This window comes from Panicum virgatum, chromosome 1K, assembly GCF_016808335.1.
Source record: "Panicum virgatum strain AP13 chromosome 1K, P.virgatum_v5, whole genome shotgun sequence".
NCBI classification, from domain to species: domain Eukaryota; kingdom Viridiplantae; phylum Streptophyta; class Magnoliopsida; order Poales; family Poaceae; genus Panicum; species Panicum virgatum.
In genome coordinates this window covers 27,181,411-27,245,386 of record NC_053136.1, presented here as the reverse complement: position 1 = coordinate 27,245,386, position 63,976 = coordinate 27,181,411, and the positions used below count along the sequence as shown (strand labels likewise).

Sequence of the window (63,976 nt, the reverse complement as noted above, 5' to 3'; positions counted from 1 at the left end):
CTCCATCATCATCTGCCGCGGCCGCGGCCTCGTCGCCTGCCCGTCGCCGCCAGGAACCACCGAAGCCCCGCCGCCGCCGCTGTCGCCGCCGCCGCAGCTCATCAGATCGTCCATGGTGATCATATCGAGCAAGCAAGCAGCGAGGCCAAAGCCAAAAGCACGTCACGTATGTAGTAGAGAAATGGGAAACGTGGGCGGAGGGCAGCGAGGACGTCTTATGGGAGGATCATCGATCATCATCAAGCGGTCAAGGCAGTGCACTGGCTCGAGTCAAGAGCCAGCGAGCAAGCGCAACGCGGCTCGGTGGGGCGCGAACGGACGGTGCCGGGCGGGGCGCGGAGACGAGCCGACGCCGGGGATCCGACGGCCGGTGGTGCGCTGCGGCCGAACGGGGGAGAGGAGGAGGATTTCCTGCGGTCGCGGAGCGTGCAAGCGAGGTTTGACCGTGGAAAAGTCGAGCGGCGCGAACCCGGCCAACGAGGCTGCGACGCGTGGATGATGTACGGCGTGCGCGTGTCTCCGGTCTGACGCTTTTCGCAGGCTCCGACCCGTCTAGTACCACTGAGTTTCGTGCACGTTGCTGGTAAAGGCGCTGTCGAGTGGGCCCGCGTGCAGTGACGCTTTCGGCGGGACCAAGTGTCGTCGGCCGGATGGCAACTGCGTACCAACTACCCAACCCGGTGAGATCAGTGTGATATCGCTTAATGGGATTAATATGATATTAACAAGTTGTAATTTTTTTTCGGAAGCCGATTTTTAAAGAACTCCGAGGTTAAACGTGCTTGACCTGGAATAATTTAGAGATGGATGACTGACTGAAAAGTTATCCCCGAATGCACACGAGTGACTGTGTGAGGATTAACGAGAAAAACAGGGTTACTTTAAACCCGATAAAGGCTTATGTCAGGGGGATCCTTTATCCCTCTCCTCTTCAACCTGATTGTGGATGTGTTCACAAAAATGCTGGAAAAAGCGGTTAGGGAGCAGTTGATTACTAGTTTACTTCCTAATATGTGTGAAGGGAGCATTGTTAGCCTCCAGTATGCTGATGATACCTTACTTTTCCTTAATAATGACTTGGATAAAGCTCGTAACTTGAAGTGGCTTTTAGTTTGCTTTGAGCAACTGTCTGGTATGAAGATTAATTATGACAAGAGTGATTTACTCACTATAGGTTTGATGGAGGATGAGGAGAATAACATGGCTAGAATTTTTTGATGTAAGAAAGGTGAGTTCCCTTTAAAATACCTTGGTGTCCCTTTACACCGTAGTAAACTAAGAAGAGAGGATATTCAACCAATAGTTGATAAAGTCATTAAGAGGATTGCTGGATGGAAAGGTAAGCTTCTCTCTTATAGGGGAACAGGGGAAGGGCTTGTCCTTCTTAAATCCTGTCTTGCCAGCATCCCTATATATATATGCTTTCCATTATTAAGTTTTCAAATTGGGCTATTGAAATGATCAACTCCCAAATGGCCCACTTCTTTTGGGATAACTCAGAAGAGAGACATAAGTACCACCTTGCTAGGTGGCCCATGATAGCTCAGAAAAAAGAGTTTGGGGACTAGGGGTCCCTGATCTAAGAACCCTAAACATGTGCCTTCTGGCTTCTTGGATTCAGAGGTACCATTTGCACAATGATGTGCTTTGGTCAAAGATCATTAAGATGAAATATAGGACTGAAAACCCTAATGTGTTTTGCTGTTCAGATCGGAACGCTTCTCCATTTTGGAAAGGTGTTTAGTGGGCGGCTCAAGCCGTGGCCTTGGGGTATCAGTGGGTAGTTGGTTATGGTAAGAGGGTCAGATTTTGGGAAGACCTTTGGTTTGGTAACTCGAGCTTAGCTGTTCAGTTGTGGCAACTTTATGTCATCAATAATGAGCAAGGTGCCACAATTAGTCAAGTGTGGGACAGTGTGGAATTAAAACAGACCTTTAGAAGGGCAGTCTCCCAGCGGCTTATGCTACAATGGGATGAACTTAATCAGATTGTTAGCAGCATTACCCTCAATGCTGAGGAAGATGCTGCCATTTGGAAGTTTAATTCTAGTGGCCAATATTCAGTCTAGTTGCTTTATGTTGTGCTCAGTTTAGGGCGGGGGGGGGGGGGGGTGTTCCTATCCACATCCCTGCCGTGTGGCAGTTAAATATCCCTCCTAGAGTCCATATTTTTCTGTGGCTCTTGTATCTCTAGAAGAGAAGAAATGTTGCTGATAAAACTTGTCTATTTTTGCGGCGAAGAAGAGACTGTTAATAATTTCTTCTTTGATTGCTGTGTTGCTTCACTAATGTGGAACTCCATTTCAATGGAGGTCTGCGTGCTAGTTGGCTCCGATTTTGAATCCATCGGTAGATGGTGGATTAGCAATAACAAAAATACAGTTTTGAACTGTGTATGTGCTGCGACCTTATGGTCTATTTGGAAACTGCGTAACCACTTATGCTTTGAGGGAGGGAGATGGCAGGAAGTGGGACGAGTCCTTTGCTCGATTGCCAGGATGCTGATGCGTTGGTGCGTGCTATTGAAGCCGAACAAGCAAGCAAAGTTGCAACGTACTGTGCAACACCTTCTAGAGGAGGGGTCAAAACCACCGACGATCCTATGGGGCATTTCTTCACCATTGCAAGAGTCAACCCTGGTTCTGTCACGTGGGGATCCCTCCCGGTTGGTCTTCGCAACTACTACTCCAATCGTGCCGATGTCGTCTGAAGTGCGTGGGAGTGATCCTGTTGATCAGCCTTTGGTTGTTGTGCCACTATCTCTGAACTGTAATGGCGGGTGCGCCTAGAATACGCCAGGATTTGAATGCTAAAACTCTGTATATTTTGTGCTTGTAATAAAGCGGGGAAACCTTTTGTCTAAAAATTCCTAAGTCTCTCATATTATCTGTTGGCGAGGGCATCTACTCCTAACCCACTGCAAATACAGAACAACGGTCGGAAGGAGAAGGGCGCTTATAAAATAACTCCACATTCAGAAAATGTGTGAATCGCCTGTAGTGAGAACTCCGAATAAAATATTGAATCTAGAGCTAGCGACACGTTATGATTTAGAAAAAAATTCTCACATGTCATTATTAAACCCTAAATTACTTATATGCCACTGTTAGGGAATGTAGAGGACCCACTTATCATATACACAGCGATGGTATATGAGGGATTACAAGTTTTCTTGGTAGGTGGCAGTGGCGAAGGATGAAGTTAAGGTATGGCTAAGTTAAAATCTGAAACAGAGCGAGCGTAGAAGAGGGCTGATGTTGCCGTGGGATTAACGGGTAAAGGTGGGTCTTGTTTCCTAGATAAAATTGTCAAGAATCTAATGGTGCAAACGGATTTGAAAACAGACGCTTAGTAACAAAGTTATTAATTTGTATAAGGTATCCGCTTGGGAGTCCACTGCATGCACGTGATTTACTTATGTAAAGAATTATGTGGTAAGTTGTGTTCGTGCAATATGACAATTTAGATCTTGTACCTAGCGTTATTGCGTCAACTTATGTAGAGTTAACATGCCAACTTATTTAGACATCATGTTGGTAAATAACATGAGGCCAAAAAATATTTTTGTAGCAATTTATATTCATAATTTATTAAGATATTTACACATAAGTTGCTACATGCTTAATATATAAGTAGCTACTATTGTTCGATATAAGTTGCCAATACATAAAAAGTATTTCAAAACATATGCATCATGAATCTTGTTTCATAGATTTAATCATAAAAAATATAGTGGTGCAAACAGAATTGAAAATGGACACTCAGAAAATAATTGTATTTTTTAGAAGAGAAACAAGAAAAATGGACGGAACCACAGCAGTCCACCTCTCATCTCTCGACGCTAGTTTATGCGGGCCGTGGGCTACGAACATGTCTGCAGGATAAACTAGCAACGCGACCACTCATCTGGCAGCTCAAACAGCATTTTTTTTTCTAGCAGCTAAAACGGCTTTTTTTTTTGCTTGTCCTAGGATCGGCAGGAAAAAAACAAAGATGGCGCCTCACACAGGTGATCCCACTGCTCAACCCATGACCGAGCATCCAAACTTCCACCGCTGAAGCACACCATGAGCGGCCGCGCCTGCATGCGGTGGGAGCAGCGAGTGACGCACACCGCCGTGCGGCTCCGTCCAGGTCGACGGCGTAGCCTATGCTAGGGATAAAAACGTCAGGCGAAAGGCTCATCACTTTTACTTTTATAATTTTTTATTAGAAACGAAAGCGATATGATATTATCCGAAACGAAAACAACATCGGTATTACTGTAATTTCGGAAATGAAAATATACGATCGAGAATACATCAATAACGATCGAAACTCATGTAAACGATATTTTGAAAAACAATAAATATGATATGTCAAACCATAGAGCACAAGACTAACCATATGACTTGACACATGTCATACGTTGTTAAGATATTAATCCAAGTATACACTCATTCGTGACATGTATCTCATTTCATAGTACTAAAAGTTTAGACATTAATCTTGGCATCCATAAAACTATCCATAATCCCATGAATTCAAATTACTAGGTTATGATTTAGAGTTATGATGAATGAGTCATGACTCTCTAAAAATATAGATATGACATTATAAAAATACAGATAGTAAGGTCTGCATGTAATGTACATGAATACAGTATTTCTATCAGTAAAATACGATAGAATACTGCAAAAATACGATATTTTTCAAAAACGATCGGAAGACACTCAAATCATTTCCGTTTTCACTTTCATATTATTTTACCATTTTCGTTTTTATTTTTTTGGTAATTATTTTTATTTTTGTTTGACCTTAAAAGTCGATAAAACTTCGAAAACGATTGTCAAAAATTAAAAAAAATATCATTTGCGTTTTCATCCCTAGCCTATGCGTCATGATGTATCGCAAGTTGTGAACCGATCGATCCCTTGTTGCTGACCCGTCATCACTCATCACAGCTAGTCAGAATCTGATCACCCCTTCGTCTCCCCCGCATCGCCCTTCTCGGGTAAGCTTTTAGTTTTGTAGTCAGATATATTCCTTTTCAACCGTAGATATTCACTCTTGAATGTTCAAAGACCGAATTTTTCCTTTAATCTAAAAAAAGAAGAATCTGATCACAAGGGCGTAGGTCGATGGAGCGACGGAAAGGATCGGACAGGTGACACGATGGACGGAGTGTGAAGAACTCAGCGTTTAGTAGTAGTAAGTATAGATAGATAGGGCACATGCTAGCAAGTCCAAATGTCAACCATTTGGTTACACTACGAAACTAAATTTTAAATATGGCATGCTATGAAAGCATGATCTGTAAGAAGTTAGCCACATATGATTCCGTCAAAACACATACTAGGAACGTTTATTTATCATACAAAGGACAGGAGCGAATGATAGACTTAAAATCCAATATGTAACCGTAATATCTGAACAATGAACAACCTAAACCTTCTGGAGGATTGCTTTTGTCTCAAAAATCCGACCTACAACCATGAGCAGAGCAAAATTAGTGGCACAGGAAAAATGAATGGTAAGCAGGCCTACAAATAGTACTTTAATAAAAAGAGGATTCATGCGAAAAAAAAGGGTGAAAGAAATAATAGCATGGATTTGCCATTACAAAAAGCGTGAATTGCAAATTTTCTACTGAAATGTCTATATATCAGCTCTATTTGCCCATGTTTTGAGCCAGCCAATTACTTCAACTTGATTTCCTACACAAAATAAAACAAAAATATACGCACAATACCCCATCCCTATCCTCTCCTCTCTGCTTGCTTTCTGCTCTATCAAACTAGATCAACAGCCATACACCCCAACCCTAAGCTTGCAGAGGAGCTCGACCACCCATTGTCGCCTATTCCTGCAACCAAGATCTCCCACCCTCCACCTGCCTCGCACGATCGCAATCGCATTGATGCTGGTGATCGCCTTGCTGGGTTCTAGGAATGGTCTAACAGACATACACAGCACAGATCGCAGCCTAAGAAGACGAACCACATTGCAATCCTTCCAAGCAGCAAGCCAATTGATGTGCAAAAGGAGCAATTGGGATGAACAAAGCCCATGAATCAACAAATCAAGAGATGATACTGCTGCAATTGAGCTAACCAAACAGGAACGTCAGTCGCACATGAAAGCAAACCTAGCGGTGCTGTTTTGGGTAGCAGCCAGATAGAGGCGATGACATAGTGCAGTACAGCACCAGGTGTGGACAGGGAACAGGATCCCAACAGTGGTGTCTCAGAGGCGAAAACTGAAGATAGTGGAGGGTGCTCCCGGTGGAAGGCAGCAAATTTTGGAGGTTGGGAGGTCGGTATTTGTAGACAACATGGCTGGCAGGCTGTCTGCAGAAGAGCTCATTGACTATGTTGATGGCTTGGATGTAATCTTGGGCAGATCAGATCTGTGTGGCGGGGAGGCCCAGATACAGTAGATTTGCAACTAGGAGCAAGGAACTGCCAAAGGATCTAATGGCACGCAGGAGGCATGCAGTGGTATGACTGGCAGCCATGTGTGGTGGATACTGGGATGAGAGAGAGACAGAGGTTGGGGATAGCTGGGCAATTGTACAGTGTTAACCAAATTTGGCAGTCCAGGTGTCACTGTTGGCCAGGATTTCCAATGTCAAATCTACAATTTGAGTTTTTACAGTCGCACGTTAACAATAATGGTTCAAAGTAGTGGAAAAAATGCAATGGGCCCAAAAAAAGTATGCAGGTACATGTACACAAATATCATTCATTAACATGCATGTTACTTGGTGTGCAGGTGCATTTGTCCAAGTTGTGTGTGTGCCTTTTGCGAATGTTGAAACATGTTGAACATATTTATAAACATGTCTTGCACACAACAGCACAGACTCGATCACCTAAGGCTAAAGAAAAAATTACTTGACAAGAAAATGGGCATGCTACAATTTCCATATGAAGCATTTGTGGATGAAAAAACAAATTTAAGACAACACAAGCAAGCAAAACTTTTATCATTAATCATGGAATATATATATAATGACGGTTTCGAATACATAATGTACCAGCCTACTTGGGCACAAAGGATTGATGGCTTAAGACGTGTTAAATCCTTTGCACACAGATTATGTGTTCCAAGGATCTGAACCACAGAAATTATCATTTGTACATCAGAATATGTAGGGCATTTACACTAGATATGCCACTGTTTATTAAAAATGTGCCGAAAAAAACATCAATGTTTCCTATTCAGATTCATTCACGTGCTAAGAATCGAAACAGAGAAAGATGATGCCAATTCACTGATTACTGTATGACAAATGAAGACAAAATTTGATGCTTAATTATAACATTTCACTGCCTATGAGAAGATGTAGCTGCAAGTAGGAATAAAACGAGTTAGGCAAACACCTTGCCTTTTGATGAAGCTCCAAGGAAATATGAAAATATCACATTTTTTATGCCTTTTTCCATAAAAAATTAGTAGAAAATAGGAATAGGAACTACTATATCATGGGAAACCCGCATGTAAACAATCTTTAAAACCATATCAAAGAGCAAAACGTGTTTGAGTGTCACATCTAAGAACATAATCAAGATTCTAAGATGCTGAGTTCTAAAGATTGGGCATCACATTGGAGCAAATTTTGTCAGTTGTTGACCTAAATAAAGTAATAAACATTTATCAGCTGTCACTTTGCACTAGCACATTAAGACCGCGAAGGATATTTTCAGCAACCATCAATGGGATTTTCTCAAATGAGAATGTCCTTCGGTACATCCTCAAATTTGTGTTAGTAACACCTGATACCCAAGTTATTACCCAAACTCTCTAATCTATGAACAAGCATATTCAATGTTATTTTCAAATCCCTATTCACTCTCTCTTCAAGCATATTCAATGTTGTTTTCACAGCGCAACCTAATCCCTCTGCATGCATATTCAATGTTGCTTTGACAGCCCAACCTACTCCACTCCAACATATGTAAAAGAGACTGGACTAAAAATTAAATATTTTAACTTGAAATGATTATAGTACCGAAGGTTCTGATCATAGATGCTTCTCTTCATGATGGCTATAAATTACACATGTTTTAACTGAAACCACAGTTCCAAAATCTGTGGTTTAAACACAAAATATTTTCTAGATTATGCTTCTATCTTCAACGTAACGAAGGTGTATCCTTTCCGTACTTATCAACAACATAAATGGCACCATTGTTATCGTGACACTTGAAGACATCATCCATTATCAATATCATCCACCGGTAGTTACTAGTAGGACATTTTAGCAGGTTACCATAAAAGGGAGTGCAATTGAAATGCCACAATAAGTACGTGCAGGTAAGTGAAACCTGTCTAGCATGGAGAATGATTCAGAGATTGATTTTGTATTCCTTAGTGGTAATTGAAATAAAAGATAAGCAAGAACAATGGTAGCTACCATATATATGTGCTTTGACCTCCTTTTTTGTTGGGAATGCAACAATATATGCAGTAAAGATTAAAAGGCTAAAGGCTAGATCGGATGAACAAGGCCGGTAGTAACAAACAAAGAATGTCATACATGCCACAGCTGCAGCCTGAAAATCAACCACCACCACAGTCACCACCAGTCTTCAAATTAATCCTCATTATCTAAGCACTGAACCACTAGGTAACTTTTTTACCCTTATTATCTGCTTGAGTTAATAAGCATCACTGAGCTGCTGCACCTTGCAGCAGCACCCAGCACTCCTAGAAAAAAACATTCTTTCTTACCCCCCCCCCCCCCCAATGAATTAACAGCTCTAGGAATTCAGCTATGGTCAGCATTGCCACCAAAAAGCACTCAGGTTCCAAGATAATAAATCGCTTCTCTTGGCCATGTAATTAATCCAGCAAAATGATCCTGCTCATGGATTTCAGGAGTTGCATACCAAACTCAACCAGAAACAGATTATCCCACTATCCCAGGCAGCCGATTTCAGGAACGAATCTTACCAGCCCAAGAGGCAAGCCAGCGATGCGTGGATCGGCGGGTGTCACTGCGTCTTCCTCCGGGGTGGCTGCTTCTCGGAGGCCAACTTGTACATCCAGAACACCTGCAGCCAGCGAGGAGAGAGTGAGGAGTCGGGATCCGTTAGGGATTAAGCGACGAAGTGTGCGAGCACGGGGCGGCGGGGGACGAAGAAGAAGAGAGCGAGCGGGAGGCGCACGAGGGCCAGGACGTGGGCGGCGAGGAGGACGACGACGAAGAGCGGGACGGCATCGAGGATGCCCGAGCCGGCGGCCGGCTGGGGCTTCTGCTGCGCCATCGTCGGCGGCGTTGGCGAGAGAGATCGCTGCGATGCGGGGGTTTCTCCTGTTCTTCCACGCGAAGCTTCGCAAAAACCACCCGAGATCGACAGCCGACGGGACCATGTAGTTACAAAAGAGTTTTGTTACCAAGCTAGAACAAAATGTGGCTGTAGTTTAGTGGTGAGAATTCCACGTTGTGGCCGTGGAGACCTGGGCTCGAATCCCAGCAGCCACAAAGATTTTTTATGTTTTGTTTTTCCTTCCTCTTGTGTTCATCACCTTTTTTTTCTTTTTTTCTTTTTGAATTCTCACCTGCTTAAGACGTGCTGTCGCCCTGTGGACTGATTGCACTGTGTTATGAGTTGTTTGGATCCAGGGGCTAAAACTTTAGGCTATGTCATGTCAAAAAAATCTTAATATTTAGAAGAATTAAATGAAGGCTAATTACAAAATTAATTACATAACGCTGGACTAAACTGCGAGACGAATTTATTGAGGTATACTAATTAATAATTCGTGGATGGTTACTGTAGCATTATATAGTAAATTATAAATTAATTAGTCTAATTAGATTTGTCTCGCGAATTAGCACCCATCTGTCAGAAAAAATAATAAATAGATTTTATTTGATATGACTAAATAGTAAGATTCTTTTTAATATGACAGGAGCTAAAAAAAGACTGCCGGAACCAAATAGAGTCCTTTTTTTTTCTCCGTTGTCACCCTTTCCAAACTCTAAAATTTGGGTCAAGTGCAACAACATTTTTCCGCTGTTTGGATTTGGGTTTCATTAACATCACATCTTTGATTCTTATAGGACTCAACTCTCCTTTGCATGTCATTCTAGAGCACCTGTTCAAATTTTAATAATGTTGAGCAGTACATTGGCTATCTTATTTGGTCGCATGAAGTGCAGTATATTTATTGCTCCTTTCGCTTTTAAAATGTATTTGGGTCGCTTTTAAAATGTATGATCTTGTTAGATATGTAGACTCTTGATCTATCCAATAAATATGGATGTGTCAATTAAATTTTGCTTTTTTGTATTCAAATTAGGAAAGGGTCTAAATTTTTTTTTCCATCAGGATTATTCTTCTATACATACTAAGTACCCTGACTGCTTAAAAAAGTGACTTTTGATATTCGTAATGTGGAATTAAAGTAAAATTAGACAAAGTCATTGGATCAGCTGAATCTCAAAGATTCCTTAACTCTGATTCAAATTCACAGCCAATTGGGATTTTGTGTTCTTGCCCCTAATTTACATTGCGCTTGTGACTGTACCCTCGTTTTCTTTAACTTCTGATTTTACCCATGCTGTTTACAAAGTCAACGCGATTTTGCTGCAGACAACGCAATTTTATTCTTTGTCAACAGTCAAAGCAGGGGCAAAATCGTGTTGAATAGGGGTGAAATCGCGCAGACTTGTGAAGAGCAAGGATAAAATCACAAAGTTAATGAAAATGAGGGTGTAATCACAATTATACTGCAAATTAGGGGTAAAACACCAATTTCTCAAATGTATTTTATCTGAAGTATTTGGGTTGACCTTCATTTTTTTTAAACATATGCATTTTGTAGTGTTATATTTCCGTCAACGCAATTATCTCTTGTCAACGGTCAAACCAGGGGCAAAAAATCGCGTTGAATAGGATTGAAATCGCGCAGACTTGTGAAAAGTAAAAGTAAAATCACAAAGTTAATAAAAATGAGAGTATAATAACAATTACACTGCAAAATAGGTACAACACCAATTTCTCAAATGTATTTTATCTGAACTATTTGGGTTGACCTTCATTTTTTAAACATATGCATTTTGTAGTTTTATATTCCCATAAATACATTTTACTACTCCTATGAAATTTTTACTAGATATATTTAAAGTCCGGCTTAAAGTAATTTATTTACTTTGCGAAAAGACCTGTAGCCTAGTGGTTATAAAAGCCTCGGTAACACATACGGTCCTGGGTTCGACTCCATATGGGAGCGAATATTCCGGGATTTAACGGCGTTGTGCATTCAGTGATAAGCGACGTTCCCGTCGACAGCGAGGCACCTGTGGTGACTTCGTCAATCTCGATGATTTGTCGGCTCAGTCTTCGAAGATGCTCATAGTGCTAGGATTTACGTAAATGTGTTCATAAGGGTGTGAGTGTGCGTGTGTTGTGAGTGTCGGAGTTGTAACGTGTGATTTAAAAAAAATAATTCAATTACTTTTAAGTTCTAATAAATACATATTTTCATTATTTATTTAATAACTAAAAACTTAAAAAACATGCTACCGTGACGATATGGATCCGCGAACTTCGGCAGTTCGGTTGGTACAACTGGTAACCATCTTCATCGCCGCCGAGTGGAGCGGCAATGTCGGCGCCCATACCCACCATCCTCACCGCATCCTCTTCCTCCCCCACTCCTGCCCGCGGCGCTGCGCCATCAAAAACCTGCCGCTCCATCGCCATCTGTCGCCCATCCTTTCCATGTTGCTGCCGTAGTTGCCGCGGCAAGAAACCCAGCCCCGGACCCACCGGGTCGCCATTGCTCTTGCTCCCGGAGAGCTCCCTCCCGCCGTGGCTGGACCGGCGCCTCCACGCGCTGGTCACTGCTGCGCTCGCGCTGTCTGGCCTGCCGCTTCTCCCGGCTGCCCATGCCTCCTCCGTGGGTGTGCGTTCACCGCTGGACGCCGCCGCGTACCCCTGCGAAGATGTCAGGCGCTACTACGCTGGCCTTGAAGGCCTGGCTGGCGACGAGCTGAGGGCGAAGCTCGCCGCCGTCGTCTCACCTCACGCTGCCCTGCGGGACAAAGATGTCGGTTTGCTTGTTGTCAACTATGTAGCATCAATTAGCTTTCGTGCTCCTTAATCTGGTGGAATTTCGGCTCGAATTGAGAAAGAAGAATGTGATTTTTTTACCCTTATGTTGTAGGTGTGGGAGGCGCTCAAGATTCTAGATGCAGCTGATGCAGAACACCCTGAGGCATCATCTAAAGTGTATGGTGCTCTGTGACAGATTATGGGTACTAATGTTGTTTGTGTAGCACTGGAAGCTGGTTCCCATATTCTGTATTGATTTTTAGGCTCTAATTTTTTCTTATAGGATTGAGATATACTCGCAGAGAGCAGTGCCGAAGATCTTAGCAGGCAAACCAGATGGATGGAATAGTGAGTAGAATTAACATGTAGACAGGACAATGCAAACTTATCTTTATGTTTTCCATTCACAGAATTATTGTGTGTTTTACTGTGCAGGGGAACACCTGTGGCCTCGATCATATGGTCTAAGTTATGGCCCAGAGCTAACTGATCTTCACAACATACGTCCTGCAGATGTCAATGGTCAGCCAGGTTTCTGCCATTAATGAATGCAATACATCCAACCACTAGCCACTAGGCATGATTTATAGAAAATGGAAAACCTCAGCATTAGGATTGTGTTTGTTTAAAGTGAAACATTTGCCCCCTATTTAAACTAAAGGGCTGCAAAAGGGTCTAAACTCGATGATTACCTAGTGGCTTGGGAGCTTTGGAAGCACTGTAATGACTGCATCTTCAATGGCGCCATTCCAAATGGTTTGGTAGTCTTACAAACAGTAGGAGATGAAAGCAGTATCTGGTGTGTAGCCAGAGCACAGGCGCTCCATGAGCTTCTCTAAAGGTCGTTTGCCCTGGACACTTAGTCTGTTGATGTGTGATCTGGTCATGTAAAATTCAGTGTGGGGCGTAAACACTAAACATCTAAACGGGCTGTAAATGTGTGTGTGTTTTGGCCTTTTGGAAGGGTGTATGCCCCTTCCATTGTACTTTTTCTCTCCTCTTAACGAAATGAAATGCACCTCTTCATCATTTTCGAGAATAAGTGAGACATTTGCCCCCTACATCTATTTTTTTTCTTGAACACACAAGAGAGGTACATATCAATATATTAAGAAGAGAAGGGTGTAAAGAAACCCCAAAATACAGACCACTATATCTAAATCATAGCCTAAACTTTGCAATCAAAGGAATTATAATTCAAAATGGATTGATTCATGCAGCATAGAATTTTGACTGTCTTTCTCAAGGTGCAAATCCTGTTTTCAGTAAACTCTTCAAGGGGAAACAAATATTTTGGAGAGTGTACTGCCACATCAATAAATTGTGTACGACCAGCAAATCGTGAAGCCGCATCTGACACTGAGACAGACGCTGAAAAGTGGGCACCTCCGTATCAGGTTTAGAAACTATTTGTTTGGAATGAATGATATATCTAACTATGCACTCAACGTAGAGGAAATTATATCTATCCTTGAATTTGAATACAATGCTGGCATTTGAATTGGAAAGTACATATTCAGATTCAGGAACCAGGAATTATATGTGTTTAATCCAATAGAGGGAAATAATGAAATATCTAAATCAGAAGTAATTTAAGCTTCAGAATCGTGTTAAAGTACTATCTGGAATGTTTAGCATAGTCACAAGGGCATTGGGAAGTCAGGCACATTAGGTGTAGTTCAGTCGTAAATGAGCACCACTCGTAGTGCCTTCCAGATATAAACTGCAATTTTCTTTTAGGTCTCATTTTCTGTGTTGTTGGCACTAAGTCTTTCGTTTTTTTTTTGGCATCAGGTGCGTGGAGATGTAGCTAGGTCCCTGATGTACATGGCAGTAAGCTATGGATCTGGCCAGAAGGCTGGAACACCACATCTGGAACTTTCTGATTCACCAAGTATTCGGAAGTACTTTCTCAAAAAGATATGCATTGATGATATTTAGGTTTTAGTCCTAGTACTTGGCAGATACCTCATGGAACATATAGTGCTTATTCATACCAAACTAATTATGTTGCAATACGGAGATTAATATCAGACAATGAGACAAGTTGCTTGCACGTTACACCTTACTTAATTTAATCACAATGATTTTTTGCTCATTTAGTTACCAAATTTCTGCCTGTTCTTTAAGAAAGAAGAAACATGGGTCTCCTATCAGCTCTTCTACGGTGGAATGAACTCGATCCACCATCAGGACCTGAGCAGCTTAGAAATGACAGAGTCTGCAGCCTTTACCAGCATAATCGAAATCCTTTTGTTGATCATCCAGAATATGCAAATCTTATATGGGGGAACGCTCCTGCCGAAAGTTCACCTTTCACAGGGAAAACACAGAAGGCTTGGATCAATGAGTTCCACTATGAAAATAAAGGCAAAGATGAGAATGAGGTACCACATCTATCAGTTCACCATATTTTTCTCTCGTGTTTATTTTCTCTGGTTTGCTTATGTCACCCATGACTTGCATGAACTAGTTACATTTTAAGCACTTGCAGGTGCCTACCATTTATATGATTAATTCACATGTCTCAGTGTCTAAAAACTAAGTACAGGCAAACTGATGATGCATTCAACCATCATGACCATACATGGCAATTAATGACATGCTGGTCATTTGTTAGGTTAGTTTTTTTTTGAATTTTAGCTGAGGGGTTGCCTATCCCAACTCGCTTTGGACAAAAGGCTATGTTGTTGTTGTTGAATTTTAGCTGAGGGGTTGATTTATTGGGTAACATATCAAAGCAAACCTTTTTTTTTTCTCGAAAACGTAGGAGAACAACGCTTCATTATATTAAGAAGAAAAAAAAGGGGGGAGGGAACCTCCCCCCCCCCCCCCCCCCCCCAAAAGGGTTACAGAAATGGAGGGACTGTAACACTCCCTAAAGTACAGAAAACACTTTCTACTCTACTAAAAAACACAAAGAGACCAAAGCTAGACCAGACCCCCAAGATTAGGAGGTTGTAGGAGCCAGGGCGAGGAGGAAGGAAACTCCTCTAGCCCCAGCAATAGACCACTGGTGCAGATCTTCCCTAGTTGCCGACAGTAGACTGTTTAAGTTAGGAACAACCCCATCAAAGACACACCGATTTCGGTGATTCCACAAATTCCAAGCCCCCAAGATGACTAGAGAATTAGCTCCTTTTTGGATTTGACCAGACAACCTGTTGCTCAAATTGTCCCACCAGTCGTCAAACACCTTATCATCTAACCTTGGGGCAAGTGCCTGCAGTCCAAGACCTTGTAGCAAATTGAACCACATCTGTCGGGAGAAGACGCAGGAGATCAGCAAGTGATCCAGCGTTTCCTCAACCTGGTCACAGAGAGGACAGACTGCCAGGTGTGGAAGTCCTTTTCTTGCAAGGCGATCAGCTGTCCAACATTTTTTGTGTGCCACCATCCACATGAAGAATTTGCACTTGCCAGTTGTCCAACTCTTCCAAACTCTCTTCCCAGGTTTGAATTGGACAGCTCCAGTAAATAGAGCTTCATAAGCAGACTTTGCGGAATAATGACCTGATGCCGAAAACTGCCAAATATGGGTGTCATCCACCTCAGCCTGCAGCTCGAAACCTGAGAGTTTTTCCCATAAGCGAAGATATTCAATCAGGGCATTTATTGTAAGAGCACCCCTTTTATAATTCTCAACTAGTGCATCATGTACTGTTCTTTTCTTCGCTCTAGCCGCCACTGCTCCAAACAGGTGAGGGAATGTCTGATCCAGTCTTTGCCTAAGCAAGCACCTGTCTGTCCAAAATAAGGTATTCTTTCCATTTCCCACCACAGAGGTAATGGATATAGCAAAAAAAGCTTTGACTTGTGGTGGAGCCTGAACCGGGAGGAAGGCCCAAGGTTTGTCAAGTTCAGTTTTTTGGAGCCAAAGCCACCTTAACTTTAATGCCCAAACTAAAAACTGTAGTTGGGAGATGCCCAAACCACCTAAATCAGGGGGTCTTGTAACCTTTGGCCAGGCAATTAAACAGTGTCCTCCCTTTACATCTTTTCTTCCTTTCCGAAGAAAACCCCTTCTGATTTTATCAATTGCTTCCAAAGCCTTGGCAGGGAGGTCTTAGGCCAGCAACAGATAAATTACCATGGAAGTGAGCACAGATTGGACCAAAATACTCCTACCAACCTTTGTGAGTAAATCGGCCTTCCACCCAGGTAGTCTATCAGCAATTTTTTCAATAATCGGTTGAACCTGAGTTTTGGTTAGCTTGTAAGGTGAGAGAGGCACTCCAAGATATGTGCAAGGGAACTCAGATATCTGGCAGGGAAAGTGTGCTTGTAAGGTTGTTAAATGTTCAGCCATGCAGTGGATAGGGAGGACAGTGCTCTTCTGCACATTTGTTCTCAGACCAGAAGCTTCACCAAAGAGTTGCAAAATATCCAAAGTGAGACTGATGTCATTGACAGAAGGCTGGAGGAAGATGACCACATCATCTGCATAAAGGGAAATGCGGTGCTGTAGAGTTCTCGGACAGCGGCTGCAAGAGTTCTTCATCAGAAGCATTTTTAACCAAATAACAAAGCACATCCATGACAAGAATAAATAACATTGGGGACAATGGATCCCCTTGCCCCAGTCCTCTCCTATGCTCAATTCTATCACCTTGGGAGCCATTAAGTAGTATCTGAGTAGAGGAGGTAGCTAGGAGACCGCTAATGATATCACGCCATACTTGTCCAAAGCCCAGTATTTGCAGTACCTCCAAAAGGAAGGTCCAGGATACCGAATCAAATGCTTTGGTGATATCAAGTTTTAGGAGGATACGTGTCTGCTTTTGTTGGTGCAGAGCAGACTCTTCTCTAGCTCAGTAGCTCCAATAATACAAACTCTGAAATGGACCATTAGATGAATGTGGATCAATCTTGAGAAGCCTTTGGAAGGTGAGACGACCTTCGTTACTCCCTACATGCCACCCTTCTGTTTGTTTAATGCCATTATAAGACATTTCTCTGTGCTGCTCTCGAGCATTTTCATTATCACACCAATATTTTGGCAATTTATGATAATTAACCTTCATCTTGAGTATTTTGCATTGGAAGTCATCAAACTCATGTGCAACTGGGTTTCCAGTCTCAGAAACTAGAGAAGACAATTAAGTTACTTAAGTGGCTTACTGCACTTGGCTTGTCTGCATGCCTAACCCTGCTGCTTTGGACACCTAACACTGCCATGGTGGCACCATGTGGTGGCGTGAGATCGGTCCTGCATGATCTTTTATTTGCTCGCATCGATTTCAGAATCATGATCTCCTATGTAGTTTGATTGCCACCAACCCCATGATCAAATGGTCACAATGCACCATTGACTCATAAACCAAGAGCTAAAATGCCTTGTAATGAACAAATAATAGACACATTTGACATACCTGATCTGTAAAAGGAAGAAGGTTTGGGTGGCTTGATAGGGCAGGTCAAACACAATACCACTGAGGTACTTGCAACTGTTTTTTAAGTGTTGACCTTGACCCCTCCAGGCTTTGTTGTGTTGGCAAGCCAATGGTCTATATTCATTTCCCTTTTGGTTCATTTCCTCATATCGGTGCCCCACTTCCACATGAGGAACAACTCTGCCGACCTCTAATACAATTTACTTTTGGACATTTTCTGTAATTATCAACCCCTGTATTTTCTTGTCAATTGGAAACAAATGCTCCATTCAGAAAACCCTAGTAAAAGGGATCCTTGAAATTGTTGCTAGTACCAAACTTCGTGTATTATGTTCTACACAGTTGCAAACTTACATTTTTTTTCCTGCAGTTTGTTGAATTAATGATACATACATCTTTAGATGCAAAGGATCTCATTCTCGCACTGTATAATGGAGCAAATGGGCGAATGTACCGCTCTCTTAATCTAGCAGACAGGGAAGCCTTCACTGTCACAGAAGGCAGTTCTGGTTATCTGTTATACACAGTGCGTACCCCTCTCCAAAATCGACCAGCTGATGGCATAGCTCTCGTCTACTGTAGAGACATGCGCCGAGCTGAAGTTTTGGAATTTTTGTCCTATGAAGGGAGCCTGAGAGCCGGTGGTGGAGCCAGGAATTTGCGGTTGGGTATGCCAAATATATAAAAAAATTAAAGCTAATACACAATATAATGGATGATAAGTTATAATGGTCATAGCAAATCCATAATAATAACTGGAGTATTAGTTCTGAACATGAATAATTAAAAATATTACAAAACAGTAAAGGATACTACAATATAACCCTACGATCTCTTTGTTGAAAAAGATTGATGATATCCTTATTTTTCAAATGACCGAAGAATATGCAAATATGCTGTTTGTTTTGGCCTTCGCAGCTTTCTCCCACAATGCAAATATGCTAACATCCTTCTTTTTCATCTACATTACGAGAATTAAGAATACAATCGAAAGAATTAGAAAATGAAATCTTGTATAGTTCACTGATGAGTGGATGTATGTGGATCTAGGGTGTTCATCTTATCTTGCTGGACTTCTGGCTTGCTTGAATTGAAGGGCCGAGATGGAGCACTGGTCACTGGAGCAGTACTCGGCGCCGCCGGCCGCCGGCCGCTGGTGCCTGGTGTAGGCTGCAGTGGCGCTCGCGCCCCTGGATGGCCTAGCTGTCCCTCAGTACAGCTTCCCCTGCGCTGCTAGTGCCTGGAGTGGGGGAGCTCTGCCGCCGGAGTCGGGCACTGGGCGGAGGCCGGAAGCCGGAAGGCCGGAGGCGGAGGCTGGGTCGCGGACGGCGGTGGGAAGGGGGAGCCAACGGATTGGGAAGGGGGCCTCGGGGGGTGCAGAGACAGGTAGGGAGCGAATTCCTATCTTTGCCTTCGTTGTTGGGCTTTTTTTTTGTTGAATTAGACCCATAAGCTATAGATGACAGTATACATATTGGTATTTTTCTCTAAAACTTGGGTATACCTAGGCATACAGGGGCATACCCCTGGCGCCGCCCCTGCTGAGAGCTCAGGATGGACCTGCCAAGGGTTTAGTCTCCACAGATATCATGATCAAGGAGACTGATGAGTCATCCAATCAAGATTCGCTGGGACTTACTGGGAGCAAAATTCGAGAGTTTGCATGGAAAACGATAACAGGGAGTGCAACACCCGGGAAGCTGAATGCTGGACAGATGTTCTAGTGCAATTTACCATCTCTGTCCACGGGAAACCCCAAGGAGGTAGCAAACAACTTATACAACTGAAGGTTATTCAGATCTGCAACCCTGATGATAAGTGGAAGCTAACGGTATTTGGTATCACTTCATTTGTTATTTCTAAAAGAAAAGGAAGACTAAACATACAATGAACAAAACTTCAGCATGTTCCATTATTGAGACTAATTGCCCCATGGAGGCGCTATGGACATACAGGAGTTTGAGGTTCAACTGATATGTGAATAAGCCAAAATATCAAGTATTATTTTCTTCAAAGAATGCTCGATAAGGGCATACGGCATAAGAGGATAGAATTGACAGCTAAGTTCCTATTAATTTTCATCAAAACACCTTACGACACCTATTGATGGACTTGGAAGTGAATGAATTCGTTGATGGCTCTGCAGATTGTAGATGGCCTCTTTTATCGTTCTGAAGTTTCTTTATAGTTTTCATGCATGAACCAGCATGGTTGGTAAACAGTGTGATTTATGTATACGCAAACGTGATAGTTAATTGGCACTCTTTATTTATCTCATAGGCGAGTTTTTTTTTTAAAATGGGGTGTTTCAGGGTAACCATTATCGATCTAACAAATGTGCAAGTAAAACGCTCTGAAGGACCATGAAGCACGATTCGGGCAAGGGTTTTCTCGACCTTCTCATTTTCCTTGTTTGGTGTAGTGCTGCCATACTCATATCATGCAAAGAATAGGGTTGAGAACAGAGGGGTAGAGCAGCGTGTCCGTCGAAGCTTTAGACGGTTCCTAAAGGTTGTCAGGTCAATTTTGCATATTTGACGCGCATCCTAAGGAGCGTTCGGCAATACTCCTAGGTGAATAGGATCAGAAATTCTATCATAGGAGTTCAACATTTGAAGGATGAACAGACACGAGCATATTGGACAACCAATTACACAGGTTCTTCATGAGATATGGTTAATGATCATCACAACATAAGGGATTGAACCCATGATGTCCAGGAGCATAAACTCATGTCAATGATCATCACACCACAAGTACACATCGCCTGCTAAACTCATGCTCCAATGGCAACATATGCATCAGGGAACGCGTGCCAGCAACAAAATTCAGAGACAGGCAAGCATGTAACCGTGCCTGCCGTTATTACGCTTGAAAACACAAACGGCAGATCCACAGACCATGAATCATGAATGGAGGTTTGTCTCAGCTCACTATTTATGGAATGCCCACCGGAGCCAACAAACGGAAGCACAAGGGCCAAACATTCAGAAAGTCAGACTATTTCAACGCCACAACCGCCTGGATCCTCCAGGTGCAGGCGGCAGGCCATATAAGGTGGGCCCTGCAATGCAAACTTTCTGTTCTCTTCGGCATGAATTGGTGACCTTTAATTGCAGATATTGATCAGCATTCAGGATTCTTGTGAGCAGCTCCGAGATCAGCCCAGGTACAGTTTCCTGGCCTCTTTGTTGGCTGAATGGCAGCGTAATTTAGATCCCCCTAGTCGCGAATGTTCTTCTTTGGCTATTGCATCTGAAAGCACGGATAGTAGGCATCAATAGGGGATTGTATGATGTGTGATGCATGGAGTGCAAATAAGAAGCTAATTAATGAAGATCCGTTCTGAAAAGTACTCATGCTGTTTTATCTGATTATCTGTATGACATACCTTGAACCACACCATTTCCATTCTATCCATCCCTTTGTTCCTTGCAGTTAATTTTCCACATTTATTTGCCTGCTCTCCTAAATGAAGCTGCACATGAACAGATACAAGCATTCATAACATGTTGAATTGCTAGTCATGAAGCCCAATTATGGTACTTTTTTTTTTCCAGCGATGGCATCAAAATGGTTGCAGTTCATAACCCAGAGGCAGACAACATCATTATTTTTTTGATTTTTTCAATTGTTTGCAGAATAGCTTGTATGCAATGGCAACATCAAGGAGGGAGCCTCAACCAAATGCTAGGGCCAACCGGGGTGTCCGGAATATGTCCACAGGGCTCAAATCCAGTGAGTCTGACCAAGGGATGCGGCGTGCAAGGTCCGTCCCAACTTCTCCTGATCGCAGATTATCCCCATCGCCTGCCTCAAGCTCATCCAACACCTGTCGACCCTCATCGTCGGTCAGCACTCGCACCACCTCATCCCGGTCCACATCTGGTTCGGGCTCTTTTTCCACCCATGGAAAGACACCCCACTCTGCTTCTTCCCTGGCTAGTGCAAAGCAAGCCAACACAATGAGAAGAAAAGTAGAAAAGCCTGGTGCCACATCTGTCTGGCCTGCAGCCCTTGCAACACCAAATGCCTCATCTAAGGATATCACCAGGACAGCAAAATCGCCATTAACAGTGCAGAAGGGTAACCTATCTACAAGGCCTGGCATCGAGAAGATGGCAACATCTTCCGTGAAACTGAAAACTCAGAAATCAACAGCGGGACCTCTTGGAGCTGGAAAAACTCAATCTGTGTCTTCGACTCGTGCCCCTGGTTCTATAGCAAAGAGAAGAACAGGGGGCGAAAATTATGTTTCTATCCAGAGGACAAGAAGTGGGCCAGCAAGACAAATAGAGGCACCAAGAATCGAGGAGCAAGATGTCGAGCTGTTGATGGAATTTGACGAGACAGAGAGCATAAGCACCTCTTCCATAGAAGAGCACTTGCAAGAACGGCTCCCTGATCCTGTTGATCTGCAATCTGTGGGTGTGAATAGCAAGCCATCCTATGCTCAGGAGGAATACAAGAATGAGAATACAGGGGACATTTTAGAAGAGAAAAGTGAAGGAGAAGACACTAAAAACTTGAACACATGTGGCAATGCTGATGCTGAAATCAACAGCGATATAAACATCCTGAAAGAAGCTATCAGTGAAACCGAATTGAAAGAAGCTGTAGATGAAACTGAGTTGAAGGAAGATGTCAGTCCGGAATCTGTTGATGAGACAGAACTAAATAAAGCTGTCAGTGAAACTGAGTTAAACGAAGCTATTGATGAAACTAAGTTAAAAGAAGCTGACTGTGAAACCGCACTAAAAGAAGCTGACAGTGAAACTGACTTAAAGGATGCTGCTGCCGAACCTAAGTTAATAGTACAAGAAGAGGCCAAACCTAAGGAAGATAATATAATGCTGCCAACGAAGACCATGGAGTTGGCACAGAGATGGAGGAAGGATGATGGGAGGAGCAATGAAGCCACAGAGGGCAGGGGCAAGCCTATCCAGGAGAGGAAGAACAAGGTAATGGCCTTGGTGGGGAGGTTTGAGACAGCAATGTCTGGCCGAGAGTGAGAATGGACGTGAGGTGCTGAAGGAGCACTAGTAACAAACCTTTTTTTTTCATATTTCGAAGTAAAAAGCCGCTCTGATTCATGAAAATATGTATTCAATTGTGAAGAGTGGATGTCCATATGTTTCATTTCATTAGCGCGACAGTTACTGTTCTGGAATCGAGTGAAATTGCTGCTGAATATTTATAACACATCTGCAAGTTAGGACCAGTAGCTTGTCCAAGCTCCAGTGTACATGTGATTATGTGATGAAAAAGAAAAACTGGAATTGATGCTGAACATTTATAACACTTCTGCAAGTTAGGACCAGTAACCTGTCCAAGCTCCAGCGTACATGTGATTATGTGATGAAAAAGAAAAACTAGTTTTGGGACAGTCTCACAAATGAGAAACCCAAATTTTCCAACCAAAGGCGCCTGGCCACTAGCACAACATGTTTTTTATCTAACCTCTCAAAAAAAAAAAATGGTTTCCATCTCTAAACATCTTATCCATCAGCATTCCTAGAGATTATAAGGTTCCCCCAACCCAAATTTGTTGCATCTTTAATTCCACAACGTTTTAGATTTCATTTCTTTGTGCTTAACCCAACAATGTGGAGCCAGAGACTTTGCTGTGCCTGCATTTCTTAAAAGTTGAACATGTTTTGAAGCAATCTATTGGATTTTTGCTAAACTTGTTCCATGTCAATCTGTTTTGCTATGTTATTAATATGACCTTGCCTTCAATATATGGGCTCAATTTGATAAAATAATTAAGTAACACAAATTTGAAGTCCAAGTTTCATAGTACCCAATATGAATTATAATAACCTAAGTTGGATCTTCTTCTCACTTAGCCCACAACACCACAATCAGGCTGACACACCACACCACCGTTCATTATAATGGTGGATTTGTAATCTTTCTATCTTTGAGGGGATGTTTGCAATTGATGCAGTTCCCCGCTCCAGCTAAATCTAGTACATCTAAATGCCATCCAATCACCCCACATTATAAGTTTGCATGATTACCTAGATGTGAGTTTGTATTCGATGCATCTTCAATGTGTTGATGTAATTCAGCAAGTAAAGGGCATGCTGTTAAATTCATTCTACTTCCACACTACTAATTTATTTGAAGTTCAAACATATGCACCAAGGTCTAGGGTTGTCGTGTTAGTTTTTCACAGGCGCGATCCACTCTAAAAGCTCAACGGTGTGTGTTGTACTGTACAGCTATTTTGGCCTTTCCTTCCTATTCTAATGCAATGATGCACAGCTCTCCTGCATATTCAAGAAAAAGAACACATGCACCATGAACATTCAAGGAAAGAAAAATATTACTTAAAGATATATTGCGTGAAAAGGACATCTCCAAAATATATATAAGCATGCATTAATTTGATTGCCCTTCATTTCATGCAGAGAAAAATGTAACTTGTTTCGAAATTCTGATTACGCATAGTAGGTGGCAACACAATGTAAAGTAAAACAGCCGAAAATAGAACTCCATATCATTTAAGATGAAGGAACAAAGAGTCAATAGTTGAATACATGTTTTCTATTTACATAACCTAATAGAAAGGAGTCTGGGAAACAGGTACTTCGATAGTTTATGGACTAACTACAACAACTAAACAGCCCGAAAAATTATTCCCAGAGTATGGCTTAGTTTGCAACTTTTTATCAGTTCTGAAAGAAACGGGTGAATGCACTCTAAGATTGAAGCAAAGTATAATAAGCTAACTCTAAATCAAATTCATCAACTTTTGCAGTATGTACATGCTCAGAAGCACAAGTGTAACAATTTATACCACACTAGTGTAATAGACTTACCTCTTTATGTTGGAAGGCTCTGTTCTAAATCTGTTTTGCACCCAGCACCACCATGGTTGTTTATGCAATCTTGCCTTGGTGCATAAGAGCACAACATTGATATCTTTGTATAATCAACAGTCTTAAAAGGTACGAGATCTTCACTTATTTTGATGGAGCAATCTTTATAGTGAGCTGCGGAGTTCACCCGAAGCGGATACTGTGCAATGGTTAGAAGCACCTTCCACTGCCCATCAACAAATTATGAAAATGAACATCAGACATCATACAAGATTTGGTGTCTGCTACATCCAAGACAAAGGAATGTCAAAACATCCTTTTGTGTAGTGGAGATGAAACAGGAAGTAACATCTCAGCTGCAGTAAGTTATGGAGGCAGGCTTGGACTTTGATGCAGTGCAAGAGTGATAAAACAGGTAAAAACACATCAGCTGCAGATGCGCAAGGAAACAAGTCAGGACATTGCTGTGCCCACTGTCCAGAAAAAATGTGGAGGAGCATGCTAGCTGGTGAGGCTGAGACTTCATCACAGAATTCCAACCTCAGCTTGGTGCATTTTCTGAGTGTGCTACAATTCACACCAGGAACTGGGGGCATTGGTTCAGGCCTCTTGTTGCATAAGAAAATATGCAGACATCCACATACCATTTGGCTGTCGGTGCATGTGATCCAGATAGAATTTCAAGCTTGTAATCCTCTTGCCTGCTTGGCAAAGATTAATCTCTGTAGAAAGATTAATTCATTTGGATCCTGACTGATTAATCATATGAATTCATTTTTTCAAGTAGCAGTGATGAGTTGACTCCAAGCAGCTGAGGATTTAGCTCTGATTGAGCCTTGAAGTCTTGCAATGAAATTGAGCTGATTTGTGGGCATGTATTGGCACTTCGACCATGCACCTGATTTTGCAGCTGTACACCATTTATAAGCTTTCGACTTAACTGTTGTTTTAGTGCCATCTGATTTATTTGATCATGCTGAGATCTTGCTCTAACTAGTTCAATACAAGATCCAATAAGATGTTTCAAGAATAAATCTGTTCCGTTATTCAATAAATTAGCACAATCTAATGACACACCATCCAACCCTTCTGTTTCTGCTATTCTCCCCATCCGCTGTTTCAGTGATGAAGTATCACACAGCTGACCAAGGTCATAGCAACAAAAAGAGTTATCACCGCCAGCGCTAGAGGAAAATGTCAAAGTTTTCCAACTGTCACCAAAATGACCAGAGCGGAAGGCAATCCCTAGTGGGGCAGTTATTGGATCTCGAGCATTCTGTGCAATCCCTTCAATATTTTCTCTGCCAACAACATGATAGTTGCTATTTGGGGGGTCAGATAAATTTGAATATGCATTTTTGACGCGTAATCTTTTGGACAGTGGTTCCACAAGGTCACTTTGTTGAGGCCGTAGAAATCTCTTCAGTTTGGTCAAATGCACAACACCATTATCCTGGACAGCATCTGCATTTCTGCCTTGTGGATAGTGGGCCTTCACATGTCGCCATGGAACATCACCATTGTCAGAGACCAGAACTGGTGGAACTAAGACATGATTTGAATTCTTGGCAACTCCAATTGATTTAGGTGCACTGGCTCTTGGTGGCCCGCTTGCTTGGCAGGCATTGTGGAGAATAGAGCGAATTAGGTTGTTATGAAGCCGAATATTTTCATGACCAACTATTGTGAGGCAGAGCTTGTCAAACACAACCTTGCTCAGATTCGAAGACAAAAACCTCTGCAAGTGCTCAAAGTACTTCTTTGTCTGCTCTGAGCCAATCCTCTTAACTAGTTTTTGTTTGATTTCCCCGAGATTAATACGAGTGCTCTGCCCAACCACCGGTGATAGTAGTGGGAGCAAATTTTGTGGCGGCAGTGGTGTCGATGATGGCATCTCTCAGAAATGGGATTCCATACAATCAGAACATAAATTTAAGTTAAAAGTAATTCTTGGGTTCTTCAATTTTTGCTGCTCCTCTAATCCAATATGCCCCAGTAGACAAATAAACCAACAGGAGAATTAACTGCAATTGATAACAAATTATGCTTCAGAAGTGGGTATAACAAATGAAGACAGGGACAAAAAGCTGCTAATTGCCTCTGGTTAGGTTAATTTAGAAGCAATAGAACAGTACTGAATTAAAACTTCATTGAGTTCCATAACGATGCCTGATCAATTGAAAGATTAGGCTTCGCACCAAAATGAAAAGTGGGGAGTCCAGTTTCAAGAAAAATCCCAACAAACAGTAAAACTAAATCTATCGAGGGCAAGGACATAAGATAGGTACATGCCATATGTTAGAGGAGTCAAGGGCCTTAGCCCATTAGGGTTAATTAGTCGCTTGCTTAGGGGTCAAGTAAACCTCTCTATATAAGGAGAGGAGATGTATCAATCTAATCAAGCAAGAGATTAGAAGGAAATCCCTTATCTCTTGCCGGCCGTGGGCGAAGCCCCGCGGCCGGCGTTCCCAGCGCCCCCCAACCCTAGCCGCCGCTCTCTCGCCCTCGCAGCCGCCGCCTCGTGAACAGTACCCGCGGTACTGTAGCACCGCGGGTACTGTAGCGCGGCAGCAACCGCCCCTTCTTTCTCCACAATCCTCTCAATCCCACCACGCTCATAACACCATACGGCCCATGTATTGGAGGTTGCTGTTACGGAGTTCTTCCCTAATAATGTGTGGAGGTTTAGCGATAGGCTGGATGATCTGCATATATGATATATGACAATGCCTAGTTTTTGTATTTATCATAGTCTTGGCCTAGAGAGAATGTGGTGCAGAGGCTGGACCTTGTTTCCATTTTCTAAAAAGTTTGATCACGCTGGAGACATCTAAAGGAGCAGAGCAGCAGCTCGAGGAGAAAATCACACGTCACCAAAATTGATCCGATGTCAGATGACAGAAACAATAAGACTGAAGCAAACTAATGCAATCATGACCACACGATTCTTGTTCCATCCAATTCTTATCCACCTCGTACGCGCAAACCCAAGCGAAGTCTTCTGAGCTCATGCGGCACAGGAAAACGGAACAGCCAGTGACGAAATCAAGAATCTGCGGTGAACCCACGAAGTGAACATATGCAGAGATCCCGGAACTGTGGGACCGCGCAGTCAGAAGCAAGCCGCTGGAGATTTGAAACCAAAATGACAAGCAAATAACTCAAGGGCAGGCAACGCCCCAAAGCACCGAGCTCCCATGACTCTAGATTCCGACGCAAGCGAGACGAGCAAGGCTAGGGTTTCCGCACGATCGAATTCAAAACCCCCTCGAACGAACGAGCTCCATTCCTGACGCGAAATTAGCCGCGTGCGAGGGCGGAAGAAAAAAAAAGAGCACCCAAAGAAAAAAAAATCCCGACGGCGTAGCAAACTGCGGCACGGCAACACAGTGCGCAATTCAAACTGTGAATCCCCAGCTCGGGGCGCCACCCGGGGGCTTCCCTGATCCGACCCGCTACGCCCCTGTCAGGCATGGGTAGTGTTGTCTTCATTACTTTGGGTATTTAGCGTTGTGTTCCTGGTTATCGGGCCGTGGGCCGTTGCTTGTGTGCGTGAGTGTGTCTCCGGCCCAAGAGCCGTGCTACTTGTACTGAGACAGCCAGTATGGCTTGCCATCGAAAAGAAAAGAAATGAACTATCCTATCTGAACCTTTCTTCTTCCTCCTGTGCTCTCCTCTTCTCTCTAGCGTTCTTCCTCTGAACTTTCCTTCCGATCTCTCTCCCTAGCTCAAATTCAGCTACCGTAGTGCTCTGATCGCTCTCAACAGAGATCGGGACACTACATTTGGTATCAGAGCCACACTATCCTTGGCGCGCCTCCACCCCGTTCCACCATCGCTGTCATATCCTCGGTCTGGTCCGCCTCATCGGCGACTCGACCTGCTCCGCCACGAATCCTTCCGATTCTGGCATCCACGCCCCGCCCACCGACTCCCAGTCGGCGGCGGCCACCGCAAATCGACGGTTAGCCGCTCCGGCGCCATCGACCACCAAGTTTTATTGCGCCGCTTAGGGTTTTAGTTTGGGGATTTATTCCTGTCGTTCGCTTGGCTGGGCACACGAGTTCACCACGGCGCCAAATCGTCAAGCCGCACACACCAGACAGCTCTGCGCGGCAATGGATGAGATGGAGGAACGTATCCGCAAGCTGTTCGAGGAAAAGCTCACGACAGTCGTTACAAAGCTGGAGGACTTGTCCATGGTGAAGGAGCAGCTCGCAGACGTGAACACCAAGCTTTCTGATCAGGCGAGCCGCCTTGAACAAGTTCAGACTAAGGTGGATTTGGCGATGACCTCCCTGGGCACGGTCCAGCAGGAGCAACAGCAAGTCGCTCGCGCGCTGAAAACCTCCACGCTGCCGAAACTGACTATTCCAGGGCGAGATACCTCAGGATTAATGGGCTCTCATCCGCGATTTCCTCCTCCACCGCCGCCTCAATCTTCTCTTGGGGTTCCGGATGATTCTGCCTCTCGGCGCCCTTGGTTACCCAAGATGGAATTCCCTCGTTTTGATGGTACTGATGCTAGGATTTGGATAGATAAATGCACCGCTTATTTTACTATGTTCCAGATTCCTGATGGATTTCGAGTTACTGCTGCAACCATGTATTTGGATGGTCGTGCAGCACATTGGTTTCAGGCTTATAAAGATTCATATGGAGTATTGAGTTGGGATGAGTTCCAGTCTGCTGTCCTTGCTGAGTTTGATGTCACCTCCCATAGAGAGAAGATTATGGAGCTATTAACTCTTAAGCAGATTGACACTGTGGAAGACTATAAGAAGTCCTTTGAGCAGTTGGTCTATCATATTCGTCTATATGATAAGACAATTAGTGAGCCATTCTTAATCACTCAGTTTGTGCTTGGCCTTAAGGAAGAATTACGAGCAGCTGTTGAGATTCAGTTACCCGACACTGTGACTAAGGCTGCCACATTGGCTGCCATCCAAGAGGGACTGCTACTCCGACAGAAGAAGCCATTCCATAAGCTTTCATCTCCCAAAAGCTATACTCTTGGTAAATCCGACTCTACAGCACCACCTCAGGCTGGTGAGCTCTGGAAGGCTAGACAGCTCAAAGAATACAGAAAGCTCAATGGGTTGTGTTTTAAATGTGGTGAAAAGTTTACTCCTGGCCACAAGTGCAAACAGCCTACCAGTCCCACACTGAATTATATTGCAGTGGAAGATGGGGGGGATGGTGGCATTATGCTGTCAGACGAAGTGCTAGAACTGTTGGAATCTCCACAATCTCTGTATGCTCCAGAGGATGTTTTTGTGTCCCTGAATGCTATTTCTGGTGCCGACAAGCCTAAGCTTATTCAATTCCGAGCTTTAGCTTGTAACCAGGTGGTTCTGCAGTTGCTTGATACTGGCAGTTCACACACCTTCATTAATGCTGGTCTCCTTGCCAAAGTGCCATGCAATGTGGTGGACATTACTCCTATGGAGGTCAGAGTAGCTAATGGGCAGACTCTTCTTTGTTCTCAAGCTGTGAAGGATTTTTCATGGTGGGTACAGGGTCACACATTTACAGTGGATGCTTTAGTTCTTCCGTTAGGAGCATATGATATGGTACTCGGGATGGACTGGTTGGCACAGTTTCGACCTATGAATTGTGATTGGAAAGAGAAATGGGTTGAGTTTACATATCAGAACAACGTTATCAGGCTGCAAGGCGTACTGCCCCAACCTCAATTACAGCTAACTGAAATGTCTTCTGAGCAATTGTACAAGTCTGGTAAGGGCAATGATATCTGGGCACTTGCAGTTGTCACTCTACATGATACACTTGCCCCCTCAGAACAGCATATTCCTCCCATCATTCAGAAAGTGCTCACTGAATATTCCCAAGTTTTTAAAGATCCCAAGACCTTACCACCATCCAGGATTTATGACCACTCCATTCCTTTGGTCCCTAATGCTGCCCCAGTTAACTCAAGGCCTTATAGGTATTCTCCATTGCAAAAAGATGAAATTGAACGACAAGTGGGCGATATGTTGGCAGCTGGCCTTATTACACCCAGTATGAGCCCATTTGCATCTCCTGTTCTTCTAGTCAAGAAAAAGGATGGCTCTTGGAGATTCTGTGTTGACTACAGAAACCTAAATGATATAACTGTGAAGAACAAGTTTCCCATGCCTATCATCGATGAATTATTAGATGAGCTCGCTGGCGCTAAATACTTTGCCAAATTGGATATGAAATCGGGATTTCATCAAATCAGAATGTTGCCTAGTGATGAATTTAAAACTGCATTCAAGACTCATCACGGCCATTTTCAGTTTAAGGTAATGCCTTTTGGACTTACTAACGCCCCAGCAACATTTCAATGTCTCATGAATGCAATCTTTGCACCTTACTTGAGAAAGTTTGTACTGGTGTTCATGGACGACATCCTAGTTTACAGTCCATCACTAGAGGCCCATGCTGAACACCTCAAGATGGTGTTTCACGTGCTGCAGCATCATCAGTTAGTAGCTAAATTCAGCAAGTGCACTTTTGCCCAGACCAGCCTTGAGTACCTTGGCCACATCATATCTGATAAGGGTGTCTCTACGGATCCTTCTAAAACTCTTGCAATGTTGCAGTGGCCAGTGCCTACCAATGTCACTGAGCTTCGAGGGTTCCTTGGTCTAACGGGCTACTATAGAAAATTTGTGCGTAATTATGGCATTATTGCTAAGCCACTGACAAGCCTTCTCAAGTTGAAAACATTTCAGTGGTCTGCCACAGCTCAACAAGCCTTTGAGCAATTGAAACAAGCGATGTCCACTACTCTTGTGCTCTCACTACCCAATTTTCAAGAACCTTTTGAACTAGAAACAGATGCTTGTGATACAGGAGTTGGGGCTGTTCTATCTCAAAAAGGTCACCCTGTGGCATTCTACAGTAAGGCAATTGGGGTCAACAATCAAAAGCTTTCTATCTATGAAAAAGAATTCATTGCAATACTAATGGCAGTTGACAAATGGAGAAGTTATCTTCAGCGGGGTGAATTCACCATCAGGACCGATCATAAGAGTCTTTGCCATCTTCAAGACCAGACTCTATCAACTGATTGGCAGAAAAAGGCAATGGCAAAGTTGGCTGGATTACAGTTTAAACTCCATTACAAGAAGGGCTCTGAAAATAAGGTGGCTGATGCTTTGTCTAGAGTGGGACATGCATTCGAATGCTCAGCTATATCTTGTGGGACACCTATATGGCTCCAAGAAGTGGTCAATTCTTATGTTACTGACATCAATGCTCAGCAATTGCTTACTGAGTTAGCTGTGGTTAGTCCCAACTCTCATGGGTTCTCCTTGAAACATGGTCTGATTTACAAGAAAAATCAGGTGTGGGTGGGTGACAATACAGCTTTAAAAACTAAGATCATTTCGGCTTTTCATAACTCTGCTATTGGAGGACACTCTGGTGTGCAAGCTACATACCACAGAGTCAAGAAGTTGTTTTATTGGCATGGACTCAAAGGTGATGTGGACTCATTTGTTAAGCAATGCCAAATTTGCCAGCAGGCCAAGCATGAACATTGTAAATATCCTGGGTTATTGCAGCCTCTGCCCATTCCTGACAGTTCTTGGAAAGATTTATCCATGGATTTCATAGAGGGCTTGCCCAAGTCTGATACATATTCTGTGATTCTGGTGGTGGTGGATAGATTCACCAAATATGCACACTTCTACCCTCTGAAACATCCCTTCACTGCCAAGTATGTGGCCCAAGTCTTCTTTGACAATGTGGTGAAGTTACATGGGGTTCCCACTTCAATTGTGTCCGACCGTGACAAGATCTTTACAGCCCATTTCTGGCAGGAACTTTTCACTCTGTTGGGTACCAAATTGCTCATGAGCTCTGCCTACCACCCTCAAACAGATGGGCAGACTGAGAGGATAAACCAGTGCCTGGAAATGTTCCTTCGATGTGCTGTGCATGATTCACCTACCAAATGGCATAAATGGCTGCCTTCTGCTGAGCTGTGGTACAATTCCAGCTATCACACAGCCCTCAAATGTTCTCCATTCAAAGCTTTGTATGGGGTTGATCCCAATCCAGGAGCTGTGCCAATGATTACTTCTTCTGGTGATTCTGAGTCTTCTGAAGCTACTACTGTACTTCAGGACAGGCAACTTCTCTTGGATACACTCAAAGAGAATCTGCTCCGGGCCCAACAAAAGATGAAATCTTATGCTGATAAGAACAGATCCCCTCGACAGTTTCAGCTGGGTGAATCAGTCTTCTTGAAACTTCAACCCTATGCTCAATCCTCAGTTGCTAACAGATCATTTCCCAAGCTGGCCTTCAAATATTTTGGTCCTTACAAAATCTTGGAAAAAGTTGGCACTACTGCTTACAAATTGGAGCTCCCTGTTCATGCTCAGATACACCCTGTTTTCCATGTCTCTCAGCTGAAACATTCTGTGCCTGACAATACCCCTGTGTTTTCTGACATTCCTGCAATTCCTCCTCTAGATACAGTAGATGTGGTGCCCGAGCGAATCTTGGACCGCCGCCTTGTGAAGAAAGGCGATACTGCAATCACTCAGGTTCAAGTACAGTGGAGTGGCCTGCCTCCTGAGATGTTTACATGGGAAGATTACTACGGTTTGAAGACTCGGTTTCCATCTGCACCAGCCTGGGGACCGGCTGGCTCTGAAGGGAGGGGAAATGTCAGGCATGGGTAGTGCTGTCTTCATTACTTTGGGTATTTAGCGTTGTGTTCCTGGTTATCGGGCCGTGGGCCGTTGCTTGTGTGCGTGAGTGTGTCTCCGGCCCAAGAGCCGTGCTACTTGTACTGAGACAGCCAGTATGGCTTGCCATCGAAAAGAAAAGAAATGAACTATCCTATCTGAATCTTTCTTCTTCCTCCTGTGCTCTCCTCTTCTCTCTAGCGTTCTTCCTCTGAACTTTCCTTCCGATCTCTCTCCCTAGCTCAAATTCAGCTACCGTAGTGCTCTGATCGCTCTCAACAGAGATCGGGACACTACAGCCCCCGAATTGCGGCAGGAGTAGGGTTTCGCGCCGAATTCCGAGGCCCTCGGCCTCCCGAGGCCGCCCTGCAGCAACTGGAGCCCGGACGGCGGCGGCGGGTGCAGCGGAGCACCGGCGGGGAGAGCGCGATACGGGCGCCATTGGGCGGTGCTGGCTGCCGGTCCCCCATTGCGCGCACGCGTGGGGGGGGGGGGGGGGGGGGAATCGAGGGCGGGGGAATTGGGGAGAGCAGGGAGGCAGTTGGGTTCGGGAGGAGGGGAAGCTTGGCTCACCTCGCTGCTGCTGCTGCTGGAGCAGGACGGCGAGGGGAGGAGCGATCGGTTGGAGAGACGGGAGCGCTGCTGCTTGCTTGGTGCTCGCGACGGGGGCGGGGCTCCCGGCTGCCGGCCCGCTGCTCTCGCTGCTGCTGCTGGTGGTGCTGACGAGAGCTTGTTGCTCGCGGCCGCGCCGCGTGCTTGCTGCTGGTAGCGGGCTTCTACTAGGCTTCTAGCTGCGCGATGTGTTTCTGGTCTTTGGTTGCCTTGGTCTCGCTCGTTGGCTGCTGCCTGCTGCCTGCTGCCTGCTGCCGGCGTGTACGGGTGCGGGTGCTTGCTCTCTCCGGCCCCATTTGGTTACTTATGTTAATGAACAGTGATTCGTGCTAATCTCTATGCATGGGCAATTAAATGAAGTCTATTTGCAAAACTTTTTTTACGGATGAGTATAACTTTTCGCGACGAATCTAATGACAATAATTAATCAATGATTGACTAATTAATCAATGATTGACTACAGTGATGCTACAGCAACTATCCTCTAATCACGCAGTCAAAGGCCTCATTAGATTCTTCAGGGTTCTAGCACAGGGGTTATGGAGTTAGTTTTGTAAACTATCTTTATTTAATATTTTTAATTAATAGTCAAAATTGCTACAGTTCCTAGCGTAGCACAAACCAAACAGGGCCTCGCTGGCGGGTCGGCCTATCTTTTCGCGAATTTAATTTTTTACTATTACAACAGGAGGCACTTCCTTAAAGCGTCTGCAATAGTAATAGTTAGTACTAATTACAGTATGCTAATATAGAGATGAGAGATAAAAGATAAGACTATTTTAAACTATTAGACATTTCTCTCACATGTTCTTCTACTATGTGAAATATATCAGCTATTTACTCGTTGCTAATGACTACTCTCTCCTATTTTTCTATTGCCACATCAGATCTAGCTAGCTAAATAGCTAGCCATTACGGACGCCCTTAGATATTATCATACCAAATGACACTACAATTTTACCACGCTACAGTACAGAATGCATACAGATTTGCCCCATTTGCTGGCATGGCACGCAAGCGAGACTATCCAGCATGGATCGGAGGGAGCGAGAGGTGTTAAATGACCTTGCTGCCCCTGGTATGGTCCTCCCCGTCCCTTCCCATGGCGCCTCCGGCCCTTCTTCTCCACGTAGACCACTACCACGGAGGTCCCTCTCTCATGGCTGGGCAGCAGTAGCCGTAGTTACTGTTGGTGATATGCCCAAGAGGCAATCATGCATGGGCCGCATATTTATTTGTGAAAGGGTAGAACCCTAATGGGCCTCCGGCGTGATGACCCATTAGTGGAGTCTATATAATGAGGGGGCAAAGGCCGGTGGCGCCACACCCTCTGGTGCCATAAACCCTAGCCGTTGCCGCCTCACCACCTCGCCGCAAAAGCCTAGCCGACTGTGCGGTGCTAGCACACCGGCGACTACTATTCCCACCCCATACGTGTGGACTTCGTGGAGGCGCTGCTGCTGTTGCGGCGATGATCGGCGAGGAGGAAACAGAACGACTACTTCCTCTTCACCAACACGCACCTACGTTGGACGAGTCTACTCCATTGCATCTTCCACTGGGTAATGATCCACCATCCGCTTACATGAGATCCTTGGTGAACGCGGTTGAATTAGGAATTCTTGGTAGCGTAGCGTTCCCGTTTTCTTATAGTGGTACCAGAGCGATCTTGTTTAGCCTTTGGTCTGGATGTGCATATAGAGATATGCTTTGTTTAGGGTTTTGCAATATGTTCATATGAGATGTGTAGATTGATGCACAGCATGGGATTGGTACGAGTTGATTGCATCACGATGAATGTAGATTGGTTTGTGTTCTTTCTCTGTTGTGCGCACGACTTGCCCATACTGGCTGGAATCACCATCTGAGCTAATTGTGCGAACGATTAGAGATTGAACTGACTTATCTAACTCGTGTGTTGCGGTCTTCTTCGATGTACCTATCTAACATAACTATCAAAATGGTTTTGGGCTATGGGCACATAGTGTTGGAGCCGGGGCATAGGATGCCACCCAACAAAAGAGTCACATAAGAATGTGATTAACAAGTTAGTTGTTTATCTAAGTCACTAATTTTCTAGCAGTGAACCCAAAGCCCACTAAGATTTTAGTGAATATGAATCTTGGTCCCCTGTATGTTGTTAGAGAGATGACGATGTTGATATAGAGGGAGTGTCTTTTATTAAATTAGTTAATAGAAGAATTACATAAACTTAGTGCTGAAACTTTGCATATTTATATTGTAGATTATGGCTACTAATAACAATTTTAGTTTCAACTTGCAATCTGTACTTGAGAAAGAAAAGATCAATGGAGCTAATTTTATTGATTGGTACCGCAATCTAAGAATCATTCTCAAGAATGAGAAAAAAGAGTATGTTCTTGGGCAACCATACCCTAATGAGCTCCCTGATGGTGCAAATACTGTAGCTCGCAGAGCTTATGAGAACCACTGCAATGATTCACTTGAAGTTAGCTGTCTCATGCTTGCCACAATGTCCTTTGATCTGCATAAGAATTATGATAATGTGGATGCTCATACTATGATTTAGGGGCTACGTGAGATGTTTGAGAACCAGGCGAGGGCTGAGACTGAGAGATACAACGTCTCAAGTTTCTTGTTTGCATGCAAGCTGACTGAAGGTAGTCCAGTTAGTCCTCATGTGATCAAGATGATTGGTTACATTGAGAGCTTGGAGAGACTGGGATCTCCCTTCAATGCTGATCTGGCTATATATGTTATTCTCCAGTCACTCCCCCCCAATCTACAAGCAGTTCATTATGAACTTCCATATGAACAACATGGAGAAAACATTGAGTGAGTTGTATGGCATGCTGAAAACCGCAGAGAAAAGTATTAAGCTAAATGCCAATCTTGTGATGATGGTTCAGAAGGAGAACAAAAAGAGAAAGTGTTGGATGCCTCCCAAAGGCAAAGGCAACGGCAAGGAAAAGGTTTCCTCGGAGCCCTAGAGCTCTAAGCCTAAGGCCAAAACTAGCCCCTCTCCTAATGATGAATGCTTCCACTGCAAGGGTAAGGGACATTTGTTAAGAAACTGCAAAAAATACTTGGAGGATTTGGAGAAGAAGAAGGGAAGTGCGACTTCCACCTCAGGTATATATATTACAGAAATTAACATTGCTGTATCTTCTAGTGATTCATGGGTATTTGATACCAGATCGATGATTCACACTTGCAAATCATTGCCGGGCGTTACCAAGACTAGAAGATTCACAAGAGGCGAGTTGGACATGCGAATCGGCAATGGAGAAAAGGTTGCTGTGTTGGCGGTCGGCACCTACCACCTGTCGCTATTCTCAGGATTAGTCTTGGAATTAAATACTTGTTATTGTATTTCTGCTTTGAGTAAGAACATTATCTTATCCTCATGCTCGGAGGAAGTTGATGGTTATGAGATTAGAATAAAGAACAAGTGTTTCTCAATTTATTATAAAGATTTGATTTATGGAGTTTGTCCATTGGTGAATGGTTTATATGTTTTTGATCTTCAGGATAAATATGTCTATAATATTATTGCTAAAAGGCTTCGTCCTAATGATTTGAATCTCACTTTTATTTGGCATTGTCGTTTGTATCACATAAATGAAAAGGCGTTGAGCAGCTCCATAAGGATGGTCTACTAAGTTCATTTGATTTTGAATCATTTGAAACATGCGAGTCTTGTTTACTTGGGCAGCTCCAAAAGCGTTGAGCAGCTCCATAATATTGTTGCCCGCAATGGTGTCTTCTTAGAGAAAGAGTTTCTCTCAAAAGGTGTTAGTGGGAGCAAGGTGCAACGGGAAGAAATTTGGGATGTTCCTGAAATAGTTTCAGCCCCCACTGAACCTTCACATGATGAACAAGAAGTTGTAAAACCCGTTGTCGAAGAACCAGCCCAATGTAGGTTTATGAGGGCACATCGCGCACCTGAAAAGCTGCACCTTCACATGATGAGCCTAAGACCTATACTGAAGCAATAATGGGACCAGACTGTGAGAAATGGCTTGGAGCCATGAAATCCAAAATAAAATTCATGCACGACAATCAAGTTTGGAACTTGGTTGATCCCATTGATGGTGTAAGACCTGTGGAGTGCAAGTGGATTTTTAAGAAAAAGAAAAACATGGATGAAAATGTTCATATCCATAAGGTGCGATTGGTGGCGAAAGGGTTTAAGCAAATTCAAGGTGTTGACTATCACTACTACAGAAATCTTTTTTGGAGGCAGTCAAAATCGCTTTTCTGAGGCAGATACCGTCACGGTTAATGGAAGCATTTAACGAGGCGGTCGGACAACCGCCTCGGTTAATTTCTTAACCGAGGCGGTTCCTCTTATCTGACCGCCTCGGTTAATGTTTTTACCTGAGGTGGTCAGTTTTAATTTGACCGCCTCTATTAAGATTTTCTAGAATAAAAAAACATATTTGAATTTGAATTTAAAAACGAATTTGAAAACCAAATCAGAATACATGCTTACGAAAGAGTAAACACACATATTACATCCATTTATGTGCCGATCCGATTTTGCATAGTACATGTTCAACAAGTATATTACATCCATTCACAAATATATATTACATCGATTCAACATTAGCGTATACATGTTCAAATGATTAAAGAAGCTAAAGGGACCTAATTGAGTTCCGGCAACTTGTAGTCCTTCATGTTAAGTTGGGTTCTCCAATTGCGTAGCCTCACGAACTTGTTGTTCGTTGCTAGCTCGCTCTCGTCATAGAAGCCGATACCCCCAACATGACAACATTCATCAGTGACAAACTTACAAATGTCAGATATTATTTGGTTGATTGTTATCTTATCCACCCTTGACTTGCGCCACCATCCTATAGATTTCTTGAGCTGTCGCCAGCTTCTGTTGTAACTTCCGCAAGTCCTGAGGTATGACAAGCATAGTATCCACATAATACTGAGTTTGCAGGTTGCTTTGCGCACTGCATTAATGTAAGATATAGTCGTTAGGACACATAGATTGCATGCAAATGTAGTAGCACATAAGCTTCTTCATACGTACCAGAAAATCTCGCCTCAGGCGCAGTTTTGTGCCATACTTTTGTTTCTTGCTCTCGGACCTCCGATCATAGAAATCGGGGTCTTCCACGTATTTCCTGTAAGCACTGTATACGAAACACTAGTGTCACCAACAAATTCAATATATACTTTGAGTGCATAAGGAATTGTGTTGTCACTTACTATCGCAGACAGTATTCAAAATCCATATACGCCTCCTTGTGCGTATGGCGCAAGGAATCGAATATGACAACATTTCCATCCTGAGGATAGATGATAAATACAACCCAGTGGCCCATGATTCCCCCGCTACACAATTGAAATAATATTGGTGCGCAAACAGTGAAAAACATGAAAAATCACAATTGAAATACAATTGCAAGTATCGTTTTAACTTACCCAAATTGGTGTGCGGCAAGGATACACCCATTGTCCTGGACCTTTTTCATGGCTCTTAAGATGTACTATCCTTTTCTATTCATAATCTCGCCTCACATTTTAACTCGGACCTCCACTCGTTGTAGACCGGTCAAATTCACTAGCCTTGGGTGCGTGTCCGGTACATCATACCCACTAATGGCCCTTTGGGTAATATGCATAGGAGATAGGTAGATAATATCTTCCCCTAGTTGCTGGGAAGCATATGCTTGCATCCTGCTTGGAAATCGTCGTCATGGCATTGTTACTTTGATCATAATGTGTGTACCTTTATCGATGGACATGTATAATCACTTACATGGCATAAAGGGTGACTTGCGTGATGTTGAGGTCCTTGCGGCGCAGCAGCCTATGCATGTCATGGAAGTCGACGGTGAAAATACAATCGTCGTCCAAGTGGAAGTACTCCTTCGTGGCCCCGACAATGAAATTCCTCATGCCTAACTTTGTAGCATGCATGTACCATAGATGGAACCTCCGAACCTCCCATGACTCCTCCTAGACGAGCTAGCCCAAGGTCAACATAAACTTGCCATTCTCGAAGTTATCAGGGCAATCAGGAGATAGGGGCCAGACTTACGGCGGTGTTGGTTCCCTGTAATTTTAACAACAATTATAAGAAGATAGTTTTGAATAAATTTGAAGACAACGATTATAAACAACCATATATAGTCAAATTTGTCATTGTGTACCTATCAAACGCTGTTCTGTAGGTGAAGTCTTCTGCTATTTGGTACGCGGCCCATTGCTCTGTAGTGAGGTGGGACGGTTTGTCCTCATCTTCTACTGTAGGCTTCTTCGGCACAGGAGGACATTACCCGGTGCCCTTTGGACCACTTGGAAGTGGTGGGTCGCTCTTGTCGGGGGGGGGGGGGGGGGCTACATCGAGGACTGTTACCTGAGCCACCAACATTGTCATCATCACTTGGGCTACTCGGTGGAGACTGCGATGGTTGCGCTGGTTTCGACGCCGGCTTCTCAATTAACAAGACAATATCTGCCTTGTTCCATAGCACGCGAAGGCCTATAGCATGGCGGATGGTTGTGGTTCCGTCTTCAATGGGATAGTCAAGTTCATCCTTTTCGTGTTCCTCGGCCACCCACGCTATGTGCACCACGGCGTATTCAGGCGGGATAGGCTGCCTATTTTACCTGACTTCAGTGTTAGGCAGCTATACTAATCCCTGCGCCACATACTTCATCCTCCCCGTCCTACCCCAGGGCACTTGGGGGACGGCCAATGTATCCTCTGTGATCTCATCGGCTGGGTACCTTTGGAGTTGTGAGGTACCGGCTGGCTGTTGTGGCAACAAGCCAGCCTAGAGGAACATCTTCTTCCTCAGCTCCATCTTGGGGTCGTTGCTCGTGAAGGCATCTTGTATCTTCCCCATGGCAATCTCTTCCATTGCCTCATATCTGCCTTTCTGGATGAGCCCTTCCTTGTATCTCTGCCTCGTGTGGTGTGATGCGGCGTTGGATTGCCATGAGTCCACATTCTTCTAGCTATGCCTCGAGGATACGCCCGCACGTGGCCACGGTGCTCGGGGTTTCCTAGCACCTTGGTCAGCAAGTCGTGCTGATCGACTGGTTTAAACTTCCCCTGTTGCTTGGCCGCACTAATTGCAATCAATGTCTTCTCCGCTTCCTTGGCCTTTGGCTCGTTATACCTGGCCATGCCCTGTTTGAGTTTCTTAGGCCGACGGGCATAGAAGTAGTTACGTCCCCTCTTGTCGACCTCTTCGAATGGATTCTCCAGCCCAGCCGCAGTTGCCTCCATTTCCTCCTGTCGCCACTTCTTACTCTTTGTGGCGTACCCTGTCATGCCCCGGTGGTGGGGTAGCACGTTCTTCTTTGCGAGCTCAGAGTACTCCTGGCTCTTGGCCTTAGCTTCATCGGTACTCATCTTTTCAACAAACTCTTCCCAAACCTGACGAGTGATGAAGTTGTAGTCTTTGTAGGGTGTCTTCCCTTCCTGCACGTAGTGCCTATTGAGGTGTGACCTCAAGTTGTGAAGCGCTTTGCCAGCAATAAACAAAGCATGGCGCTTGCACAGATCTTCATCAAATTGGTCCTCTGGGTATATAAACAGCCTATCATCTCTCCCCAAACGACACCCTTCAAGTCTGCCGGGACTTTCCTCCAATCCGAATATGTGATCGGCACGTGCTGCCTAACTATACAGGAGCACTGGTTGCTGAAGACGCCGATGACTTCTTCTAGCTCCAAGGGCTCTCCATGTGGCCCAATCTTGCGTATGACATGCACCTTGCTGTGAATCTTGTGCCTCCCGTGTTGGTCCCCTTTCTTCTCACTACTCTTGCCACTGGCGGCAGTTTTGGCTGATGCGCTTGGGGTGGGACTGGATCCACACTCCTCCAAGCGTTCTTCACTCTCTTCATGGTACTCCAAACACATAAGCACCACTGGCACCTATTGAGGACAAGAATTCGCATTAGTTTCATACATAATCGAGAAGGCCGCCATCTTTTGCTAACGTTGTATATATTCATTATTTACTCACGCGATCCTCATGATCTGCTTCATCCCATGCTGGGGTCCGAGATTTTTGTGTTGAAGGACGACGATCTGGCGTAGGACTATAGTTGGGATCTTCGTTTTCCTCCGTACGACGTTTCTTCTTGATAGGGGGTGTTGGCACCTCTTCCTCGTACGAGGTGCTCTCGTCTGACGATGAGCCTCCATCATCACTTGGAGCCGGGCTCGGGTCGCGCCATTCTTCAATAGGCAAGCCCGCCATTGCTTTGTTTTCTATAAATTTTTTTAATTCTGATAGTTGATTATATAAAGCTTAGTACTACAAATACAACTAGCAAAAAACTATTGAAAAAGGTACACATGATTCATATAGTCAATTCACTTAAGATTACTTAACTAGTAATTCAATAGCTATACACTACTGGAAAACAAGCCAAAGGTCCAGGCCAAAAGTACCTGCTCATATTGCAACCGGTACTGATACTAGACATTGGTACCAGTTGTAGCAATAGCCGGTACTTTTGGCTTGCGCCAAGCGCCGGAAAGTTGCGCCGCGTCAGAAACCGGTACAATTGAATATCAAAGGTACCGGTTAATACCATGAGCCGGTTCCAATTAGACTATGCATGAATGGCACCAGGTAATGGCACGACCCGGTGCCTTTAGAGCAGACATTAGCATCAGGTAAAATCATGACCCGGTGCCAATGCATGCGTTAGGTACTTGTGCTCCCAACACGCGAAATTTTAAAGTCTCTCACTGTCGGCACCTGATGAGCTCTCATCTCTCTCCCCGGTCACTCTCTCTCCTTCCTCCCTCTCTCTCCCACGCACGCCGCCCCTCCTTGCTCTGGCCCCTCCCCTGCTCCGCCCCTCCCCTCCTCCCTGCACCGGCAAGCACCCGCGCCGGCCTCTTGGAGTGCGCCGCTGAGCACGGCCCGGCGGCGGAGGGGCAGGGCCGAGGAGCGGCCTACCCCGACGGCGGAGCGGCGGGAGCGTGCCTGCTCCTCCTCCTCCTGCACATGGCGGCGAGGGTGGCGGACACGCTCTGGTGGCGCCCGCGGCGGCTGGAGGCGCACTTCGTGCGGCAGGGCGTGCGGGGCCTGCCATACCGGCTCCTCATCGGTTGCATCACGGAGATGGTCGCGCTCATGGCGGAGGCCGCTGCCAAGCCCATGTCGCCACCGAATTCGCACGACGCGCTCCCCTGGGTGCTCGCCTTCTACCACTACTGGAGGAAGATCTACGGTAACGAATGATTCGCTTGCTTGTCCAGCTCCGGAGTGGTGATCGATCGATCGATTAATGGCGGCGGTGCAGGGCCGATGTTCCTGATCTAGTTCGGGCCTACGCCGCGGCTGACGGTGGCGGACCCGGAGCTGGTGCGCGAGATCCTCCTGATGCGCGCGGACGCGTTCGACCGCTCGAGGGCGACGACCTCATCAACCTCTACGGCGACAAGTGGGCGCTCCACCGCCGCGTCCTCGCCCTGGCCTTCTTCCCCGACAACCTCAACGTATGTGCATGCCGCGCTGTCTCGTCTCTCTCCCCTCCTCCCGGTTGCTTGAGCGGGCCCGAGCGCGGCAGCATAAGCGGCGACATCCAAGGGAGGAGGGCGGATCTCGGAGGCCAAGGGAGGAGGGCGGATCTCGGCGGCGGAGCTCCGGGCCCGAGCGCGGCAGCAGGAGCGGCGGCCACGAGCGGCTCGGAGCGCGGTAGTAGGAGCGGCGACGGTGACGAGGCGAAGATCCGGGCCCGAGCGCCGGCAGCAGGATGCCTGCTTTTATTTTTTTTGTTTGCCAAAAATGCTTTGGTACCGGTTGGTCTTTCCAACCGGTACCAATGGATGTCTAAGGCACCGGGTGAAAAACCCAGTGTCGAGGCCAATGGTCTCGGTTTGGGGGTACCGGTTGTAAAACCGGTGCCTAAGCACCTCTTCAACCGGTGCCTAAGGCGTCATTTCTAGTAGTGCTACTAGATTAAAGATAGTGTACAAGTGCAGTAATTTACAAGCTCAATCGCTGAATTTGATTGAAACTAAATAAATTATTCAAATTAATTTACATCTATAGCATCTAAATTTACAACCAAATATATAGTTCTCTTTTAATTCATCAAACTCCATCATAAACAGAGAAGAATACTAAAACTAAAGCTACCAGACCCAACAGATTGATATAAAAAATGTGAGCTTGCCATCGCGTGCTGATGGAGTCGGTAGTTTCTATGTTTTTTATTTGAGCGTAGGCCCTACCAAACCGAACATGACATTGCGGCCGTCGAACAATAGCCACGCTAGCAATTTTGCAGTTCAAAAATCAACGCAGCACTGGAGCTGCCCTTACTATCATTTGATTGTTTCTTCTTTCTGTACAGCAACTGTTAGTTTAGTTTTCTTGACATGGCGATCTAAATATGTTTAACACTATATTACTGCCCATCAATATCCTGATGAGTATTCCACCTTTCATGTGGCAGATTAAATTAAACATATTAGAAACATGTTGCATGCAGAACCATTCGATGTTATGTCAATTTTGTCAGAAATAAACTGAATGCATATAACAGGATGCTACTGCAAACTGACTCGCCTATAATTTGCCCAAAAACTCACACCGCCAAGAGAGAACAGTGTTTGCTTTTTTCCAGTAAATGAAATATGGCTGCAGACTGCAGAAAGATAAGGATCGGTGTGCGTAGAAATGTGATTTCTGCTGCATTTCATCATCTCAGTTAATTTGCTTTCTGATATAAAATGTCAGATGAATTAATCAAGAGGGAGCTAGCTAGACCACACGATAGGAAGAATATATCCACAAAATGAACAAATCAGGTGCAAATCAACCTTTTTATGCAAACTATGGAAACTTCAATCTAGGCCATCGGATCAACATTCAAGGGAGGGGCGCAAGGGGTGGGAGGGGAGGTTTGCAAAAGTGTGATTATCCAATCTAAGGGCGGGTCTAGATTGTAAAATTACCCAATCCCCCATGCCCCTTGGATGTTGATTTGATGACCCAGATTGAAGTTTCTATAGTTTGCATGGAGAGGTTGGTTTGCACCTGACCATCAACAAATGCCGTCTGTAGTATCAAGATAAAATTTTCAGATAACTTTATTGAAATCTGAATTAGACCGAGTTCGTCACTCAGCTCAGCATGCATTTCTTGCTTGAAAAGGACCTTGTTCGGCTGGCTGGCTGGCTGGATGGCTGGCTGATTTCGCGTGAGAGGAAAATACTGTTGGCTGGCTGGTTGGCTGGTGGCTGGGCTGATTTTGCGTGAGAGAAAAATACTGTTGTGGCTGGCTGAATCCGGCTGAATCCGCCAGCCGAACAAGGCGCAAATAGGAAAGAAGGCATCGAATTAAAGAATTTAGGACAGTCTACCACTTCCCCCTGCCGCACCAGCCCATGCGGTGGCAGCTGCGGCTGCTGCTGCTGGCCCACCTCCATCCCTGCACACATGCCCGACTCGACGGCAGCGATGGTAGAGGAGGACGCAGGGGAGAGGCGGCGGAGGAGTAGGCGGGCGTACCGGTGGAGGGCGGCGGCGACGGGCGTCGAGCGCGGCGGCGGCGTTAGGGTTCTATACGGATCTAGCGTCGAGTGCGGCAGCACTTGGGTTCCCGGCGTTGAGTGCGGCGGTGGAGCTTGGGTTTCGGGCCTCGAACGCGGCGGACGGGCGTTGTCGAGCTCTCACTGTTGGAGAATGACTTATTAGTGCCGGTCAGAGGACGTGTTAGTGCCGGTCCCTGTGACCGGCACTAACGTGACAACACGTTAGTGCCGGCTACTGTGACCGGCACCAACGTGCGCTGCCACGCCACGCCACGTCCGCCCAGACATCCACTTTAGTGCCGGCTGGTATTACTAGCCGGCACTAAATGTTTTATTTTTTTCTTTTTGTTTTTATACAAATTGGTGTGGGTATTTGTGTCGTATTAGAACCGTATTACACACTAATATTAGGACTCTATTAGTACCATATTGCACACTAATATTAGGACCGTATTAGTAACTTATTGCACACTAATATTAGGATCACATCACACTAATATAATATTATATATATATAATATATGTACATACATATAGAGTTCATATATGGAACACTTTGGAGTTCAAAAGTACTTGAGATATTACAAATTATTAAGCATCAACTATAGTAACGTATCAGCTTCCTCGTCATCGGATCTTCTTTGGCGACGCTTGTACGGAGATCGCCATGAAATTCGCCCTTAGGATTTATGACTTCATCGAGCAGGAATCTGCATATAGCTTCTTGAATTGCCCTGACCCGAGCCATTTCAATGAGTTCTTCTTTCATCCACCAACGCTGTCACATTTTTCGATGAAGTCATGAGAATAAAAAATAATGAATTAAAATAATGAGCAGATGTGATTGTGCTCACGTACATTGAATGCCTCCACTGTCATTTGCCCTTTTTCACTTGCAAAAGAGTTGATCCACTCGCATACGTAGTATCCATATAAGTTGTTTCCTTGGTCCTGTCTCCAACACTATGGACAAATGTGGGTTACGATATAGAATTTTTCTGATGTTTATTGCGAATGACATTAGTAGCGAGAGTATATTCATACTGGAAAATCAGTGAACCAATGAAGAGGCTCGATTTCACCTATGGGCAAGCCTATGTGTTTGCGGAGGTAGCGACTCCATGCAATATTTACCACCTCGATGAGATTTTGGTACTTTGATTTATCTTGCCTTAACGAGTCATACACCAAGACCTTGTGCTCCTCAATTCGAATACAAAGCAATATCCAATGAAAGCTGTGCATATACATACGCACAACCAATTAATGTCGATTATAATAGTTATTAAATAGTATTATTAATACGAAGGGATTGAAAAGAAGAGGCTAACAAAGAATGACTCACTGATGGTTGTATGACAAGAGAATGAAGGGACACATGCTATTCTTACGCAACCCCCTGTATATAACATTGACTATGTCTTCAGGCTTTTGCGCTACCGATTGCTCGTGTATAATATCGGGGTCGAAGAACCCGACGTTATGGAAGTTCTTCTTTCGGCAAATTTGAATTTTTGACCTACGGGACACAAGAAAAACGGGGATCAGTCAACACACAAGGCTAAAATAATGAAACGAGAGACAATACTTACATGCACCATACACTGACGAGGGACTTGTGAAGGGCATCTTGATGGTATAAATCGTAAAGTGCTGCAAACTCGATATATACATCATCTGCCCCCTGCCAGAAATGCTCATCTTTAATCCGAGCTGGGAACATCTCTAATTCATTAGGTTTAGATTGCACGGCATACCATTTGTGTAACTCGGCCATTCTCGTTGGTAGGAATGGTAGCAACTCTGGCCATATCAAAGGTTCACCAAGTACAAACTTTTTCTTGCCGCGGGCATTCTATAGGGCCTCCCCAAGCAATTGAGCCCTTGTTAGATCAGTTTGCAATATCATCCCAGCCATGGTCAACGAATCTCTTGATTCATTGGGACATTCTTCACGCGGCACTATCAACGAAGGGATCGATTGTTTGGACTGCTCTCCGAGCTAGGGAACGGTCTTTGCATTAATCCGCCGATTCTTGGGGTTGCTGTAGCACTTTCTGATCTGCCGATCATAATCCGACCCCCTTTCTTTCTCCTTGGTGGGATCTATAATGAAGTGTTTAATGAATTGTGCCTTTGCAACCGGATCTATTTCTGGCTAATTGTTCGCAGCCTCCCTCAGTAGCTTGCGCTTCAGCAAGAAGGTTTGAAATGATTCTTCTGCCTCTTCCTCTTCTGGAGCCTTCGCTTTCTTCTTTCTTTGCTGCTTATGAGATGGCTGGACCGAAGGTACCGTGTATGCCTTCTGTCGCTGACTCTGATTCTGTTGTGCGGCTGGTGATGATGCCGGAATTGGCTCGCTTTTTGTGTGGCTGGTGATGGCGGATCCATGCTGGGGTCCCGTGCAGGCGGTGGAGAAGGTGGGCCAACACTAGGATTCCTGTCAGCTGGCGTTGGTGATCTTTGCCTTGAGCACCGAGCGGAATCTGTGGCTGCTTGCACCAATCTTATGTCGCGCTTTGGCCACGCGATCCATGTGTGTACGACATGTTGTAGTTCTGTTTCTTCAGGACCTATAGGGATCGGGAGGTCCATGTCTTCCCAGCGTTCTTCAGTAATTCGGTCAACAAAGACTCTGGCGAATCCTTCAGGAATCGGCTGGCAATGTATTGTCCCGCCTTCTTCTTGGACTTCCGCATAACCCTCAGCACAAACTTTGAGCTTTTTCCCATAAAGAACCAGAAGCTCACATTGGGTCCTAACGGTGATGTCGTCAATGGGGTCCCTCGGCCTGTCGGCACCAAATTAGGGTGCTCTGTGGAAGCAACACTGCTACGACGCTGAGAAGGGGGGCTGATCTCCACATTGGCAGCTGGTTGGTCCGAGCGTTGGCCAACTGTTGCCTCAAGTGACATTATCCGGTTTTCTAGGCTACGGATCTTCTCTGCCACTACTGCCTTGCTTCTGCATCGGCTTTGGTAGGTTTCTAGATCTCCGGAAAAGCCATATTTCCATGGAACTACGCCCACGCCTCAGGTCCGTCCAGTGTGTTCCGCATTCTCAAGAGCGTAAGTCAGCTCGTCATTCTCTTTGTTGGGCTGGAAGGTTACTTCTTCCGTACGCCTCATTGCGTCGTCGAGTCTTTGGGCAGCCTCTCTTAGTACGTCGCTAGTCACAAACATTCCAGTGTCGGGGTCTAGTGTGCATCCATGAGCAAAGAGGATAGTTATTTCTGTCACAATATGAACTAGAAGGTGTGTCATAATATTGAAGAAGGAAGGTGGGAAGACCATCTCGAAGCTAACAAGACATTCGACAATGTCTTTCTGCAGCTTTATTAGATTATTTGGATTAATTGCTTTCTATGAAATTTCATTCATGAACGCACAAAGTTTTACAACTGCCAATCTCACATTTTCTGGTAGAACACCCCTCAGTATAACCGAAAGTAATTGTGTCATCAGAATGTGGCAGTCATGGGACTTCAAGTTTTGGATTTTCTTCCCTTTCACATTTATTATGCCCTATATATTTGAGGAGTACCCAGACGGGACCTTGATACTGTTCAAGCAATCGATCATACTTTCCTTCTCCTATTTGCTCAGATTATAGCTGGCAGGTTTTAAATAGTGGCGTCCTTTGTCTCTCTTCTCGAGTTGCAAGCCTTGTCGTCCAGCTAGCATCCACATGTCGCGCCTTGCTTCCAATGTGTCTTTTGACTTACCATACACTCCCAGAAAGCCTAGTAGGTTGACGCAAAGATTCTTCGACAGATGCATCACATCAATTGCGTTGCGAACCTGTAAGACTTGCTAATAAGGTAGGTTCCATAATATAGACTTCTTCTTCCACATTGGAATATGTCCCTGGTCATCCTTCGGAACAGGTTGGCTACCGGGACCCTTTCCAAATAATACCTTCACATCCTTGATCATCGAGAACACACGCTTTCCATTACAGAACAGAGGCTTAGGATGAGTTTCAGGCTCTCCTTTGAAATGCTTCCCTTCGGTTCTTAGGGGGTGATCGATAGGAAGGAATCGGCAAGGGCCCATGTATACGCACTTCTTACAGTGTTTCGAATAAATGCTATCGGTTTCATAATAACAGTGGGTGCAGGCTATGTATCCCATGTTCGACTGTCCCGAAAGTTTTGCAAGTGCAGGCCGATCATTGATGCATACAAAAAGCAAAGCTCGGAGGTTGAAAGACTCCTGTTTATACTCATCCCACACATGTACACCTTCTTCTTTCTAGAGCAGTAAGAGATCATCCATCAAGGATTGCAGGAACACATCAATATCGTTGTCAGGTTCTTTTGGCCCTTCTATAAGCACCGGCATCATGATGAATTTACGCTTCAGGCACAACCAAGGAGGAAGGTTGAACATACATAGGGTCACGGGCCATGTACTATGAGCGCTGCCAAACTCACCGTACGGATTCATTCCATCCGCACTTAGAGCAAATCTTATATTCCTTGGGTCATTGTCAAATTGAGGATACTCTCGGTTAAGGTTTCTCCACTGGGACCCATCTGCTGGGTGTCTGATCATGTGATCCTCCTTACGGTCTTCTTTGTGCCACCGTATCAACTTAGTGTTATCCTTGTTTTTGAAAAAGCTCTTCAGACGTGGTATTATAGGGAAGTACCACACCAACTTTGCGGGAACTCTCTTCTTTACCGGCTGCCCATCAACATCACCTGGATCATCTCGCCTGATCTTATACCGCAATGCGCTACAAACAGGACAAGCTTCCAAGTTCTCGTATTTGCCGCGATACAGGATGCAGTCGTTAGGACATGTGTGAATCTTCTGCACGTCTAATCCAAGAGGGCAAACCATCTTTTTAGCTTCGTATGTTGTTGACGGCAGTTCATTACCCTCAGGAAGCATGTTCTTTACAATCTTTAATAGCTCACCAAATCCCTCATCGGTGACACCATTAGTTGCCTTCCATTTCAGCATCTCTAGCGTGGTACCCAACTTCTTCTGCTCCGGTTTGCAACTAGGGAACAACGGCCTTTTGTGGTCCTCCAACATCTTCTCGAATTTTAATGCCTCCTTCACAGTGTTATCTTTCTGTGAATCAAGCAACGCCTGACCTAGCTCGTTAGGTGGCTCCTCTTGTGCAACATTTGCTTCACCCTCGTCCATTGGTTCATCTTGAAAGCCACCTGCTTCATGAACCCATGCCCAATCTGGAAGACTGTTATCACCATCATCATCTTCTTCATTATCTTCCATCATAACTCCAACTTCGCCGTGCTTAGTCCAAAGGCTATAGTTACTCATGAAACCATTCAAGGCCAGATGATTCCATAGAGTATCTCTTTTTCGGAATTCCTTTTTATTTTCGCAAACACTGCATGGACAACACATTAAACCCTTTGGCGACCTATTTGCCATTGCCGCCTTGAGAAAAGAATCTAAACCCTGAATCCACGCTGAGGTGCTCCGGCTTCCATGCATCCATTGCCGGTCCATCTGTAATTAATTACCATATAAAAACAAAAATCAATTCTACATATCTCAAATTGGCATAATTGTCGCTAAAAGAACGTACACAAATAAATGTCTCAACATCCAACACAAATTATCCAAAGAAAATAGAATATAAAAACTATCGGCAAAACTTATTTCTTGTGGAAATTATGTACAAATTAAAAAAAAAATCATGCTCATTATCCCTAAAAACAGGTTACTATGAAGTAATTCAAAAAAAATGTAAATGTGTCATAGGCTACCTATCTAGTAAATTTAAACTTAATAGAAAAATAAATTGGCACAATAACATATACACATGTCACCATGAAATAATTCAAAAAAATCATTCTAAATGTGTGATAGTCAAACTATATAGTAATCATTCTCTATAAAGCAACAAATCAATTCTACCTTGCTCAAATTAATGAACAAATTAATAAATCATGCTCATTTTCCCTCATCCTTAAAATCCTTAAAATTTTGCATAATAACATATACACATGTTCCCGTGAAATAATTCAAAAAAATTACTCTAAATGTGTCATAGTCAAACTATCTAGAAAACATTCTCTAAAAAGTAACAAATCGATTCTATTTTGCTCAAATTAATGAACAAATCGGAAAATTATGCTCATTTTTCCTCAATCTTAAAATCACTATTTTCTTTATCTAGAAAGCATAAAACAAAGAATAAACACCGTGAAAGAAGAGTGAAAGAAGGTACTAATCTTTGGTGCACTTGGATGGATGAAGTCCTCACAAATTTGGGGGAAAATGGGCAGCACCTCCCCTCTGACACGCCATGAGAGAGAGGAGGAGCTCGGCCAAATGAATTAGTCGGGCTGGGGAAGGAGTGTTTGGTATATACGGGGCAAGTTAGTGCCGGCTGGCGATTTTAGCCAGCACTAAGTGTTGAAGTTTAGTGCCGGCTAGAAACACCGGCCGGCACTAACATGTCTTCTGACTGTTGTGGCTGCTGTGTTGACCGTTGGGGGATGGCACGTTAGTGCCGGCTGGGATGTCTAGCCGGCACTAACGTGCCCGCCGGGTCCTGTTCAGGCACGTTAGTGCCAGCTCCTTGTTGACCGGCACTAACATGCTAGTACCAATGTGGCTTTCTCCAGTAGTGGCTGCGTCGGCGCTAGGGTTCAACGCGGCAGCGTGGCAACCCTTCGGGATGAGAAGAAGGCGACAGTGGAGTTTGAAATTGGCAGGCACGGATCGCTCAGTTATATAGGCAAACATTAACCGAGGCGGTTACTTTAGGATCGCCCGCCTTGGTTAATATGCGCAGAATTTGAGCCTAATGTTTGGTTGCAATGCATTTATCTCCAAATTCTTGCACTGCACTTCAAAATCCGCAAAAAAGCAAAGTTGTAGGTTTCCAAATTCTGTACAACTTTTGTTTCAGTAACTTTTGCTGATTTGGCATCTAATATTTCAGTAACAGAGGCGGTTACTTTAGGTTTCACTAATCTCTAATATTCAACGTTTGAACATATTGCCATGTCATTCTCGAGTCTAATAAGTTACAATAATCGATGTCTCCGAACCTCCAGTTGAATAACTCAGTACATTAATTATTACATTAATAAGTTACAAAAAGCAACATCTGCGAACCTCTAGTTGAATAACTCAATACATTTATTACATTAATTAGTAAATCTAACTCATTTTGGCTTAGACGCTAGCACTGTCCTCTTCTCACCATCCGGTAGCACCATGGCTTCATCTTGGTCTTGTTGACGCGGGACTCGACTTGCTTGATCTTGTGTGGATAATCGGTAAAGAGCGAGAAATCTGCGTAGTTGTTGTATTCCTCGGGGCTCTGCACTCCATCAGCTCCCACTATCCTCTGCTTTCCTGATACAACCACATGTTTCTTTGAATCTCTGGGCTTCGGGTAGTAGGCTACCTGAGCGACGCGATTGGCTAGTACCCACTGATCATCTTTGTACCCAACACTTCCAAGCTCCACGGTGGTTAGCCCATACTCGTCCGCGACAACCGCATTTGGCTTGACCCACCAGCACTGGAAGATGGGTATCTGTAGTTCACCGCCGTAGTCAAGTCCCATATCTACTCAATCTGCCCAAAGTATGCCTTGGTGTCCCCAGTGGCCTCGTCGATGCCCTCATATCGAATCCTGCTATTCTGTGCTACGCTCTTCTTATCCTTCTCTTTCGTGTGAAACCTGTATCAATTGATGTCGTACCCTTGGCAGGAGGTGATTTGGGAAGACGGGTCGTACGCAAGCCTCGACTCATCAGATTCGCCATAGCGAGGTATGCCCTGATGTTTGATCCACGTAGTGAAATTGATCTTGTACTGTCTCTGTACCCAGGCCTCTGTGCGTCTGTCATGACTATGACGGAGCTCTTCCACATGCATCTCAACCCACTTATCTATGACAACTAACTGATTAAGGGCGTTGTGATGAGCTTCTTGTAGCATTTCTTCTTCTACGTCGGTGCGTTCTTTCCTCCCCGTGCACCCCATTCCTGAGATTCTGCCTTCGTGCGGATGGACGGGCAACCCAATCGCATTTTCATCCCGGATATATTTGGTGCAGCAATTAATGGCCTCCTCCATTGTGTATGCCTCGATCATAGAGCCCTCTGGGTAAGCACGGTTATGGACGTATCTATTTAGTGTCGACATGAACCTCTCGTACGTCCACATCTGGTGTAGGTATACAGGTCCGAGGTCCTAAATCTGATCAACCATGTGCATCATCTTCAAATATCGTACGGCGGGAAGCACATCTCGAGCTGGCAAATCGTCTCTGCGATGAATTGTTTCATGCTTGGCAGCTCAGCTTCATCGATGATCTTTTGTGTGAACCAGTTGAAGAAGTAACTAAGTCGTGTGATGACCATCTTCATGTATTCTGGACCAATTGCCCTGATCACAATTGGGAGGAACACCGTGAGCATGACGTGGTTGTCATGTGTGTTGAAGCTGGTTAGTGTGAGGTCCTTAATCGAGACCAGACTCTTGATGTTTGAAGAGAAACCGGTCGGCACCTTGACAGCCCTAAGCCACTGGCACACAGCCCTCTTTGATGGTGATGTGGGTTTCGATCTTCCGTCAGGTGGAGGTAACTATCGATTTGGCGGAAATGTCACACAAATGATCCGGCTTCCAATCAACGCGACTAGAACCCCGCAATCGCAACACCACTTCTCCTCTGGTTATCAACCATGCGCTGCACGATTGACCTCGCCACAAAGGCTAATCCTCGCCTGCGAATCGAAGACACAAGTAAGAACAAGAAAGAACACAATCTGGAAAATTGCGGATGAAAGATTAAGTACTCAAGTTGGGGTCTCACAAACCGACATGGCGGCGAAACTGTTCTTGATAGAATAATCTAAGCAAAACCCAAAACCTAATGGAGTGGTGGCTGCTATTTATGAAGACTCTAGGGTCGTGCAAGACCCCTTGGACGTGCCCATAATGGGCTCCAACACGATACAAGGCCCAAAGACCAAAAGACGGCGCCGCAGCGCCGGGACAGATTCTGGATGTCAAATTTCTCGGACGATTTCTGATGACTCCGAATGATTTTGGGCTTGAAACCAGGGCCACTGGAAGCGTCTTAAAATTATCTTTCCATCCATATAAAGAACGTCCAAATCCGACTCCGTATGCAACCTGGGCGTCCATTTTAGTGCGGGCTGTTCCTGGAGTCCGAAACTGAAACGAAGTCGAATCGGTTTGGGCCTCCATCTTGTTCCGGACGTCCTCGCTGGTCCTCCACGCCTCCAAGGCCTTCCCCAAGCCCTTGCTGGTCCTCTCTTTTGTTCCTAAGTACAATTAAATCATTAGGTAGCAAACTATTCTCAAAATTACAAGAATAATTACTTAGGAACGAGCTCACCTGTAAATTCAATAGTCTATCGCGTGCGCGAGTAATTGGACCTTGTACATCAACTTGAGGAGTGTTGTTTGTATCCATGGGAGTGATGTCCTCATCATCCTCCCCCTCTTGAAGTAGAGTCGTCCTCGACTCAAGCTCATCCTCTTCTCCCAAGTATGGTTTCAAATCTGAAATGCTAAAAGTGGGACTAATCCCAAACTCGGAAGGCAACTCAAGCTTATATGCATTATCATTAATCTTTGCCAAAATTTCATATGGTCCAGCAATATGTGGCATCAACTTAGACTTTCTCAAATCTGGAAATCTATCTTTTCTCAAGTGCAACTACACTAAATCACCTGGTTCAAGTTTAACTTCCCTTCTACCTTGACTACCAGCAATCCTATATTTTTCAGTCATCTTTTCAATGTTTTCTTTAGTTGAAGAGTGCAATTTCAAAATAAAATCAGCACGTTCCTTAGCATCACTATGTACTCGCTCATTAGTAGGTAGAGGCAAAAGATCAATGGGAGCATGAGGGTTAAAGCCATACACTACCTGGAAAGGACTTACCTTGGTGTTGGAGTGTTCCGCCCGATTATATGCAAACTCCACATGCGGCAAAAACTCTTACTACATCTTCAAGTTTTGCTTCAATATTGCTCGCAGAAATGTAGACAATGTTCTATTCACCACCTCTGTTTGTCCATCAGTTTGGGGATGACATGTTGTAGAAAATAGCAACTTTGTCCCCAATTTGTTCCATAGCGTGCGCTAAAAATGACACAAGAATTTTGCATCACGATCTGAAACAATAGTAGAAGGCATACCATGCAAACGAACAATCTCTTTGAAAAAGAGGTTAGCAATATGAATGACATCATCCGTTTTATAACAAGGTATAAAATGTGCCATCTTAGAAAATTGATCGACCACCACAAAAACACTATCGCTCCCCCTCTTCGTTCGAGGCAATCCCAAAACAAAGTCCATAGAAATATCCGCCCACAGAACCAAAGGAATAGGAAGAGGCATAGACAAACCATGTGGATTCAATCGAGACTTGGACTTTTGACATGTTGTGCATCGAGCAACAAAGCGCTCAACATCACGCTGCATCCGAGGCCAAAAGAAGTGTGTGGACAGCACAGCCTCCGTCTTCTTAGCACCAAAATGGCCCATCAAACCACCACCATGCGCTTCCTGCAACAACAAGAGACGAACGAAACCAACTAGAATGTATAGGCGGTTAGCTCTAAACAAGTATCCATCATTTAGCACAAATTTATTTCATGTACGTCCCTCTTTGCAATTCAATATCATATCTTTAAAATCATCATCTAGAGCATATTGTCCGTTAATGGTTTCAAGTCCAAAAATACGATAATCAAGTTGAGACAACATGGCATAGCGTCTAGACAAAGCATCAGCAATGACATTTTCATTCCCCTTTTTGTGTTTAATGATGTGGGGAAAAGTTTCAAGAAATTCCACCCATTTAGCATGTCTACGATTCAGATTTGTTTGGCTATGAAGATGCTTAAGTGATTCATGATCCGAATGAATAACAAATTTCTTAGACCATAAATAATGTTTCCACGTTTGCAAAGATCGAATGAGAGCATATAATTCTTTATCATAAGTGGAATAATTAAGAATAGGTCCATTTAATTTCTCACTAAAATAAGCAATGGGTTTACCTCCTTGCATCAAAACAGCACCAATACCAACTCCACTGGCATCACATTCAAGCTCAAAAGTCTTACCAAAATCAGGAAGTTGGAGTAGTGGCGCGTGAGTAAGCTTCTCTTTCAAAAGAGCAAAAGAATCCTCCTGTGGCTGCCCCCAATGGAATGAAACACCTTCTTGGTCAGCTCATGTAGAGGGGCAGCGATGGTGCTGAAATCCTTCACAAAACGGCGATAAAATCCTGCAAGTCCAAGGAAACTCCGCACTTGTGTCACCATCGAAGGCGTTGGCCAACTCTGAATGGCATGCACCTTGCCCTCATCCACCTCAATGCCCTGTGGAGTCACAACATAGCCAAGAAATGAGACTCGTTCGGTGCAAAAGGTGCACTACTCGAGGTTACCAAATAAGCGCGCAGCTCACAAAGCATAAAAAACAGCACGTAGATGATCAAGATGTTCAGATAAACATGTGCTGTAAATCAAGATATCATCAAAGTAAACCACCACAAATTTGCCTATGAAAGAACCTCGTTCATTAAACGCATGAAAGTACTAGGTGCATTAGTTAATCCAAAAGGTATTACTAACCACTCATACAATCCGAACTTGGTTTTAAAAGCAGTTTTCCAGTCATCGCCCAATTTCATTCTAATCTGGTGGTATCCACTGCGCAAATCAACCTTAGAGAAAATCTTAGAACCACTTAACTCATCAATCATGTCATCTAATCGTGGAATAGAATGACGATATCGGATGGTAATGTTGTTAATGGCTCTACAATCTACACACATGCGCCAACTACCATCTTTTTTTGGAACCAAAATGACAGGAATAGAACAAGGACTAAGGCTCTCATGTACATACCCGCGGTCCAAAAGGTCTAGGACTTGGCGCTGAATCTCCTTAGTCTCCTCGGGATTTGCCCGATATGCAGCACGGTTGGGCAAGTTCGCTCCAGGAATCAAATCAATTTGATGCTCAATCCCGCGAATGGGAGGAAGTCCTAGAGGTATTTCAGAGGGAAAAACATCTCTGAACTCCTGCAAAAGGTTAGTCATAGGCGCAGGCAAAGTGCTAGCAATATCATTAATGGAAAATAAAGTATATTTGCAAACCAAAGCGTAGCAGCAAGCATCATCATCATGAATTTCAGCAAGATCAGATTTCATTGCAAGCATGACAGGAGCATTCAACTTAATTGCTTGCTGATTTTCAGGTTCTTTTTTAGCACTTTCATCTCTATCTTTTTCAGCTTGTACAATTTCAGCAGGAGTTAAAGGCAACAAAGTAATTTTCTTTCCCTTATGCATGAAGGTGTATTTATTACTTCTACCATGGTGTTTAGCATCGGTATCATATTCCCAAGGACTACCCAACAAAAAAGAGCATGCATCCATAGGTACAACATCACAATCTGCAAAATCATAATATATACCAATGGAAAAATGCACTCGTACCATGTGTGTTACCTTAACCTTGCCGGAATCACTGAACCACTGAATGTGATATGGGTGTGGCCGTGGTCATGTGGTCAAGCCAAGCTTCTTGACCAAATCTGAACTCACCAAATTGTTGCAACTTCATCCATCAATAATCACACGTGCACGCCAATTCTGGATGGCGAAGAAAGTCTGGAACAAATTATGGTGCTGCTGCTACTGTGAGGGCTCAGACTGAGTACTAAGGACACGCTGCACAATGATGCTCCGGAGATTTGCCGTGGCAGCACCACCAAACATGGCATCATCATCTGTGGCAGCCTCACTGGAGTCACCATCATCATCCTCAGCATCAGAAGCACTAATGTAGCCATCCTCTGTAGCAATGTATGTCCGTTGGCTTGGGCAATCCTTCTTCACGTGACCAATCCCATGGCAGCAGTGGCACTTAATGCTCAAAGTGCGACCACTGGAGGATGCTGGAGGTGTTGCCGAATCCGATTTCTTGGAGGGTACCTGCAAAGAAAGCTTACCATTGTGTGCCGCAGGTGTACCGGGAGTTGAGGCAGATCGTGTGACTGATGAAGGGGTCGAAGGTGTGCGACTCGAAGAAGGTGCACTCGTCTTTGGCGTAGGTGAAGCGCCAAAAGTACTCCGGGGTCACTGTTGTCGTCCCTGCAATTCTTTTTCTGCAAGCATAGCAAACTGGAACAACTTGTCGACAATGTTAAAGTCTTTATAATCAACAATGTCCTGAATTTCACGCCTTAAACCCGAATAAAAATGACAAATAGCATCCTCGGGTCCCTCAACTATACCACAACGCTGCAATCCTTTTTGAAGCTCACCATAATAATCCTGAACAGATTGATCCCCTTGGCCTAAACGCATCAGTATCTTACGCAATTGTCTATGATAAAATGGGGGAACAAATGTATCACGCATAGCTACCTTAAGATCATGCCAAGTCATAGGAGCTCTACCATCAGCAACTAGACCAGTCCACGAAATGATAGCAAAATCTTTAAACTCACTAGTGGCTTGTCTAACTTGATGACGTTCAGATACAAGTTGTGAAGCAAATTTTTTTTCTACTGTCATCTCCCAATCAAGATATCCCTCAGCATCATTATGACCCAAAAAAGATGGTATGGTAAACTTAATCTTAGCATAAGGGTCATCAAGAACATGATTGTTATTACCGTGGTGACGGTGTGGAGCACCAAAACCCATACCTTTCGTGTTCTGGCGAAGGTGGCATCGTAGGCGTAAGTCTCTGGTGGCAGCTTCATCATAGTTGCCATGTTCATCAAACATCGCATCATCTGGAAAACGTGGAGGCGGCGGCGGTAGTGGTTCCCGCTACTGGTTCTATTGTGGACGTGTCTCCAATGCAGCATGTCTGTCGACGATGTCGAACAACCGTTGATATAGCCTGTCATAAGTCTTGCCAAGCTCCATGGCAATGATCGCATCATGGACGGACTTATTCACCCTTTCTTCCATCTGTTCTAACATCAGCTTGTTGGTCGCCTCAAGCTCTTCCCGGCTGACACATTCATTGAAATTTGTAGGGATCCTTGCTTCATCATCACCGTCTGCTGCCATTGCAAACAACAAAACAGGAACAAATGGTAAAGGGTATCCCTAATAATCTCTCTACGCGCTCTCGGGTGGAACAAAGATACACACTATGTCTTACCAAGCTCTTACAAGTGTCTCACGAAAATACAAGGCAAAGGACGGTACAATCGGAGGCTGGTTCGTGATACTTACCAAGAGGTAGTGAAGCCGCAATTGCAAGGTCAAAGCTGTAGTAATCAGAAGGTAATATGTGGATCTTGGAGGGCACAATATGTATGTTAGTGGAACACAATTCAATAACAAATAGTAATGCTGAATAAAGGTCCCAAGTACTGGTCCTAGTTGCTGGCCTATACGTGTCCCAGAAAGGTAGTGCTAACAATTAAGGATCAAGTATGGAGATGATAAAAAGCACTGAAATCAGGAACAAGGCACACTTGGACAGTTGCAGCAACCACAGCAAAAATAAGGCTCAACGGAGCGCGTCGTGAGGAGGCGGCACTAGTAGAAATCAACTTTTTCTCTTTTTTGCTTTTATTTTTCTGATATTTTTTTTCACTTTCTGCCTCCCAAGAATAAGCACATGACAAAATTTCAGATCAAACGGATATAAGATGTGGCTTATGGAATTTCTGCAACAAACTTTAAAAATCGTGCAAAATCTTCAGAGCTCCGACAGACAATTTTCTGAGCCGAAATTAAAAATTCTGAATTCGCCACACCCGGCAAAGCGGGGGACGGATGGATGTCAAATTTTTTTCTCTTGTCCGAAGTGTTAAAGTTTGCCTGATTCCGAGTCCGTATGCGAAAGTTATGGCCGATTGAAGTGGGAGGAGTCCGATTAGGGTTTCGGCAGAGGCAAAACCTAATCGGTTCGAAGGCGATGGTGGATGGAAAAATACTACTAAACCAAAACACGAACTAACCAGCAACAAGACTAGGAACAGGGACACAAAACTCAACACTACGAACTCTGAAAAAGAATTATGCAAAGGCTAAACACGGCTGTGGGATGGGGAACTAAACCCTAAATTTTTGTTGGCTTTTTTTTGTGGACTATGGGACGAAGCAAAGTAACCACTCAAACTAGGGTGAGCCTGACAGTAATACCTGAGTCTTGATTACCACTTGATGGGGATGTGGGTTCCAATCTTCCGTCAGGTGGAGGTAACTATCGATTTGGCGGAGATGTCACACAAACGATCCGGCTTCCAATCAACACGACTAGAACCCCGCAATCGCAGCACCACTTATCCTCTGGTTATCAACCATGCACTGCATGATTAACCTCGCCCAGAAGTCTAATCCTCGCCTGCGAATCGAAGACACAAGCAAGAACAAGAAAGAAAACAATCTGGAAAATTGCAGATGAATGATTAAGCACTCAAGTTGGGGTCTCACCAACCGACACGGCGGCGAAACTGTTCTTGACAGAATAATCTAAGCAAAATCCAAAATCTAATGGAGTTGCAGCTGCTGTTTATGAAGGCTCTAGGGTCGTGCAAGACCCCTTGGACACGCCCCTAATGGGCTCCAACACAATACAAGGCCCAAAGACCAAAAGACGACACCGGGACAGATTCTGGATGTCAACTTTCTCGGACGATTACCAAAGACTCCGAATGAATTTGGTCCTGAAACTAGTGCCACTGAAAGATTCTTGAAATTATCTTTCCATCCACATAAAGAATGTCCAAATCTGACTCCGTATGCAAGCTGGGTGTCCGTTTTAGTGCGGGCTGTTCCTGGAGTCCGAAACTGAAACGAAGTCGAATCGGTTTGGGCCTCCATCTTGTTCTGGACATCCTCGCTGGTCCTCCATGCCTCCAAGGCCTTCCCCAAGCCCTTGCTGGTCCTCTCCTTTGTTCCTAAGTACAATTAAATCATTAGGTAGCAAACTATTCTCAAAATCACAAGAATAATTACTTAGGAACGAGCTCACCTGTAAATTCAATAGTCTAGCGCGTGCACGAGTAATTGGACCTTGTACATCAACTTAAGGAGTGTTGTTTGTATCCATGGAAGTGATGTCCTCATCACTCTTCTCATCTGTCGTGAGGTTGTAGCTTGCGCCTGGAAGGTCCATTTTCCCGCTCTGCACCGCTGGGGTCGGATGAAGTTCGGGCCTAATGTCCAGGTTCACAAGATCCTGACATGACTTCAGACCATCTTTCATCTTAGTCTTCATGTCTAACAAGATCTCGGTAGTGCTTTCAAAAACATTCGTTGAAAGGTGCATGCAGTCGACGACATGGGGCGTATCTAGCTCCTTCTAGTACGACAGGTAGTTGAAGAAACACGACTGCTTCTTGAAAGGAACTGGGGTGATAGGCGGTTGTTCCTCCTCCATCATATCCCGCTTCCTCTTCTTCTTTTCCGTGGTCCCAGCTTTCTTCTTCTTCCCAAACTCTACGTTTTTGTGCTTCACCATTTCAAACACCTTTTGCCCATAGCTCGTCTTCTCTGGCTCATCTGTTTGAGGCTTGGCCTCTTTGCAAAGAACTTATTCATCGAAGGATGCCGGTACTTGTGCTTTTTGCTGAGGAATCGCCTATGTCTCATATACACCAATTTGTTTGATCCAGTAAGATAAGTGTAGCAGGTACCATCATTGCAAACTACACAACCTGACTTGCCTTTGATCTGCCCCGATAGTGAAAGAAGGCCAGGGTAATCAGTGATGGTGATAAAGATGATAGCTTTTAGAGTGAACTCCTTCTTTACAAACACATCCATCATTTTTACCCCCTCTTCCCATAGCATCTTCATGTCCTCCATGAGTGGCTTCAGAAACACATCTATATCATTGCCTGGTTGCTTCGGGCCAGAAATAAGCATGGTTAGTAAAAGATACCTGCGCTTTAGCATAGATAGGGAGGTAGGTTGTAGATGGTCAGGATGACCGGCCAAGTGCTGTGGTAGCTGCTGAGGTCACCGAACGGATTCATCCCATCAGTACTTAGTGCGAACCTGACGTTCCTTGCCTCATCACCAAGCTCCTTTGCATACTTTGCATCAAATCTTTTCCACTGCTTGCCATCGGAGGGGTGTCATAGCTTGCCATCGCCGTTAATGCATTTTGCTAATGCATGCCATGACATCAGCTTGGCATCCTCTGGGTTCCCGAATAGCGCACACAGGCGATCGATCATAGGGAGGTACCACACTGATAGGGCAAGACTTTTTCTCTGCACGTATCCAACTTCTTCCTCATCCTTAGGAACCGCTGGGATCTGCTTGGTCGTCTTGTTCTTCTTCTGCCTACTCTTGGGTCCCTCGTCATCCACATCGGCGTGACAATCGGCATTCCTCTTGTAGCAACTCGCGCCGCAATGCGGACAGCTCTGTAAGTTCTCATACTTGCCCTGATACAGGATACAATGGTTACTGCACGCATGGAACTTTTTAAGCTTCATCGACACTAGCCGGATCATTTTCCTCGCTCGATACGTATTGGCCGGCACCTTGTTACCCTCTGGGTATGTGTCAGCAATGATACGTAACAGGTCATCGAAGCTGTGTCGGACCACCCATGGCGAGACTTCAGCATCAACAATTGGAGATTAAAATGCAATGCCATCCCTTACTTCGGACAGTCCTTGTATAGCAGATCAATTGCCGCCTGCTTCATCTCCTTAAAATTCTTTAGCCACTTCGGATTCCCAAACAGAACATTGTCTTGGTCCATGCGGTTAGCCAGGTTCTCGAAAATCTCTGAATGTTCGGGCCCCAAAAATTCACTCTGCTCATCACAATCCCCATCACCACCATTGGCTGCCATGTCTTGGAGAAATTCATTGATCTTGACATAATCACGATTCCTAGTATCGCCGCTTGCTCTTGGTGCCGATGATGATGAGGGCTGTTGTCCTCGTTCATTCACCGACGAGGTCGTCGTCGACGAGTTTCGTTCTGATGCACCGGTGGCACTAGAATCCACTTCGCCATGAAACTTTCATACGGTATAATTGTCAACAAAACCATAGCGGATCAGGTGAGATTTCACCACGCTATCTTCGTAGACAAGATTGTTCTTGCATCTATTGCATGGACAAATGGTGCCCTCCCGACCCAGACTTGTATGATGCTTTTTCGCAACGGCAACAAATTTTGTCACATAATGCAGGAAAGTTAGATCGTTGCCCGCCTTTGGTATCTTGTACATCCACTCCGCCCTGTCCATGAGGAGACCCTGCACACAGCGAGAAACAAGAGTCAGATCGATCCGGATCTGGTTTTCTCTCTCCCGCATTTAGAACTAGGTCTAGATCTAGATCCAAAACAAGTAGAAACAGAGAAGATGAGAGGGTGAGGAGTTAGAAATCAACCTTTCGCGGTGTCCTCCCCCACCAAATCCAATGGCAAAACCTCCCCCCTCTAGAATGCTCAAGTTTGGGTGTTTTGACCTCAAAACACCCAAAAATGGAGGAGGAGCCGCAGGGAGGAAGAAGAGGGGTGGCTGGTATATATAACAAACTTAATCAAGGCGGGCACTGTAACAGAAATGTCTCAGTTAACGACACTAAACCGAGGTGGTTAAGTTAGAAATAAACGCCTCGGTTAATGGTTTAATCGAGGCGATTGCCTTCATTCAACCGCCTCGGTTAAGTTTCTTTAACCGAGGCGGTTTTTCTTAAGTGACCTCCTCGATTAATCTATTAACTGTGGCAGTTGTATGGCCGGCGGCCCGATGCCTATTAACCGAGGTGGTTCGGGAACCCGCCCGCCTCCGACGCCATTTTTAAGTGCCTCGCAAAATAGAATTCTGTAGTAGTGTGTGATGAAACATTTTCGCCTGCTGCAATGCTAAAGTCTATTCGGATTCT

The 63,976-nt window shown here is 44.4% G+C and overlaps 4 protein-coding genes and 1 non-coding gene across 8 annotated transcripts in view; 3 read left to right on the top strand and 2 right to left on the bottom strand.

Annotated features, from left to right (window-relative positions):
• Positions 1–497, bottom strand: part of LOC120700444 (WRKY transcription factor WRKY51-like) — a 1,765-nt gene extending 1,268 nt beyond the window's left edge. The window contains exon 1 of one of the 2 annotated variants that reach the window (XM_039984693.1): positions 1–497. This exon is cut by the window's left edge and continues 518 nt beyond it. In XM_039984693.1, the coding sequence (XP_039840627.1) occupies positions 1–123 (123 nt within the window). In that variant the 5' untranslated portion in view covers positions 124–497. The other variant, XM_039984698.1, reaches the window with a different exon arrangement.
• An 8,899-nt stretch (positions 498–9,396) lies between these two features.
• TRNAH-GUG lies at positions 9,397–9,468 on the top strand. Its single transcript has one exon. It is a non-coding gene; the product is annotated as a tRNA-His (tRNA).
• Positions 9,469–11,526: 2,058 nt separating this feature from the next.
• LOC120700413 (extracellular ribonuclease-like) lies at positions 11,527–18,682 on the top strand. Of its 3 annotated transcripts, none has more exons than XM_039984650.1 (9): positions 11,527–12,041; positions 12,159–12,223; positions 12,330–12,394; positions 12,482–12,568; positions 13,313–13,443; positions 13,841–13,946; positions 14,177–14,433; positions 17,810–18,107; positions 18,490–18,682. In XM_039984650.1, exons 1-9 carry the CDS (start codon positions 11,598–11,600, stop codon positions 18,531–18,533), a joined length of 1,497 nt encoding a protein of 498 aa, XP_039840584.1. In that variant the 5' UTR covers positions 11,527–11,597; the 3' UTR covers positions 18,534–18,682. The 3 variants fall into 3 exon arrangements, with proteins under 3 accessions (XP_039840584.1, XP_039840575.1, XP_039840592.1); XM_039984641.1 differs by having other exon boundaries at positions 12,482–12,577; XM_039984658.1 differs by lacking the exon at positions 17,810–18,107 and having other exon boundaries at positions 12,482–12,577; positions 18,490–18,663.
• A 1,407-nt stretch (positions 18,683–20,089) lies between these two features.
• On the bottom strand, positions 20,090–33,805 carry LOC120700440. Its single transcript, XM_039984683.1, has 4 exons — positions 33,530–33,805; positions 24,267–26,290; positions 20,831–20,917; positions 20,090–20,694 (listed from the first exon to the last, which is right to left on the bottom strand). The coding sequence occupies exon 2, from the start codon at positions 26,158–26,160 to the stop codon at positions 25,024–25,026; it is 1,137 nt and encodes a 378-aa protein (XP_039840617.1). The 5' UTR covers positions 26,161–26,290; positions 33,530–33,805; the 3' UTR covers positions 20,090–20,694; positions 20,831–20,917; positions 24,267–25,023.
• Positions 20,911–22,630, top strand: LOC120700430 (uncharacterized protein DDB_G0280205-like). The gene has a single exon (XM_039984670.1). It carries the CDS (start codon positions 21,096–21,098, stop codon positions 22,449–22,451), a length of 1,356 nt encoding a protein of 451 aa, XP_039840604.1. The 5' UTR covers positions 20,911–21,095; the 3' UTR covers positions 22,452–22,630.
• Positions 33,806–63,976: the final 30,171 nt, after the last annotated feature.

What these genes read in the sequence shown, in the direction of transcription:
- LOC120700430 (XM_039984670.1), top strand. Translation starts at nt 21,096, where the DNA reads ATGGCAACATCAAGGAGGGAGCCTCAACCAAATGCTAGGGCCAACCGG.
- LOC120700413 (XM_039984641.1), top strand. Translation starts at nt 11,598, where the DNA reads ATGTCGGCGCCCATACCCACCATCCTCACCGCATCCTCTTCCTCCCCC. An exon ending in CTGCCCTGCGGGACAAAGAT is followed by an intron (nt 12,042 to 12,158) that starts GTCGGTTTGCTT and finishes CTTATGTTGTAG; the next exon opens with GTGTGGGAGGCGCTCAAGAT. An exon ending in TTCTGATTCACCAAGTATTC is followed by an intron (nt 13,947 to 14,176) that starts GGAAGTACTTTC and finishes CTGTTCTTTAAG; the next exon opens with AAAGAAGAAACATGGGTCTC.
- LOC120700440 (XM_039984683.1), bottom strand. Translation starts at nt 26,160, where the DNA reads ATGCCATCATCGACACCACTGCCGCCACAAAATTTGCTCCCACTACTA.